Genomic DNA, 60,948 nt, shown 5'->3' with positions numbered 1-60,948 from the left:
ATGAAAATTAACTAGTTCACATTCATTTTTTCCATTTCTTTCTTTGAATAAATAAGGCAGCAATTCTTTTTCACAAGAACCTGAACCCAAATCGCTGCCAATCTCAAACTGTAGCTATTAATTATTGTACCACTGAAGAATCACAGACATGAGCTACATTTAACACTGGAAAAAACAATATTGATATTCTGCTGAAAGTGAAAAAGCATGGTGCAGATAGAATTTAAAAAGAGAAAACCTATGAAAACTCTAGTGAAATATAAGTTCCTCAAAATCTTTTCTTTTCTTATAAGGATATAACGTAAATATACTAAATATACTACTACACTTCCTCCATGTAGGTCATCAGAATCAAATTATTGATACACAGGAACAAGTTAATCTTATACCAGTCACAATTTGTAGAAAAACATTTACCTTTTTTCCATAATACTGCTTTAAATGCTCAAACACTGACTTAAGCCATATCTGCACCATCTGTAACACTACAAGTCATACTGGGCCGTGTCCATGGAGATGTCCCACAACTCTAAAACTGATTAGTTTATTGACTGACTTGTCCTGAAAAATTGGATTTCCATGAGCCTGGCATGGTCTCCAGAGGATGTTCCTTGATTATTTTTTGCTGCATCTCTGATTTTTTTTTTTTTCCAGACACAACCAGGCCACAAAATTCACATTTAAACACCAGAAGTGCGGGGAGATCACTGTGAGATACACTGAGCACGTTCTCTCGCTCCCCAGAGGTTGAACCTCCTCAATTTTAATGACGCCCTGGAACAGGCCTCTGGTGCTCCAACTTCTAAATGAAAGTTGACGTGTTGAATACAGCGCTGCATTCAAATGCCACTCGATTCAATATTAACTGCAGATCTGTCCTTGGAGAGAGGAGTTTGGAGATGATGAGAAATAATCCCAGAAACTAAAGGCAAGACGACGCAAGTTCAGTCTAAAACATAAAGACTTTACACCACACACAAAGAAGTTTGTTGGTTCTCTTTAACAAAGAAAGAGACAGAATAGAGAGATGGTGCTTTCTCGTTATAGACGGCAGAATAATGAAGCAAAAACATCGCACTCCTGCAGATTATATCAGATTATTAAAAAGGCCGACGACCATGGTGAAGCGAAGCATCTCGTGTCTGATGTGAAGTCTCTGAGGAGGCCGAAGCAAAGTTTAATATTCTGTTTCTCCACTTCCTGCCGCGGGTCATGAATTATTCTGTCAGACTCTTTAGAGCGTGATTCAACCTCACACAGTCGCTCTTTCGTTCGTCAACTTGTTTTTAACGCTCAGACTTCCTTGAAATTATGTGTAATTTAGTTTTGCAGTATTCTGCGTTTGATCGTCAATAGAAGATAATTTGTCTGCTATTGAACGCAGCGTTTTCTTTCTAACAATCACAGACGGAAACTCTTCTGTTAAACCCCCAGAAGTTCAAACGTTTTATATAAAACATAAAAGAGCTGTTGTGTTTTGGTTTTAACAAATTTAGACGAATAGATCCTGTAGTGACGACGTGCTGTTAGTGATTCTTCTTATTCTGTAGGTTTTGACTTTTTAAAACTCAATGAACTTGTAGGCTAAAGCAGAATGATTCTTTTCATTATTTAATTCTGTATCTGTCCAAGCAGATTTAAACTTATATTAGGACTCTTTGTACTGTTGATTAATCTACAGTGGTGTGTTACGACTTCATAGTAAAGTTATAATCTAAAAAACTGATAAAAAATACAAGTGGGAACACTGGTATAGGAGACCTCAAGATTGTTCCACTTATAAGGACATGAGCAAACATGCACTGTATTTTTTTTGGAAAATGTTGGGTATTACCTGAATTATTCTTTAATTCATACTCTCACTGGCTTTTGTTTTGTTATTAATACATAGGCTATTTTGTTATTGTACTTTTGTACCTGCTGTTGGTGTACTAGACAATATTATGATTATGACCCTGATATCCTTATTAAATATGATAATGGATCCCAAGCAAATATTTGTGTTTATTCTCAGGATGGAACTGGTTTAGTGATGAATTAATCATGTGTTTTAATTATAGAACACAAGACTATAAACTAGTGGAGTGAAAAGTATAGGCTAAAGTTTCCCTGTGATATGTTGTAGGAAAACGATCAGATCCAGCTGGCTGTGTAGTAGCCTACTGTACTGTGGTTGTACTGTAGTGTAGTTTTATATGGGGGAGCTGTTGCCCTGTCTCTCTCAGCCCTGGACCCACAAACCCTCCACCGTGAGCCGGTGATAATAACGCGTCGTTCCCGATGTTTAACCCCGCGGGGCTCCGGGTCTCTCTGTGTCTCTCTGTGTGGATTTAAGAGTAGTTACAACCGGTGAAGTGACATCATGTGCCCCGCCGAGGCCCCTCCCTGTCCCGGTGACATCAGCCGGAGCTCGGCTCGGCTGCTGCTTTCCTCCAGGAGGAGGAGGACACGGTGGATCCGCGCACACACACACTCTCACACACACACATCCAGGAGGGAGCTCAGCTCGACGGGGAAACTGCCTCTTTTCTTCATGGGACACAACAGGACTTCTCCTTTTTCTTCTCCTTCTCCTTGTTCTCCTTTTCCTCCAGGTAAGCTGCTGCTGCTCCCACCACCAACACCAACACCTTCTTCTAATAGTTCTTCTTATCCGTGTGTCTTCGTGTTGAACCCGTTAGAAACCCCCAAAGCCTCCAACTTTTTCACTTTCCGGCCACAGTGTCACATATTTGAGGGGGGAAATAAAACGACGGTTAGTTTAAATAGTTAGTTAGTCGACTCAGCAGCACCGAGCGTTGTGTTTGTGTTGAAGTGGTTTAATGTTGAAACAGAGGAAGTGCGGAGCTTGGCTTGTCTTTTTGTTTTTTCCTTCTTATTTTTTGTGTTTGGTTGTTTTGTTGGAGAGACATAACACGGTCTATGGTCCAACTGTACCTGCGGTGAAACTACAGTAACGACTGACTGTCTGTGACCGAGAGCGCGCGGCGTTATCGCTGCTGCTTCTTCTACTACTCTTTTGGTGTCTCTTTTTTAATCTTCTTCTACGGAAAATCTGAGGTTGCTTGTGAAAGACGCGTGTCAGCGGTAAATGTGACATCTGGAGCTGCAGCGGTGGTTGGCTGCTGTTGCTGTTACCGAGCACGGTGTCTATCTAACGGTTGTCTCTGTCTGACTGTAGCTGCTCTGGTGGACTGGGGCTGTGGGGTGGGAGGGGGTGGTGGTGGTGGGGGGCACTGGTGGTTGCCATGGCATTAAATAACACAACACTGATTTCAAGTGAGGACTTAACACCACTCATCTTCATCTTCTTCTTCATCATCTTCATCACCACCACCATAGTAACTACAGGCTGCTGCTGCTGTTGCTGCTGCTGATGTGTTCAGGGAACAGGCAGAGTGGGGAGCTCAGGAGACCACAGTGAAAAAAGGAAGAGGAAGGAGGATGAAGATTAGAGCTGGAATTATTTGTTAATGAATTAGCTGATTGACAGAATGTTTAATTGGCTGAATGTGAATGTCAATCACAATAAACTGACTTGGATTTTGGACTGTTGCATCTTGAACATCAAAACCATGGCTATTAATCAACCGCTTACAACTAAATGAATTGATTGTGTGAGAAAATAATGTATTGATCAAAAGATAACATGGTAGATACAGTAAGATTTGCTCAATAGTAATAAGCATCTTATAATTACATGACAATGTTATGTCAAAAATGTAACATGCAGAAAAAATGAATATGTGAGTATTGGGGGCGGGACTAGATAAGCTGTTGCTTCTCCCGCTTTCCCTTTCGGTCATGTGTATTGTATTAATTGGATTGAGATGATGTGTGATGATGATGACTAATTGACATGCCCGAAATGAACCAAATAAATAAATAAATAAATACATAGCCTACTGTTTCTATTTAAGATAGGGTTAGGGTAACCAAAATGATCATTTTGGCTATTTTCTCTGAATCAATGTTATAGGTTCCTCAAATTTCACTATAAGAGTTCCAAAGGGCTTATTTTTGTCAAGTGTCTCTCATACGATGTTATTCTCAGAATGATGTACTTTTATTACAGTTGGTAAGTTTGAACCGGAAACTTTGTTTGAAATTTGATTGAAAAAACAAGTTATTAGCAACAAAAAAAGAGTAAATTAAGGCATAAACATAGAGGCATCTAAAAGTGCTATAAGGCTGAGAAATACATATTAACAACATTAAATACAATAAAATTGAAAATGAAATAATCAATGGAAAAATTATTTTGGTAAATATGACAAAGACAGAGTATATAGATATGAGTCTTATCAGAGTGCATTGTGGGTCTTGTACCACATGACCACTTTTCCCAAGAAGACAAGTTTGCTGTGTTTGAATTGGCCGTTTACAAAGTGAGAATGACTCAGGAGCAGTTGCTCCTCGTCCCTGATGTGTTTCCCAGCAGCAGCAGCAGCAGTAGAGAGAAAAACTGTTAACATGCTGAGGCCAAGTCCCCTGACTTCATCCTCCTCCTCCTCTTCCTCCTCCTCACTCGGCTGACCTGCTGCTCTCTACACATACCACGTTAAGTGGTTTAGTTGATATCTGACAGCGACCTGCTGAGTTTGTTCCACTCTGTAAAAAGCTGGCACTCCCGAGGCCGCTTTTATTTTGAAAAATATCCTGACTCATATTCATAGTTTTGACTGTCGTCTTTCTCAGTTGTGATAACGTGTCAAAACAAGAGTCTCTGCCGAAATCTGAGAATGTTACGACATCATCTCTCAGGATGTAAACTGTGCTCAAATTATTTATAAAGAGAAAACAAATGTGAAAATAATTCTCTTGTGAACGTCCATCTCGGTTTACAGACTGGCTTCTTGTTTTACCTTTGACCTGCTGTGACTTTTCCAAAAGTTTGGGACTATTACGCACATTTCAGGTTATTAAGGATCTTGTTTTGACTGCTTTCTTATTGCTAACAGCGTAGCTTGAGGGAAGGCAGTTTGGTCTCAACAAACACTGGATGTATTACCATCACATTAGAAACAGACAACCACAAACTCATTAGTAGCACAAGTCAGTGACACCACAATAAACAAAACCCACTTTTGTAGTGATATTGAATTAACTGACAGAATTAATGGATGGATCTACAAATCAAGGACCCATTATAAAGAAAAAGGGGCATTTTCCTCTAAGTCTGTCCTTTTAGGGTTGAAACAATTAACATTTGAAATGACAGATGTTTTGGAAGAAAACAGCAGCAAACAGCAGGCACAGAGTCAGAGAGCAGCTGGTGAACATAGTGCAGCATTTCTTAAATACTTAATTTAATAAGGAAATCACATTGACGTCAAGATCTCATTTACAAATGAGGCGTGAGAACAGAAAACAAAATGTATAACATAGAGAAACATTATAGCAGCTAACGAGCCAGATGTTTCCCACTGGAGCTGATGGAGACCAAACATGGAGCTAAAACAGAGGGAAACTCTGAATAACACATGAATATGATCATTTTATTAGTTATATAGCAGGTTTAATATCAGGTAATACTGACCTGACACTGTCTGTTTCAACTTACTGCAGGTCAATGATTGATTTTGTGTTGAAATGAACAGAAACGTATTGAAAAAGCTCCTGTAATGACCTTTTCTACTAGAAACAACCTTAGAAAAGGTTGTTCGATATGAGGAGAGGATGTGATACTTCTTTTACTGCAGCACTAATAACACAAGGAGTCATGAACCCGGTGATTTCCCAGCATGCTCCACAACAACGACAGCAACAGCGACAGCAATCACTCTCCCAAAGATTGGATTTAACGTGGAAGTGGCATCTTAACCGCAGACTTGTTTACTGCTCATATCATTTCCTTACTGAATAATACATGGATGCTGATGTAGGGCTGCACAATTAATCGAATTTTAATCACGATCACGATTTTGGCTGCCACGATTAAATTAAGATGATCGTCACGATTATTAACATGTAAAAAACGGGCTGTGCTGCATATCAAATCAAGCGCTTTCTCAACCAATAGTCCGCCAACCACCAGGGGGCGAACGAGAGGTCAGGGCTCCATGAAGCTGCCTAACTAACAAGCGAGCGCATCCTCCCTTTACCTGTTGTTTACAGTCCAGAGTGTGTGTCCCGGCGGTCAGCCCGGTGTTACGTCTCACTCATAGACTGTAAGGTCTCACTCATAGACTGTATGGATCTCACTCTGCAGTGAGAGTGAGACGATGTCGGCAGCAGACGGTGACAGACATGACGTGTGTCTGGTCAGTCAGCACCTCAGGCTGTCTACTGTCGCCGTCTCGCTCTGGATCGGATCGAGGTCGGGCTGCGGGGTGGTCTCGAAGCTGGACCGAGACCCCGTCACCCCACGCGGCCGTTTTGGTGTTAATTACATATTACATTGTGTAATTAAAACGTTCCGACCGTGATCATAACGGCCGGTAACGGCGATCTATGGCCGTTTTGGTGGCAGCCCAGTTGAGCCAGGCCGACCTGCTGGACGCTGCCTGTGTGAAAACACTTGGTCTGTTCATTAAATGTTTTTAATTCGTTCCAAATTGCTGCTGAACCGTCCGTGCTGTGCTTTGGTCCATGCTGGACAGACTCTTGCCCACACATCTCTGTGTATCATTGATGGCAAAAATAAATTTTTACCTATAGCCTACTTTGAAATTACATTTCAGAGCCTGTACTTTCTTACTTTTATTTGAGTAAAGGAGTTGAATCAGCAGCTACTTCTACCAGATTTTTTTTTAGTTTTTTACACAAGTATCTGTACGCTACTGTACAGATTGACACCTCTGCACTCTGCAATGGCATTTATTTTTCGTAAAATAAATTTTATTTTAGGCTATTATTTATTTTAATTTTACGTTTTATTTTGAACTGAAAGCCTTGTTCACATAGCCTATTGTTTGTTTCAAATAGAAAGTGCAATAAAAACATGTTTTATCTAACATAATGTATAATCGTGATTAATAATCGTGATTTCAATATCGACAAAAATAATCGTGATTATCATTTTGGCCATAATCGTGCAGCCCTATGCTGATGTATGTTTGATTTAGAAATGTGTCACGCTGTCAGCGAACACTGGACCAGACACACAACACACACACACACACACACACACACACACACACTGAGAGTTAAACGAGGGGGAGGGGATGAAAGATAAACTTTCATTTAGGTTCTAACTTTCTAATAAAATTAGTTATTTTCACGCTCGTTTAAAGATTCATTTACATTTTAATTATGAAACAATTACATGAGCAGTAATTACACACATTTCTCTTGTACTTAAATCTAAATTGAATAATGCAGTTTGAAATAATGAATGGCACTGAAAGACTAAATGGGCTCAGCGATGGTCCAGATTGATTAAAGGACGTTGTCTCCAGAGACTACACTTTGATGCCGTAACAAAAGATTTGACTTCATACACATAATACTTAAACTAACTTTAAATAACACATGTTTTAGAACATTAAAGAGCCCATATCAGTGTTTCTGAATGATATGATGCATTGTAAATTTCATTTTCTAAATAAGTCTGTCATTGTTGTCATATTTAGGCATCTTAAATGTGAGATAATTTGACTGGTGGAGACCAAACACTGAGCTAAAACAGAGGGAAACTGGACTGCACAACATAACTATAATATGATCATGTTGATTTGATAACTGTCAGATTAATTAACGATGGTTAGCTGATGATGATGATCTGCTGTTCCAAAGTGGAAACAGTGTTTTACATCAGAGAATATAGTTTCCACTCATGTGTTGACACTGTAAATCTATTCAAATTTGGACTCAGATAACTAATCCAAGACCGTGGTGTCATTGATAACACACCAAAAATAGAGCCCAGGGGTTTACAGTTGACCTTTAAAACACACACATACACTCCACCACATCTTAGTTTTCCTGTACATTTATGGAATTTGGCTCAGTTGCCATGGAGCTCGGTTTCCATGGATAAGGATGTTGTCTTGGTTTATTCAGGAATTGAGTATTCCATCATAACCACACACCTGTCCACACCTGAGCCAACCAACCACAGGGCTTCAGAGGCTCTGGTCGCTGCAGCTTATCAGAGCCATGCTAGCTGTTTCCCTCTGTTTCCAGTCTTTGTGCTAAGCTAAGCTAATTCCACTTTGAGAACAGTAGGGTCTACTGTTCATCTTCCCAAAATGTTGATATTTTTCAATAAGTGACAGTTTCAACTGAAGGATAAACATTGAAGTACTCTATAGATTTTATATTAGAGGTCATTGACTCAATTTAATGACCAAAACCAATTATGTGTGAGTGTCCATTAATAGTTTCTGACCCAAACATTCATTTTTCATCTCAGTAACAGCTGCTTGTTGTCGTCTTTACCAAACATTACTCAACTAATCCACGTTTGTTGTTTTAGTGAGTATTTGTGGAAGCAGGATGGTGTGTGTGTGTGTGTGTTTGTTCATGATAACAGAAGGAACACGTCTGATGTGTTATAATAGCTTCTGGACAACAATGGAGCTCCAGCGCAGAGACACATTAGGCTCTGAATCACTTAATTGATGGTTTTGATCTTTGATGCCAACAAATTAACATTTTTATAATATTATCAAAACTTTTTCTTTGAAGTCGCGTGTTACAGAAACATCCTTCAATAGAGAAGTTAGAGTCGTGATTTCAGCTTTTTGCTGCACCAACAACTTCTTTACAAAAAAGAGATAACATGAAATTAGCAGTTTGAGATTTGATCATGTCCATGTCGTGCTGTTATACTTCATACTGCAGATACGTTCCCGTGGTGTTTACTCTGGAGCTTTGATTGGCGGCTTATCTGAAACACCAGCGTCTCCTCCTCGGTCCGTTCTTCCTCCCTCTCTAAAGAGTTCACCCTCTAAGAAAACACTAGTAACACATATTTGTTGGATTAAAGGGATAGTTCACCCAAAATTCAAATTTCACTTCCTATCTACTCACCCTCATGTCGACTAAGAGCTGTGAGAATTTTCAGAGTCCTCCGTGCCTTCTCTGTGTTACGTGGGGGTCCGTGCAGCAGTATTTGTCCATATAATGGCTGTGAATGGATACCACTTTTCTTTCTCCAAAAAGACACACCAAAAAACATCCAAATACCTCCACACTGCTCGTCTGTAATGTCCCTCTTGTATTGAAGCCCCGACATGAGAAATTGTTCCGAAAAAAATTAAATAAGTCTATATTTTAAGCTTGTTTGTAGCGGAATCTCCCAGTGTCTCGGTTCACTGCTCTTCCTGTGTCGGTGGAACAATTTCTCATGTTGGGGCTTCAATACAAGAGGGACATTACAGACGAGCACTATGGAGGTAATTGGGATTTTTGGTGTGTCTTTTTGGACGAAGAAAAGCGGTATCCATTCACAACCAATATATGGACAAATACTGCTGCGCCGAGACCCCCCCGTAACTCGTAAGAGAAGGCACGGAGGACTCTGAAACTTCTCACAGCTCTTAGTCGACATGAGGGTGAGTAGATAATGAGTGAAATTTGAACTTTGAGTGTACTATCCCTTTAAAGTTGAGGTTTACCCCTGAACGAGGACGGTGGAAGTCGAACCCTCTGGACTGAGTTTGACCTCACAGTTCGAATTCTCGACTTTTTATCACTTTAGTAAAAAAAAACCCCGGCTCCATCCCTCCATCACTGAGGGCCACAGATCTTTGGTTGCAGCTGGACCTGAATAGACTTCATTGTTTGAATGAATGCATGTGATTCCAGATAAGCGTCACCCCCTCTGCCCCCACACCCCCACCCCCACGCTCCGGGGGGGTGAACGTGTGTCTCCTCTGGTGTCGGTGAAGCTCGGCTGAGGCTCTATCAGCTGATTACAGCTACAGTTATGACAGCAGCGTATAGGCCACGGGCTCTGGGCCGCCACCCTCGCACTCATCTTCACCCCCACCGGAGCTCAGGGAGTGAAGCCAGCCATTATAGCAGAGGGGTGAGTCATCCCTGCCCCCTCCTCACCCCACCCCCTCAGCCTACCGTCATGCCTGGCATCAGCTGGAGCCGGAGCGAGCGTTCACCACCACGGGAGTCGGGAGTCGTCTCCACCTGATGTCAGGACGGACGGATGGAGACTCGTCCTTTAGAGCTGCTCTGTCTGCTATCTCTGTGGGTCAAAGGTCGTCAGTGTCTGTTGTTGGTCTGGAGGTCTGGAGTCGAGCACCAAGTGTCTGGCACAAAGTCACAGACGTGAACGATGTTAAAGGGATAGTTCACCCAAAATTGAAATTTCACTCATTATTATCTACTCACCCACATGTCGACTAAGGGCTGAGAGAAGTTTCAGAGTTATCCGTGGCTTCTCTGAGTTACAGGGGGTAAAAATAATGTCAGTTTCTTCTAAGGATGTAAAAAAGAAAAAAAAATCACCATGTGTTCACATCAGCTTTGAAAAAATAAGAAAAAGCACGCACATTCCTAAATCTAAACGCTGGACGAAACAAGTAAATGATAAAGTAATGTAAAGTAAATTTCTTCACATCAGTTTTGACCATCTGGAGTCTATAGATGAAGTATTGAAGTACTAGACACAGCTGTGATTTAGTTTCTGGAACAGTCGTTGATCGAAACGTCCAAAAAAAATACAGATGTTAAAAGAGATAGTTCGCCCAAAATTGAATTTTCACTCATTATCTTCTCACCCTCATGTCTACTAAGGGCTGGGAGAAGTTTCAGAGTTATCCGTGGCTTCTCTGAGTTCTCTGAGCACACCAAAAAACATCCAAATACCTCCATGCTGCTCGTATGTAATGTCCGTCTTGTATTGAAGCCCCGAAATGCGAAATTGTCCCGAAAAGAATTAAATAAGTCTATATTTCAAGCGTGTTTTGTAGCGGAATTTGGACGAACTGGGAAGAGGACAGACCCTGGTTCGTCCAAATTTGACGAACCGGGAAGAGGAGCTTCAATTTTGGGTGAACTATCCCTTTAAAAGTTCAGCCTGAACACTGAGGTCGATTCTTCTTCAACACGTCGTTCATGGTCTCCAGAGGAAAGATCACAACAGACTCTTTATCCTCGGTTCAACAGCTGAGTAATGAAATTTTTATTACAGCTTCTCTCAGTGGTGAAAAAGAAATAAAAGTGTAATAAAAAAAAGAAGATAAAATAGGACAAAACACAACAACTCACATGTATAATAAATAAAGTGGTGGCAGCAGTAAGTAAATACTCAGCAGGGTGATATTATTCTACTGCATCATCCTGATCATTGTTAATGGCTCATGGATAAAAACTCTCCAGGTGGTTCAGGTCTTCATGGGCAGTTGCATTTGGACGTTATTTGATTTTCAGTTTCGCGATTTCAAACTGTGAAGAAGCAGTTAAATGAAAATGCGGCTGATGTTTCTGTTGTTGCAACATTAGAGTTACATTCGTGAACCTTTATTGATAGTAAAAATAATAGGTAGTTGTTATTTATAGAGCAGTTTTTCTAAACCTAAGTTATGAAATCAAGTAAATCAGAGTCTCTGTTGAACCTCCAGCTGGTTGAGTAATGTCAGCGTCTGTCACTTCATTGTGTCCTCCAGAAACACTGCTGTTGTGTTGTGAGTGTTTGCAGCTGTCGACTCGTGTGTTATCAAATCGATTTAGTTGGTTTCTGAATTTGTAGCATGTTTTTGGCCTTACAGTCAGATGAACCCTCAGGGCCACCATAGGTTTTCCTTGTTAAAGGGATAGTTCAACATTTTGGCAAATTGGCCCATTGCCATAACCCCTATAGTCATAGCAATAGGTTCGTTACCTTTAGTTGTCGGTGCAAGCTGTTTTTAGAACGGCGGAGCAGAGCTACGCTACGGAGGCTCATGGGATTTCTTGGTTTCCCTCATCAAACTCATCAAATACACAATCCAACAACTCCACAACGCTCTGGTGGACAAGTTGTGACCTGCACATTCATTCAGAATTGTTTTAGAGGTAAATTCATGCAAAACCACTGATGCGCGTTGCCTTCAGGGACAGTTTTTCAGCAAGCAGTCTCTGTATTTACCTCTAAAACAACTCTGTCTGGTAACGTTGTGTTATTATCTCATAGCGTGGTGAATGTGCAGGTCACAACTTGTCCACCAGAGCGTTGTGGAGTTGTTGGATTGTGTATTTGATGAGTTTGATGAGGGAAACCAAGAAATCCCATCAGCCTCCGTAGCGTAGCTCTGAGCAACTCACGGCTCTGCTCCGCCGTTCTAAAAATAGCTTGCACCGACAATTAAAGGTAACAGACCTACTGCTACGACTATAGGGATTATGGCAATGGGCCAATTTGCCAAAATGTTTAAGTATCCCTTTAAACCTTCATTTTGGAATAAACCGATTATCAGCAAGTTCGATATTCGGCATTTTTACGGTAATCAGCATTGGTTGTTTTTTTTTCACCGATAACATAAATGTATTTCAAAACACACATCTTTGGCTCTGATTTGTGTTGGAGTTTGTGTCGATTGTGTGTTGAGTGTAAACACACATTATACTGTATTCAGTCAAATCCCATGTGTGTTATTATTTTTACTGCAAAACAATATCGGTTTCAGTTTCCTTGATTACTAATCATTGGTTTCGGCATTCCCCCTCGAAAAAACCACATTACATGGATCGATCCCCAACTTCATTGGTCTGATATCGATGATTGAAGTGTGTCAGTGTGTGTGAGTTTGTGGTGTTTGTTTCAGAGAGATTGTGAGAAATAACTGAATACAAATGTGAGCTCAGACTCGTTCTCAGACCAGAGGTAGAAAAACTTGGTGTGTGGGAGTTTACAGCCTCACAGCTGAGTGATGGCACCGTAAACTAGACTTGTTGAGGAGGGGATTGTGTGTGTGTGTGTGTGTGTGTGTGTGTGTGTGTGTGTAGAGCCATTGTTTTCAGGTTCGTGACAAGACTGGCAACAAGGAGGAGCAGCCCAATGAATTTGCTGATAAAGGCCGTGAGTGACAGTCGAACGTGATCTCTAACCTTCTCTTTGTCTTCAGAAGAATGATAAGTTCCACATTTTGGGTTTTTTTTTTCCTCCTCTCTCTCGTTCCTCCTTCGTCTGAATAATGCATGATTTCATTTGGAGCTCGACACATTCCTCGCATTCCTCCTCACTTTATCCCTGCAGCCCATTCCACCTTGGTATGTTTATATTGTGAAGTAGAGGGATGAATGATGGCTGCAGCTGCTGCAGCCGAGCTCCGACCGAGGAGGAGAAACACAAAACCCAACTGTAGCATCAACCAAACAGTCAACATGTGTCAATACACACACACACACACACACATGTTTGATTTGCAGCCTGACTGTTTGTCATGGCCTCTGGTCAGCAAAGCAGCAAACCAGCGTCAACAGAAAACGCTCCGTGTCGGCATGTTTGTGGTTTCCCGGCTGTGACCCGCGGCGATCGGGACTCTGAGTCCCCGCTGAACCCCCTCAGCTCCCATGCACACTCTGAAATAATGAACATGTTCTGTGGCTGCGATGTGATCCTCACACAGGGTTAGCTGAGGGTTTTTCTTTTTTATTTTGTGCCTTTCATGTGAAAATACCTTTGTGTAAAGAAGGTGACACCATTTCTCTTCTGTATTTATGTACCTTTTTTTTAATGTTTTTTGTTTTGTTTTTGCTGGTTCGAGCTTGAGTGAGGATTTTCCTGCCTTTTCTCTATAAGCTGTAGCTGCAGGTTCCCACTGCTGCCTGCCTGCAGCTCTGATGACAGCTGGACAGATTATCAGGTTAACAGTGGCCATAACATTTCCATATGATCACATGTCTGAGCCGAGCGGTGTCGTGTTAATGTGGCGGCTGCAGCAGCACAAGCTAAAACATGTAGAAAGAGAGAGAGAGGGGGAGAGAGTGTGATGTGATGTGTGTGTGTGAAAGAAGAGAAAACACAAAGTTCCTGATGAATGGAAATATGTCTGCAGCGGAAACTGAGGATATTTATGGTTTGGACTCTTTGTGAAGTCAGTTGTTCACCTGCTGTAAAAACACAGGTGGGAGAATCTACTGCAGCTGATTCAGATCAATTCATATGGACTCAAGATGAACTGATTAGTATCTGATCATCATAGGTCAAAGGTCACAGTGTTACTAATCATGTTTTTGGCCACAGCTCAAGTCTTTATGTGCTAATTAGAACACAATTTAAAGGGATCGTTCAACAGTTTTGGCAAATTCTCCTCTCACCATAATCCCTATAGTCATAGCAGTAGGTTCATTACCTTTAATTATCAGTGCATGTTGTTTTGAGATCCATGGGGCAGAGACGTGAGCTGCTAAAATACACAATCCAACAACTCCAAAACGCTCTGGTGGACAAGTTGTGACCTGCACATTCACCACGCTATGAGATAATCATGCAACATTGTGACACATGAAGCAAATACTCGAAACTACTTGTGCTTTTGAAATCACTCACAACTCTGTCTGGTAATGTTACATGATTATCTCATAGCGTGGTGAATGTGCAGGTCACAACTTGTCCACCAGAGCGTTTTGGAGTTGTTGGATTGTGTATTTGATGAGTTTGATGAGGGAAACCAAGAAATCCCATTAGCCTCCGTAGCGTAGCTCTGAGCAGCTCACGGCTCTGCCCCGCTGATCTCAAAACAACATGCACCGGTAATTAAAGGTAATGAACCTACTGCCACGACTATAGGGATTATGGTGAGAGGAGGATCTAACTAAATATTGAACTATCCCTTTAACACACATATCTAATTGAAAGTCAGGTGTAACTCTCCTCGACCTCTAGTTGTCTTTTTTTCCTTTGTGTCTTTGTTTTGTTTGTATCAGGAAGTAAGACGGTGTGTAAACAAATGTGTGCAATTGGACGTGGATGTAAATTAAATGAAGACAAATATTAACACACTGGCTTTGTTGATTATAATTATAGCCACTGAATGCAAATAGCTTTTGTTTCTCCATATCTCCACCAAGCGCCTTTATGTATTCATTTTATCTGGGTAATGATAGTATGTGGTTGTGATGATGAAGCGTGAGTCTCGGACCGTCACTGTGCACCTCGTGCGTGCCCCCCTCGCTCCGGGTCGCCACATCACATACTGGGCCTTTTGTTCACGGACACTCAGCCGTGTTGACTCAGCGTGAGAGTGTTTGCCTTCCTGCGTGTCGGCCTGAGAGCGCAGCACCTGGGCTTCTCTCTCTATCTGAGGGCCGACTGAATGTGAAACAAGGCCTGGGATCAGTTTAAGTGTTGTTAACTCCACATGTGGTGAGACAAAAAACAAAAAACACACACACACACACATAATGAAAGCCGGCTTTGTTTTCATGTCAGGATCTGAAACAGAATCACATGACAACCTGATATTAAACTATTATGTAAAGTGCTATTTAAAGAGGAGTTCTGTAAACAAACACACACTCACATGAAAACGTCACACGTGTCCAAATGAATATGTTCAGCGCAGCTCGTTAATTAAAGCTGGAAATCATCAACTCTCTGCTGTTTCTGTTGGATTTAGACTTAAAGGGATAGTTCAACATTTTGGCAAATTGGCCCATTGCCATAATCCCTATAGTCATAACAGTAGGTTTGTTACCTTTTTCTGTCGGTTTCTTTAGAGCGGCGGAGCAGAGCCGTGAGCTGAGTTTTGCATGAATTTCCCTCTAAAACAACTCTGTCTGGTAACGTTGTGTTATTATCTCATAGTGTGGTGAATGTGCAGGTCACAACTTGTCCACCAGAGCGTTGTGGAGATGTTGGATTGTGTATTTGATGAGTTTGATGAGGGAAACCAAGAAATCCCATGAGCCTCCGTAGCGTAGCTCTGAGCAGCTCACGACTCTGTTCCACCATTCTAAAAATAGCTTGCACCGACAATTAAAGGTAACAAACCTACTGCTATGACTATAGGGATTATGGCAATGGCAATGTTGAACTATCCCTTTAACGAACTCAAGTCTTGTTGATACTAGAATCACCTCCCCACCTCTCACGCTGGGTTCAGGTTTGTTTATCCAGAGTGTTTGTGGTTTGGGAGGTCACACCAGCCTTGACCTTTGACCTTTGACCTCTAAAATCTAATCAGTTCATCCTTGATCCAGTCCAGGTCAATGTTTGTGCCAAATTTGAGAAAGTTTGCTGCTGGAGTTACTGAAGGGTTTGCAGGATTTGGTTTCTCTGAGTGTTATATTCTGAAATATGCTCTATTTTTTTTTTTATTAAATCAAACAGTCAGCCAATCAGAAAAGAGGTCCAGAACCTCCTTTCTTCTGATTGGCTGACACCGACCGGTTGTTACTAGAGCTCCAGAGAGAAAAACTACACTGAGATGGTTTTTAGATCTTCTCATGGTTCAGTCCTTAAAAATAAAACACAAAACGAAGAAGGAGAAACCATGGAGCTTTAGGTTTTAGTTGTTTTTTTTTCTTTTTCTTGTTGCTGTTGAGTCTTAAACATCCTCCAGCAGACGAGAACAATGCTTTGAAGGAAATGTGGCAGCAGGGAGAGTCAGCACAGATCTGGCTGCCTCTCATCACAAAGGCATTTCCTCCTCAGCCACTTCCTGCTCAGGAGCACTCGTCCTTTAACTCAGAGCAGCAGGGACTCGGCCGCTCGCAGCAGCTGATAATACGGACTCGTGGTCATCGCCGGGATGCTTTTATTGCAGCGGGGTGAACGTGGTTGTGTCTTTGACCTTGCACAGTGAACAGTTTTATGTTCTCAGGCCTCATTAATGTTGTGTCTCTAGAGGATATACTGTCCTGTTAGAGCAGGAGGACAACAACCGAACCTGAGTTATTGTGTTTTCTGATAAAGGTTCATAGTTGTGAGCTGGAGGCACATTCATCTATAAATCTGAACATCGCACTGACAGTGCTGTGATTTCATGGGTGTATTTTGATGGCCACAGTACAGTGTTGATGAAGTGAATCAATATTAAAGGGATAGTTCACCCAAAATTGAAATTTTCATTATCATTCATCATTCATTATCTACTCACCCTCATGTCGACTAAGGGCTGGGAGAAGTTTCAGAGTAGGGATGGGAAATCGGCCCTATATTCAGATCATTCGATCGTGGACACTGTCGATCGCCGACAGGCGATCCAATCGCGGGGGGGGGGGGGGGGGGGCAATACGTCATCTTAAAAAAAAAAAAAAACTTGCTATATTCCGTTCATTCACCTCCGCATAGCGCTCACTCTCCGTTATTGTCGTCCACACACACAGACAAGCGCGCATGCATGACGCGCGGGTCGGGATTTTTTTCCTACCCGCGAGTCCCGAAGTATTTTGACCCGCCCCGCACCACCGCATCTATTTTCACAACCATCCCCGCTGCTATTAAACGTCAGACAGCGGCTTTTTATTTTGAAAGGGCAGACAGAGACGCTGTGTTGCCAGTAGCTTGTCAGTGTGGAGCTCGTGAGGAGTGGGAGAGTCACAGTGCAGCGAGTGCAGCAGCCGCCGCAGCCGCCGCCTCTCTCTCTCCCCGCTCTGCTCTCTGCTCTCAGTGAAACCAGCCCCGCTCTGCTGATGCTCCCAGCCGCCGTCTCACCCGGTTCTCTCACACCTCCGCCGGCTTTCCCATCAACATCAGCGCACCCCTGATAACACACTCTGGACTTCATCATCAGTTTTTTTAATGACCCGCCCCACCCCGCACAGCCTGCGTCCGCGGCATGCACCTCCGAAAAAAAGTGAGAAGGGAAAAAAAAGATGCAACAGGGTGTGTAATTAAGAGTTTAATATTCACTCCTCTGTTGCACAGATCCAAGGGCTCTGTATGCAGACATGTTGCTCCACGAAATATTTTTCAAGTAGCGCAGGTTCTAGAGATTATTTCTTTAACATCTTATGCCAGTAAATTAATTAAAGATCGCCTTAAAGATCACCATTTGAAAAAAAAATCACGATCGTCCCTTCGATCGCCGATAGACGATCCGATCGAAAATCACTCCATCCCTATTTCAGAGTCCTCCGTGGCTTCTCTGAGTTACAGGGGGTCTCGGCGTAGCAGTGCATGTCCATATAACGGTTGCAAATGGATACCAACTGTCTTCGTAACAAAAAGACACACCAAAAAACATCCAATTTCGCATTTCGGGGCTTCAATACAAGACGGACATTACATTCGAGCAGCATGGAGGTATTTGGATGTTTTTTGGTGTGTCTTTTTGTTACGAAGACAGTTGGTATCCATTTGCAACTGTTATATGGACATGCACTGCTACGCCGAGACCCCCTGTAACTCAGAGAAGCCACGGAGGACTCTGAAACTTCTCCCAGCCCTTAGTCCACATGAGGGTGAGTAATGAGTGAAATTTCAATTTTTGGTGAACTATCCCTTTAACTAATTAAAAGATCTAATCAGCCAGTCAAATTTGGTGAAATTCTCTCTCTTTGGTCTCAGCGAGGTGTCGCCACCTGTGTCGACTTCTATCCTCTCTGTTGTTTCAAATTAAGAGCCCTCTGCAGAATCATGGTGATAATTTATTTCACTGGAAAATGTCATGTAAATGCTAATATCACATTTATGGAGTTCTTTTCATTATCTTTTAATGATTGGAAAATGTATTTGAGGTACAGTCCAATTAAAAGTTCCTCACAGTCCGAGATGATGCCTTCAAATGCTGGTTTAATTCAACCAATGGACAAAAACTAAAGAATAAGAGTCGACTTGGATAAGTTAAACAATAGATTATCCCATTGAATTATGAAATGATTATCAGAAAGAGATGAAAATCTGTTGATTGATCAGTTTTTAGTTTTGTTAATTTAGTTTATTTAATAGCAGAAATGCAGTTTAACGTGTCTCCAAAACATGAATCGGCTTAATTTTCTCACTCTTGGACTTGGACATGTAGCTACAGTTAAAGTTGTTTGTTAATCAGCAGATTCAGATTCACTGCAGTTGTTTATGCAGCAGTTTGCCTCAAAGCTACTGATCATTATTTTAAATTCTAGCCGAGATCCTGAAGTTTGTGAAGTTGCAGAGACGTGCGTTTTAAAACTAAAAAAAAAAAACCCCATCTTGAGCAGTTTGTTTTTGTGTGTGTTTGACGGAGCAGCTCGTCTCTCCGCAGCTCGCTGAGTTTATAGAGATGCAGAGAGACTTAATTCTTGGTTTTATATCATCTGGAAGTGAAGATGTCGACCATCTGGTGGAAACATGACTAATTGTTGCTGCTCCTGTTTGATGCGTTTACGGTCGAGATGCGGCGAGCGCGTCACAGTCGTCTTTCTTTATGGCTGGAAGGAGAAGAAGAGGCAGTAAAGTTGTTTGCACAGAACATTTAACGGGCTGCAGATCGTCCAGTAAACTCATCGTCGTCGTCGTCGCGCTCTCGGATGATTTGGTCGTATCTTTTGTTTTGCTGCCCTTCTCTGCAGACTCGGTTTAACGACACTGATCCAGAGTCAGTGCTGCTGGAGCTCAGAGTCGCCTCGGGGCTGCTGTCTGGAGGAGGAGGAGGAGGAGGCTGTGTTGTGTTCACTGCCTCCTCCGACTGATAGGACTCTCCACAACACAAACCACAGCCATGAATATAAAAAATTATAATCACGTCCGTGCTTCTCCACCCTCTGCTCTCACTTCCTGCCCGGGGCCGAGGGGGCGTTGACCCTGCCCAGCCACCGTAAGCCCCATTTCCACACTTGAGCTGACAGCAGCGACCGTGGGAGAGCGGCCCGCCTGTGAAAATATATACAAGCACTGAGCCGTTCCCTCGGAGGAGGGAGGAAGTCCTCCTCTATGAAGCCATCATCCACACCACTCCTCTCATTCAGCGCCGCACTTCCTGTGGAGGAGCCGGAGCAGCAGCCGAGTGCCAAATAGGTTTTTTGCTACATGTTCTAAAGGGAAACACAGAGCGTCACCGATCAGCTGATAGGTCAGGAAACAGAGCAGATCGTCAAAACCTTAGAAAAGACTTGGAGTAGCCTACACACCAACCGATCGGCCTCAGCAAATTGTTTATGACCACACATTTAAAGAGGAACTAAGCAGGTTTTCTCCCGTCTCTATGCTACATTTTTACCTTGATTAAAAAACTCCGAAGTAGTTGTGATAGTTAAAGCAGAAGTAAGCGGAATATTTGTGTTAATATAAGTCTTAAATAGTTATATCTTCCGACAGCAATCACTTATATAGAGTGTTTGGTCTGAAACACGGGTCTGTCAGTCACTCTGCTCTGCTGTAAGCCGAGGAGAAAACTTTCCTTGTATACTTCCTTGTATCCTACAAGTTTTATCCAATGAGGAGAGAGAACGGCATGAAGGGCTGTGTGTGCAGCCAAGGGATGCGCGTGAATGTGGTGACGTAGGAACGAGGACCAATAGATCCATGACAAGGGCGGGGGCTGCTAACTCCATCGGCTGACAAGAAGTTAGCCAAAACAACCGGATCGCTTACTTCTGCTTTAACTACATGACTTGTGACTTGTTACGAGTGACAACAGAGTCGTTCTGCCTTCACCTGCCGTCTCATGGCTGAAAACCAAGGGGGCAGTTGTCGGTCTGAGAAGTGAAGCTCACTTCCGCGTTCAAAAAACTGCAATCCCCTCGAATTCCTCTGGGGGCTGGTGTCAGAAAGCAGCATTCTCCATAGACCTCCATGTTAAAATCGCCGACTTTACATCCTCAATAAACATGTTAAAAGCCTGGTGTCATCACATTTTTTTGTCTCAATCGATAGTTTCTACCCCCACACACACTCTGAGGGGGGTGGATTTTTTTTTTAAACTCTACTGTTTTACTGTTATTAGGTTAAAATTCTGGCCAATAAGGGCGCGGAAACGTTGAGTGACAGATTCCGGAGACAGGCTGCTTTGAGGCCAGTGGGCGGGTTCTCGGCCGGCCAATCCAACATGGCGCTGTTCAGGCCACCATATTTGAGTCACAAAAACGACTCCCCAAAACCAATGGGTGACGTCACGGATGCTACATCCATATTTATTACAGTCTATGCTGAAAACCAACCTTGCAACATCAGTGTAGTTACTCGGTGTCCCAGCTCTCGTCTCTGCACACCGTGACACAAACACACTCCGTAACCGGCAGTCTGTTGTTTATGACGGTTAAAACTACACAGATACACACGTCGTAACATCGTATATGTTACGTAACGTTATCCACCGCTCCATGTATTGATTTTTCGCCGGCTTCTTTGTAAACAAATGCACATGGACGAGAGGAGCGTCAGCAAAACAGCAGAAAAGCCACCGGACTCGCATAGTTCCCATATAATGACTGCGCCAGGTGAGGGATCACAGACCACACGGTTCGTCAAACTGACTGAACGCACCAAACTCTCGTGAAAAAAAAATATTAACTTGGTCAGTCCGCCTCCTGCCTGCCAACAAAGTACAGCGGCTAACCAACCTGCTAACTTTTTGTAAGCGGAAGAACCATCCTTCGAAAGACGCGGCCAACAAGGTCCACGGACAAGGCTGCAGCTTCAGAGGCTCCTCCGACAGCTACGTCAACCGTTGGTAAATGGGATGGTCTGGTCTAGCCTTCGGAGTGTTTCCTTATTGCGTTCGAGGTGGTTAATATTAAGGGGCGTGCAAAGAATCTTGGAATACGGGAGGCCACGAGGGATAGGAAAGCCGGATTTTTAGGAGCCTTCGATGCTGTGATGTAATGAGCCTTCAAATACATCCCCAATGGATGCAGCTGCTGGATTGAGACATGGCTGTTGTTTGCACAGATATCTGCTGTGAGGAATCCATAAAGAAATCACGTATGGGATGGAGTTGTTGGCTTCTGGGGCTATTTCCTGTATCTCACCTCCTCTTTTCCATTGGCTGTTGGCGACACGTATTTGCAGTTGGGTAACCAGTAACCTACACACTACCCGACTGCGTCCAGAGTCGACTCAAAACATTCAAACTCAAACACATTTGAATTGACTACTGATTTACATTGATTCAGAGTTACTGCAGAGCTGCACTGATACACAAGTTATTGATTGTTAATTTTTTAACTGTTAAGTTAAAGGATCATTACAAAAAGAAGTGTGTTTGCAAAAGAAACACAAGGCGTTTTTGAGGCCATCCTTCGTGGCTCGGTGTTGGTTTGTGATCTCCAGGTTGTGTGGTTGTATCTGAGCCTCTGCAGTCTGACTCGTGCCTGTAAATCTCTCCTACGCTCTGTTTACTGCTTTTCAGAGGTGGAGATTTTTCCCCCTCAGTCTCAAACAGTAAATCCAGTGGAAAACATAATCCCCCTGTGTTAACATGTCTCCTACTGTTATTTACACAATCCTCCTTGAAATGCACACAAAGAGTAAAGACGCACACACTGGTGATGACACACGAACTGCGACTGTTGAACATGTGCGGCACACGTGTGTGTTTTCAGGGCAACTGACTCTAATGAGACGGGGCTCCTTTATTTGTTTCTGATGGTTTTTAATGATGATCATGAACACTGTGTGTCTGTTGTTGTAGTTTTCACTTTACATAGAAGAAAAGATTATAAACTTATATTAACATAAAACATAATAAATGAAAATATTGACTATTAATAACAATAATAGTGTGTGTGTGTGTGTGTGTGTGCTGCATCTGTGTTGTGTCTTCATCTTCTCTTTGTTATTATTAGAGGAGAAAATGACGGGGAACCTTGTGCTATGATACATGGCCCTATAGATACTGATAATATCATAATACAGTGATTATGTGATAATCAATATATTTCAGACATACAGATGTCTTACATGCATGTTTTAGAGGTAAATTCGGAGACTGCTTGCTGAAAAACTGTCCCTGAAGGCAACGCGCATCAGTGGTTTTGCATAAATTCACCTCTAAAACAACTCTGTCTGGTAACGTTGTGTTATTATCTCATAGCGTGGTGAATGTGCAGGTCACAACTTGTCCACCAGAGCGTTTTGGAGTTGTTGGATTGTGTATTTGATGAGTTTGATGAGGGAAACCAAGAAATCCCATGAGCTTCTGTAGCGTAGCTCTGAGCAGCTCGCGGCTCTGCTCCGCCGTTCTAAAAATAGCTTGCACCGACAATTAAAGGTAACGAACCTACTGCTATGACTATAGGGATTATGGCAATGGGCCAAATTGCCAAAATGTGGAACTATCCCTTTAAAATGCAGATCTAAATCATTTTTTAATACAGTGATTCTGTGATAATCAATATATTACAGACATACAGATACATGTCGATATCTGTCTATGTTTGTATCATTCTGTTAAAGTGCAGGGTTTTTTTCCCCAGTGTCTTACAGAGTCTGACACAAATGTTAATGAACCCCTGAACACAACGTGAATATAGAGTTTCTGTTTTACAAACACACCGGCATGAGACATGAGCTCTATAATAAGTTCAGTCCCTCGTAGCTACAACATCTTCAGTTTTTTTCTTAATGTTTCTGTAGAGAAAACTGTCACTTTCTCAGAGTTTCAGCCTCGGTTCTCCTCACCACGTCCTTCTGTGTCGTCAGGACGAGGATGAAACTCCTTCCTCCTGAGCCCAGATCAGCTCAGATAAAGACTGAGACGTCACTGCAGCCTCATTAACGTCTTCACATCCTGGTGGTGGTGTTGGAGGAGGAGGAGGAGGAGGGAGTTTTACTTCACCACCGCACACTGAGCTTCAGCTCCTTGAATACAGAAACACACCAACACATACACACATAAACACACACACACATCTCCATGCAGCCTGGAGGTTAAACGAGGCCTGTGACCTCAGAGAGCCTTAACCGAAGCGTCTGCACAGGAAATCTAACACAACAGGAAAAAACCAAATGTTTTTTTTATTTTATTTCTTTATTTCTTCTCCTCCTTTAATCCTCAAAGACTCGATGCTGCTGCAGCAACATCAACAGCGCTAGAAGTACGAGCTTGATGCGATGTTGTTGTTGGAGTTTGCGGAGGGGAAGAACCCCACATCAGAGAGACACATGAAATATCGTTAAATGTTAATTCCACACATTACAGAAGTCGGAGCCAACGGTTAAACTCTGCAGAAGTGTTATTAGAGAGCTCCAGAGGGAAGGAAGGCTCAGCCGCCTGCAGCAGACCGGCTCGGCTCGGCCTCATTACGGCCTCTCCCAGCGCCTTATTACCAGGCAGCGTGTGGAGATTTGCATGTCGTATCGTTGTTGTCCTTCCCTCAGATTTACATCCCCACCCGCCCTCCATTGTTTCTGCTGCTGGTGGTGGGTGTTAAAGGGATAGTTCACCCAAAATTCAAATTTCACTCATTATCTACTCAGCCTCATGTCGACTAAGAGCTGTGAGTCCTTCGTCCCTTCTCAGAGTTACGGGGGGGTCCGCGCAGCAGTATTTGTCCATATAATGGTTGCCAATGGATACCAACTGTCTTCGTCACAAAAAGACACACCAAAAAACATCCAAATACCTCCATGCTGCTCGTATGTAATGTCCGTCTTGTATTGAAGCCCCGAAATGCGAAATTGTCCCGGAAAAAATTAAATAAGTCTATATTTCAAGCTTGTTTGTAGCGGAAGCTTCTCGATGCTCCTCTGCCCGGTTCGTCAAATTTGGACGAACTGGGAAGAGGACAGACCCTGGTTGGACCAAATTTGACGAACTGGGAAGAGGAGCATTGAGAAGCTTCCGCTAGAAAACAAGCTTGACATATAAACTTATTTAATTTTTTACGCCGAGACCCCCTGTAACTCAGAGAAGCCACGGAGGACTCTGAAACTTCTCCCAGCCCTTAGTCGACATGAGGGTGAGTAGATAATGAGTGAAATTTCTATTTTTGGGTGAACTATCCCTTTAAAGCAGCACAGGGTGGTCAGAGCAGAGGCTGGAGGGGGAGATAGCTGCTGCTGCTGCTGCTGCTGCTGCTGTAGACCACCCAGAGTTTACGTCTGACCTCACCTCACCTCCCCCTCCTCCTCCTCCTCCTCCTCCCTCCCCTGCTTTGAAGAGATGAGATCCAGACACGGTGCTGTCGAGGCTGCAGAGCGCCCTCGCATCGGGATGGAATTAGCAATGACAGAGCTGCCTTCAGGGTCTGAGGAGCGTGGGGTTATTGGATGTCATACTAATATTTTTAGATCAAAGTTGCTGATAGGCTACATGAAGACACAGCTGGATTCGGACCAATCAAACTATTTACGCTGAACTTTTAGTCCAGGCCGGGGCAGGGCGGGTTGATGTGAAATTAACACAGCTTGTGCGTTAAAGGTCCAGTGTGTAGGCTAATATTTGTCAAGGTTTATTGGCAAAATCTGAATACCAATGTATAAGTGTTTAATCTCTATAAAATAAAATGTGTTTGGTTTTCATAGCCCTATAAATCTTCTTTTATAGGACGAATCGCCTTGTTGTTTACAACTACTTCCGGGTAGAAAACCAGTATTCGAACAATAGGACGTGAGTTTCGCTATATCTAATTTTTCATGTCACTATATCGCCGTTTAGACTAATCTGATGCTTGTAAAATCTATAAAACCAATGATTGGACAAACATATTTATGTGTGCACATTTTTGTAATTAGTCATAGTTATCATAGATTAGCCGGGCTAACGGTTAGCTACCTGTTTAACTAACTCAGTGACTCAATAAACCGTCCATAAAAAAAAAAAATCTCCAGCGGATATCTGAGTTACAACATGACTGAGCTAACTGGAGTAGTTTCATGTCGTGTCCGACAACAGGAGGGTTTTAACAGCTGACGTCCTGATGTTAGCTTAGCTACCGCCGTTAGCTTAGCTACCGCCGTTAGCTGTCCTTGTCAGCTGCAGCCACTGATGCTTTCTAGACATTGTGATTCCCCCCAAACTGAATAAATACAACACATAGCAACACAAACACACACACAGAAATAGTAATGTTTCTTCAATCATTTCAGATTTGTCTAAACGGTGATAGGGCGTGAAAAATATGATATATATAGCTAAATTCTTGTTTGCTACTATTGATCTCATTCAAATTACGTGCTGGTTTTCTACCCGGAAGTAGAATGTAAACAACAAGGCGATTCGGTCTATGAGTGTATAATTTTTGCACAGAATGAAAAATCCAGCCAACCAGAGAGCACATTTCAAGAGTTTCACATTCATAAATAAACAATATAATTATTTAATAGATAGCCTAAATAATAGAATCGGATGCTAGATGTCACTGTTTCCCCCTCATTTTACACACTGGACCTTTAACATCCACGACAGGAGATGTTTGAGGATTCAAATGAATGGAATAGATGAAAATGAAATAAGAGCCATAAACAGAGGCCTGGTTGGTTAATATGGAGGGTGTTGAATTTACATCCAGAGCCGCGTCAACACTGTCGGCGTGTTTGAACAACACACAGCAGTAAAGGTCACATCTGCCTCCAGTGTTTGTCCTGAGGGGGCTTCGTGTTGACACACAAACATGTCGTCCTCTGAACCGCTCATTTCAATTTAAAGGAGCTTTTTGTCTGTTTGTATCTGCTGCCGATACATCGCTAATGTCAGATTCGTTTGATTCCTTCACTCAGCAACATCTGTCTCCAGAGGTGGACAGCAACCCACGTCTTTTGTTTCTTCAGCTAACCCTAATCTGGAGAACAACCTGTCTCCATGGAGAGTAAATACCATAACAGCATCAGTCAGAGTGGATTGTTCACTTTCACTTTTTAAGTGGACTCAGTTAATTTGTTAACAAACAGTTCGTTTACACAGCAACATGATGGTTCATTGATGTTTGTGTCCAGTGTTTCACCTCTTTCAGCTCCATGTTTGGTTTCCTCCACCTCCCTGGGGGAAATTAGCCAATCAGGAGACAGGAGAGAGGTTCAGGTAGATGTTTGTGTTAAAGCTCCATACAGTATAAAGGTAGATGTTTGTGTTAAAGCTCCATCAGTATAAAGGTAGATGTTTGTGTTAAAGCTCCATCAGTATAAAGGTAGGTGTTTGTGTTAAAGCTCCATACAGTATAAAGGTAGATGTTTGTATTAAAGCTCCATACAGTATAAAGGTAGATGTTTGTGTTAAAGCTCCATACAGTATAAAGGTAGATGTTTGTATTAAAGCTCCATACAGTATAAAGGTAGATGTTTGTATTAAAGCTCCATGCAGTATACAGTAAAGGTAGATGTTTGTGTTAAAGCTCCATACGGTATAAAGGTAGATGTTTGTGTTAAAGCTCCATACGGTATAAAGGTAGATGTTTGTGTTAAAGCTCCATACAGTATAAAGGTAGATGTCCATGTCTAGTGTGATTATAAAGCAGCTCTAGGTTCTATATTAATACTGTGAAAGTATCAAAGCCTCAGCCCACAGAGAAATGCACACAGCCTGTATTCAGAAACTGAGCCTTAAAACCAGCCGTCAGGACTTCCTGTCACTTTGTGATGTCACAACAAAGCCCCACCCCCTCACTACCTGGATCCACCATCCAACAACTTTGCAGGATTTGGTTTCTCTGAGTGTTTTATTCTGAAATCTGCTCTGTTTTTTTATTGGATCACTCAGAAAACAGTCAGCCAACCAGAAGAGAGGATCAGAGCCTCCTCCTCTCTTCTGATTGGCTGGGAAAGAGAGGAGATGGAAAACTATACACTGAGATGGTTTTTGGTTCCCGAAACCACAAATATATCTTATTATGGATCAACACTTGTTTTGTTTGCCCTGAGTGATGGATGATTGATGACTCATTGATGGCTGATGTCAGTTTTTTGATGCCCGGGAAATCATTTAGCGGCGGTGGTAAACCACAGAGAGCCCGGAGACTTCCTCTCACGCTCTGAACAGCAGGAACACACCCACCGAGTGGAGCAGATCTGCTGCTGCTGCTGATAATAACGTGTCTCCACTGTTATTAGACACTGATCATGTTTCAGCCAACATGTATAAGTGAAAACACATTTATCACGAGTTCATATCAGTCAGTCCCGTGGTCGTGTGTCATCCGCCGTTATAAGGCTCAGACAGGACACATGCACGGGCCGCTGCTCCGCTCTGAGCTTTATGGAGTGTGTTCAATGCTGTAAAGTTGCCGACTCTGCAAAATGATAACTCGGGCCTCGGTCAATGAGCTGCTAACGGCTCCAACGGTGTAATGGAGTAATTCCTCTAAAGTCCTGGACGCCAACAGAAGAAGACAGTGGGAAGTTGTTATGTGGCCACTTCTTGTTCTTGCAGATGGAAACTAATGTAGCAGCAGCAGCAGCAGCAGCGTCAGTGCTCAGTCTGTCTGTGTGTGTGTGTTTGGATATTTTATGTGTATGAAGAGGAACAAGAGTGTTGTCTGTGTTGTGACTGCAGCATCACTTTGTTCTGCTTTTAGATGTCGGAACAAACATGTGTGTGTCACAAAAAGACATTTATTTAAAGAACAGACGTTGATATTGTTAAAATAATATCATGTTATTATATGAATGATTTCTAAACACTATGATAACTCAATAGTGCTGACAGAACATAAATATCCACACTAACAGCTCTTGCACAAAAGTGTTTTCAGCTGAATGCTGAAGTTCACAATGCTATAGTGTGGTATAGTGTTGTTCATGCTAATAGCCTGATTATGTTTAATATTTAGCTCTGATAGCAAAGATAGGTTTTTTTTTCACCATTTTAGTTTATTCTGAGGATGATTCATCTTCAGGGGAACATGAACGCCTGTACAAACACATTTCTTTCTTACACTATAGGAAATATACAATAACTCTGTGAGATAACAGCACATAAACCTGAACATAAGTACAACAGGTAAATATTCACATAATACATTAAAGCAGAAGTGAGTGATCCGGTCGTTTTCGCTAATGCTGCGTTCCAGGTAGGCTTTTGAAATCATAAATTACAGCTTCAAGTCACAACTTACGACTTTGTAGCGTTTCAGGCAACCCACTCGTGTTTTTCCGACCTGTTTTACCGGTGAAAGTCACTATAACGGCCACTCCGACCCGTGAAATCGTACCAGTAGCCTACGTCTTTTTGTACAGTCTATGTACCAGATCGAAGACAGACCCGTGTTTCAGACCAAACACTCTATGTAAGTGATTGCTGTCGGACGATATAACTATTTAAGACTTATATTAACACAAATATATCACTTACTTCTGCTTTAAATACATGTAATTTTCCAAAAGCCTATTATTTCTCTTCTTGTTGTTTAATGAACTGAGAGTTAGGGAATTAATTTGGCAAATTTCTGTTGCATTTACAGTAATTAAGCGAAGCAAATATTCAAGATCATTTGGATTATTATGCAAACAAATAATATCTCTAAGGTTAAAGGAGTAGAGAGCGTCAGCAGCCTGAGGAGAGTCAAGACTTTTGGGACCTTTCACACTCAGAAAGCAGGGCGAGAAATTGCTTCCAAATGGTGTTTACAAAAGACACAAGAGGGAGAGAGCCTCGGCGTCTGGAAGAGACGTTTATTATGCAACATCAGCATCCCCAGAGAAACTCCATGACAACATCAGCAACATCAACATCAACACCACCACAGAGAAATACTTTCATAACAGAGAACACATAATAACATGATACAAATCACACGATCACAACACAAAAAGCCTCTTTTTCACCGAAGACCAAAGCGCAGGTGTAAATAATAAAAACCAGTGGCGGCTGGATTTCCATTTCCATTTGGCTGCTCCAGTTTCAGGGTCCTGGCAGCGTGCACGCGGCCGCACTGGGACGCTGGATTACAACGCAGCCATTGTGTGTCTGTTATCAGTGACACCTGCAAAAAGGTCTCTGCAGAGAGATAAAGGCCTCAGCTCAGCGCAGCACTGTGCAGTCAGACAAACTGGGAACTGAAGCTCTCTCCTCTCCATCAGCATCAGTGTGTTATTATAGAATAAAATAAAGGTATAAATTGTTGTTAATTGAGTGGGAGCAGTTGTTGGGCCGGTGTTGGCAGGCAGGGCTGCTCGGATCAGATCAGCTCCAGCTGGACGTCTCCGGCTGTAGTAAACTATCAGCCTCTTCCCTTTCCTGAGCAGCGACTCGTCCCCGAGCTGACACCGCTATGAATTATGGATCCAACTAAAAAGCCTGGTGGTGTCTCTCCAACCAACGTGTGCTCCACTGACCCACATCTGCTGTTTGCTCTTCACCCGTTTATTGTGTCTTCTCCTTTTGTCTTTGTCTTTCTTCTTTTAATCGCCAGAAAACAGTCGAACACAGTTTGTTTGTTTGTACCATTGTCCGAAAACAGAATTTTGAAAGAGGGTTATCTATCTATCTATCTATCTATCTATCTATCTATCTATCTATCTATCTATCTATCTATCTATCTATCTATCTATCTATCTATCTATCTATCTATCTATCTATCTATCTATCTATCTATTAGGGGTGGGAGAAAAAATCGATTCACATAAATATCGCAATATCTTTTTTGGCGATTTTTAAATCATTTTTTTTTTTCAAAAATCGATTAAAAAAAAATTTTGAATTTTTTTTTTTTTTTAAATATTGTGCAATGTGCATTTGTTAGCCTTTTTTACATACAGAGAGTACAGGTTTTGAAAATGGTTTAAGTATGGAGTATGTTCATTTATAGACTCCTACAGTATTTGTGTGCAGATAAATGTTGTGCAAATGTGTCCAAAAAATCGTAGAAGAATCAAATAGGGAGAAAAGCATATCGTCCCAGCCCTACTATCTATCTATCTTCTTTTGTTGCTGTCTTGTTGGTGCCTGCTTTGTTGTGACATCACAAAGTGACAGGAAGTCCTGACGGCTGGTTTTAAGGCTCAGTTTCTGAATACAGGCTGTGTGCATTTCTCTGTGGACTTTGATACTTTCACAGCTTTGATACTTTCACAGTTTTAATATAGAACCTAGAGCTGCTTTATTATTATTATCCATTCATACTATACGGGACCTTTAAAGGTCAACGTCTTCTGCAGGAACCATTGAGCTTGGAGCCAAAGTCAGAAAGTACTGTTCTTTTCATTGACAGTGATTCACAGTTATATATCCGAAGCCTTGTCATTTAACAGGAAGACGTGCTGCTGATAATGAATTATGTTTTTGTTTTGCAGCTGTTTTAATCAGGAGGAAGTAGTTGAGGGTTGAGTGCAGCCTCTCTGTCCAAAGAGTTGGTCCAAAGTGAAGACAATGTGATGACGAATCACTCGATCAGAAGTGGCACTTTGAGTCAGTTCTATGTGAGGCTTTTAAAATGGTTGCACACTTTGTAAATAATGGAACACAGTGCAGATCTATCTTTTAAATATTAATTTTCCACCCAGTTTATCAGTTTGTTAACGATCCCAGAAATCAGGTATCATGTAACGGATAAATTGACATGAATAAATAATGTGATACCCATTAATCAACAGTAATCAAACATCTGCAATTAGGGGCAAAGCAGCCGAAACTCTGCGTGAAATTATTTTGTTATTCTATTTGCACTGGTTCGCTCCTGTTGGTCTGTGCATGAAGAGCTAAAAACTCCTGAGAGGGGGCTGGAGGATCAAAGTTATTTTAGAAGGACTTTAATCACACACACATATTTATGCACATCCACTCCACACTGCAGTTTACTGCTTAGTTTATGTTGATTTGTAGCACATTAAAAGTCTATAAGCAACAAACTGAAAAACACTCTGGATTAAAAGTGGGTTGAAAATCACAGTTAAAGGACGATGAGCAACTGATGTTTCACATAAAAAGATGTACAGCTTAAATAATTAATATCGGAGGAAAGAAAGAAAGAAAGAAAGAAAGAAAGAGAGAAAGAAAGAGAGAAAGAAAGAAAGAAAGAAAGAAAGAAAGAAAGAAAGAAAGAAAGAAAGAAAGAAAGAGTCCCAAAATAGCACAGCCTATTTTTGCTTTGGTTTTGTTTTATGATGCCAAAGGTGTTGTGTTTGCGGGTTTCCCAGCTGTTAGTCCTTCTCTTCTTTAGGAGGACCCTTGACAAATGCATTCATTTGGACTGAAGGGAAGATTGATTCGATTTTGCCAGTCAAAGGCCAAGGTCATAGTGACCTTAAACATAGTCTTGACTTCTTGAATATGATGTCTTGAGACCACTTTGGGGGAATTTGTTTGGCAATATCATCGATTGACTGCTTTTGGCCATAACTCAATAATTCAAACACCAATGTGGCACAATTGAAATCAAATGTTTATGAAGGATAGAGACACTTTTGTCAGGAAGTTGTGACCATACTTCCAATAAAGGTGTACAGTTAATTCTGGTTGAATACAATCCTCTGTTTCTTGTGTCTTTCAGAGATCATGGGAGGCTGTTGACGTCCGACTTGGCCACTAGTTGGAACAAACCCATTAGAGTAGCCTGAACACACAGTGGTGCAGAGTGACGGGTCCAAACATGGCCGCCCATCGAATCAGAGCCACCACCAACAACAACGCTTCCCTCCCCCGCTGCAAGTCTGAGGGGACGCTCATCGATCTCAGCGAAGGAGTGTCAGAAGCCAGTCTCACAGATGTCAAAGGTCAGCTGCTAAAGCCTGAGAGATTCATGTAACAGAATCAGAAAGTCACAGTCTGTTAAAGGGATAGTTCAACATTTTGGCAAATTGGCCCATTACCATAATCCCTATAGTCTTAGCAGTAGGTTCGTTACCTTTAATTGTCGGTGCAAGCTATTTTTAGAACGGCGGAGCAGAGCCGTGAGCTGCTTAGAGCTACACTACGGAGGCTCATGGGATTTCTTGGTTTCCCTCATCAAACTCATCAAACACACAATCCAACAACTCCAAAACATTCTGGTGGACAAGTTGTGACCTGCACATTCACCACGCTGTGAAATAATAACACAACGTTACCAGACAGAGTTGTTTTAGAGGTAAATACAGAGAGCTTATCTCATAGCGTGGTGAATGTGCAGGTCACAACTTGTCCACCAGAGCGTTTTGGAGTTGCTGGATTGTGTATTTGATGAGTTTGATGAGGGAAACCAAGAAATCCCATGAGCCTCCGTAGCGTAGCTCTGAGCAGCTCGCGGCTCTGCTCCGCCGTTCTAAAAATACCTTGCACCGACAAATAAAGGTAACAAACCTACTGCTATGACTATAGCGATTATGGCAATGGGCCAATTTGCCAAAATGTTGAACTATCCCTTTAAATTCACCACCTCTGATATCATTCCTCTTGTTTCCCAGTGCCTTCTCCCAGTGCCTTACGCCTGGACGCAACCGCCTCCTTTGGCGCTGCCAGGGAAGTCGTTGCCATAAAGGACTACTGCCCCTCCAGCTTCACCACGCTGAAGTTCTCCAAAGGGGACCGCCTCTACGTCCTGGACTCGTCAGGAGCAGAGTGGTGGTACGCCCACAACAACACGGAGATGGGCTACATCCCCGCCGCTTACGTGGAGCCCATAAACTTCAGAGACTCGTCCTTCAGCGACAGCGGGATGATCGACACTGTGGGAGACGGTAACGAGGAGGCAGCCAAAGAAATGGACCTTTTAGGGGAGTGGGCGGGAGTGATTTTGAAACCAACCACCTTCCAGAATGGAAACCCTTTTGCAGCAACCCATACCTCTACAAACCCTTTCCTAAACGGGGGTCCTCAGAGCCCACTTGATCAGAACAGTAATGAGAAGTCCGTTGACCTCCTTCTGTTCGACACACTCGCTCCATCAGTGCCCAACTCCACCAGCAGCACTGCCGACATCAACGGTTTCGGCAGTGGCGTTTTTAACTTGAACCCTCTCAGTCCCACGGTAAGCACGGGACAAACGTTGCGCAGGGACAACCCGTTTTTTAGAAGCAAACGGTCCTACAGTCTGTCCGAGCTGTCCATCCTGCAGGCTCAGTCCGACGCCCCTCAGGCCTCCGGCGGTTTCTTCGGAGGCCTGAAAGCGCCGGCGCCGGAGCAGTTCCAGAGCAGGGAGGACTTCCGGACGGCGTGGCTCAACCATCGCAAGCTGGCCCGGTCCTGCCACGACTTGGACTCGCTGGGTCAGAACCCGGGGTGGGGTCAAACGCAACCGGTGGAGACCAACATCGTCTGTCGGCTGGACAGCTCGGGAGGCGCCGTCCAGCTCCCGGACACCAACATCAGCATCCACATACCCGAGGGTCACGTGGCCGCCGGGGACACCCAACAGATCTCCATCAAGGCCCTGCTGGACCCGCCGCTGGAGCTGAACAACGATCGCTGCACCACCGTCAGCCCCGTGGTGGAGATCAAACTCAGCAACATGGAGACCAAAACAACTGTTACCCTGGAGATGAAAGTCTCTGTGGTGGTGAAAATGGAGAGCAGGAAGACCACCGAGGTCCTGTGTGTCAGGAGCGACTGCAAAGAGGGACCTTACACGCCCATTCCTCAGGCCTACATGTACGGGGACACGGTGCAGGTGTGCTTGGATAACCTCGAACCGTGCATGTACGTGTGCGTCGTGGCTCAGTCGCAGTCCATAGCTCCAGACTCCACCGTCTGGGAGCATGTGGTCAAAAAGATCACTCTAGGAGTGTACGGTCCCAAACACATTCACCCGTCCTTCAAGACAGTCGTGGCGATGTTCGGCCACGATTGTGCGCCAAAGACACTTTTGGTGAGCGAGGTTGGGAAGCAGGCGCAGGCCGTGCCGCCGGTGGCGCTGCAGCTCTGGGGCAAACACCAGTTTGTCCTATCCAGACCGCAGGACCTCCGTGTTGGGGTTTACTCCAACATGGCCAACTACGAGGTAAAGTCCAGCGAGCAGGCCAGAGTGGTGCGGGGCTTCCAGGTTAAACTAGGCAAAGTCAGCAGACTCGTCTACATCATTGCCTCGCGCAATGCCGACGACGTTTCCGACTTCACCCTAAGAATCCAGGTCAAAGACGACCAAGATTGTATTCTGGCTCAGTTCTGTGTCCAGACGCCAACGCCTCCCCCTAAAGCAGGTCCAAAGACATCGGTGCAGCGGCGCTTCCTGAAGAAGAAGGAAGTCGGCAAGATAGTCTTGTCGCCTCTCGCCATCAGCACCAAGTACCCTGTTTTCCAGGACCGGAGGATTAACAACCTGAAGTTTGGAAAGTTAATCAAAACCGTCATCCGACAACATAAAAACCAGTACTTGCTCGAGTACAAAAAAGGAGACTTTGTGGCTCTGTTGAGCGAGGAGAAAATCAAGCTGAAGGGCCAGTTGTGGACAAAGGAGTGGTACATTGGATACTACCAGGGGAGGATGGGACTCGTCCACGCCAAGAACGTTCTGGTGGTCGGAAAAGTGAAGCCCATTTACTTCAGCGGGCCCGACCTCACCACCTCACTGTTCTTGGAGCAGATACTGAAGCCCTGTAAGTTCCTCACGTACATCTACGCCTCCGTAAGAACTATACTGATGGAGAACATCGGCAACTGGCGAGCGTTCGCCGACGCCCTCGGATACGTCAACCTGCCCTTGACGCATTTCTGCCGCGCGGAGCTGGACAGCGAGCCCGAGAGGGTGGCGTCGGTGCTGGAGAAGCTGAAGGAGGACTGCAACAACACAGAGAGCAAAGAGAGGAAGTCCTTCCAGAAAGAGCTCCTGACGGTAAGTTACAGCTTTGGCATCATCCTCTGTCGCAGTGACTTAGCATTTTCTCCCAAGTCATTGATTTGAAAGAAATGCAAATTGCTTTTCCCCTCCAGTTTTGCATCTCGACTCTCGCCTGCTTGTGTTTTGTCCTTCATGTGTCCAATTAAATAGCCATGTGTTTGTGCCTGAATCCTCTTGGTGGGAGATTTCTCTGTCTCTTCTCTCTCTCTCTCTCTATCTTTCTCTTGGAGCTCAATCCCTCCTTTCTCCTGCCTTCTGCCCACAGCTGCTTTAGGCTTTAGGCTTTTGGCTTTAGGCTGCGGTCCAGTCGGCTAATTCAGCGGGGAGTGCAGTCGATAACTGCTGCGTCGGCATCGAGGTCTAATCGGGACCTGAGGAGCCCAACACTTTGTCTGTTGTTTGAGTTGCAGGGTTAGTGTGCAGTTTGTATACACCCCGCTGGTCCTATAAATCCACTTGATTGCTCAGGCTGCTCTGATAATTTTCTGTCTTTATGTACATATGAATCAAAGCCCTTGCAGGGAAGGGGGGTGGGAGGGGTGACGACTACGCAGGGAAGCAGCTTTAATGAAACACACTCCCAGTTTTGTATTCACAGCACAAAGTGGCTGTAGAAATGGGACCACGGGCACCATTGTTATTTACTGTTTATGACTCAAACATAGCCACGGGGACTTGTCATGTATAGATCGACGGCATAAATCCCTCTGTTCCTACAGCAATGACAAGAGCTGTGTCTTTTCCACACAGCGTTTCATTTGGTCTATAATTAGAATATCAGATGGTTATTCCTCAGCCAAGTTTGACATGAGTCTGGATCTTACTCTCTCTCAAGTGAACAGATGTGTCTGCAGCGAGACGAAGAGGAAGCGTTCACGCCTTCTGCTTCTTTCTCTCTCTCCCTCTCTTTTCACTACATTCAGCTTTTCTTCGAAGTAGATGAAACGTGTTCACTGTAAATGTGCAAACACGACTCTCTCCTCACTCCGTTGTGTGTCTTCTTGTCATGGAAATGTGGATGCTCAGCATCACCTCAGGCGGTCTGGGTAGTGATTCTCAACTCAAAAGCGAAAGCAGCATCACACCCAGTCTGACTAACGCTCTGTAAAACTTTGCATTTCATGTATCTGTGTGTGTGTGTTCAGAGTGGAAGCTTCCCCCTCACTCTGTCTCTCTGTCAGTATAATGTGCTGCTGAGTACGTCTCCGTCAGAGATCATGGACGCTACTACAGCTGAAGTAACACGCAGCCGAAACACTGTAATTTGCTCAATGTTGTAAACACTAGTTAGACCCATTTATAGACAGAGAAACTGCAGCATGGAAAAGAACATAATAAAAGGTGGTGAATGAAAATATGCCCTCACAATTCATCTCTGAGTCGAAGGTCTGTTCTTATGTTATTTCTGTCAGGATTACAGCGAAACTACTGGTTAGTGTGTTGTGGGACAATCAAAGCACGCAGCGATCCAGCAAACGTGAAATCACGGAGGCTTTTTTTTGTTTTGTTTAACTGACACAAATATTCAGTTTGTGCCTCGCTCAAACATCTGATGTTTGTTCTGCGTCCTCGGAAAAGTGGATTTTGCCGCATGTGTGGGCCTCTCACAAAAGCAGAGCCGAGTCTAAAGACTGTCAGATGAAATCCTTATCTCCCTCTGCTCTGTCGCACAGCCACTGTTGTGTCTATGTGCACGGAGACGACCGTCTCTTATACGGTTTGACGGTGTGTCGTTTGACATGGACGGAAGTCTATTTATAGAAGAAAGAGAAGCAAATCCAGAGCAGTGTGGTCGCTGCCTTTGTGCTCAAATATCTGAATCTGTTCTGGCCCGCTTTGATTGTTGGTGGAGGAAAGGGCCGCCAGCAGTGCATGTCCGCTCATGCTATATATTTCTGTAAGATACCAAACATCCCAGATATGTGTTTGTGTTGAAAACATGAAAGACCTCATGTGATTTTATTTTGAAGTGTTGATCCATCAGAAGATCTAAAAACCATCTCAGTATAGTTTTCCATCTCCTCTCTCAGCTCCTTTCTGGAGCTCTAGTAACAACATGTCGTTGTCAGCCAATCAGAAGAGAGGAAGAGGCTCTCTTCTGATTGGCTGAATGTTTTCTGATTGATGCAATATAAAATAAAGCAAGTTTCAGAATAAAACACTCAGAGAGTGGGTCCAGGTGGTGAGGGGGCGGGGCTTTGTTGTGACCTCACAAAGTGACAGGAAGTCCTGACGGCTGGTTTTAAGGCTCAGTTTCTGAATACAGGCTGTGTGCATTTCTCTGTGGACTGAGGCTTTGATACTTTCACAGCAGGGTTTCCCGCAGCGCTTTCCTGTTAAGGCGGCCGCCTTAACAACAAAGAGCTGCCGCCTAAACTAACGTCTTAAAAAAAAAAAAATGTAGCGATATTCGCCGCCGCCCCTCCCCCCCGTCGGACGATGGCCGCATCCTCTCACACCAGTGTTGGGCAGTAGTGAGGTTAAGTTCGTGAATCAGAGCCGTAGCTGGACAACTTTATCGCTGCACAGCGACCGCGCGCACCGTTGCACGTCGCTCCAAGAGCCCGGTGCGTCCTGTCAGCGGAGACACGGCCACTGAGAGGGCTGAGTGAGGGGATCGTTCCTGTAGGAACGCGCCTTTCCAAACACCCTTAACAGCATGCTGAGTACGAGAGGGAGAGACGACTGCAGCAGTTAAAACGAAAGCTCCTTGTCCCAGCATGTCGCCCACTCCGTCCGTGGCCGACGTCTTTGTGTTTCCCAACCTTGGGGGACCCCACGTGGGGTCGCCTGAGATTCAAATGAGGTCGCCTGAAATGTCTAGTAGCCTAATTGATGAATTAAAAAAAAATCTGACCAAGAAAGGTTAGGAACCACTGTTTGAAAAGACACTTGGGTTTTTTTGGAATGTACTTGCATAGATCTTTCAGCACTCACAATGGGCCGATATAAATGAAAAACTTTATTTAACTTCTAAAAAAAATAGCTTTGATGTAGCTAAGCTACTTTTGTCATTTTATTGTAGTGTAGCTTGCTACATTTCTCTGGTGGGTAGCTTCAGTGTAGTGAAGCTTCATTTCATGTAGAGTAACTTGTAGCTTAGCTCACTACATTTTCCAAGTAGCTTGCCCAACACTGTCTCACACACATACACACCACAGAGAAGCGCGCATGCATAACAGCAGCGCGTGTTGAAAGCGAAACTTAATACGGCGCGGTGCGTCCCCCCCCCCCACCGACGATCGATCCGCTCGCCCCCCCCCCCCGTCGACAGGTCAGACACCACCTTAACTAACAAATTTTCTGGGGGAAACACTGCACAGTATTAATATAGAACCTAGAGCTGCTTTATAATCACACTACATCTACCTTTATACTGTATGGAGCTTTAATACAAACATCTAGCTAGTCATGGTCCTCAGAGGACAGACCCTGGTTCTGATTCTGGCCCACCTGTTGTTATTCTTCTACAACTCTCGTGTTTGATTTGAATTCTCAGTAGCAGAGGAATGATTTATAGATGACGATCACAGCTCTGATGGTTTGACCTTTGGGTTTGTTTTCACGCAGCAAGCAGCAACAAGTCTGAGAACAGGTCCAGATTCATCATCACACCTCATAGGTTGATGCCCCTCCCCTGTCATTACTTAAGATAAAGAAGGGGAAAAACAAAAAACAGTGCAGGATCTGAACTCATTGAACCTCCTGTTGTAGAAATAAAACCTTTATAATTTTTTTAATATAACTGTGACATTTTCAGTCTTTGACAACTTGAATCAACGTCGTAGAGATTTTGAAAGATTGCACCGTTTCCTTGCGAGTGCTTGATATGTGAGGAGGGTTAAATGGACTGAAACGGACTCTAATGAATTGATTATAATTACACTCAATAGTTTGATTCATTTATTCGCTCTGGGCTCCGTCGCCGTGGCCTCGGAGTCTGATGTTGTTTTGCGAGCAGCTCGTGTTGTTGTTGTTGTCGGCCGACGACGAGGGGAAGGATCCAGGTTTGTGTCTGTTGGATCTCGGGCCGACAGATGTTTCCTGCTTCATTGTTCGGAGTCGAAACAGAAGCTCCAGTTGTTGGACCTGCAGGCGCCTGCAGGCCCGTTCGACCCCGTATCCTTCCCATAATCCTCCTTGACCCAGACCTCCCCCCTGGTGCAGCACACAGTCTCCGCGCTGGTGCTTCATCTCTGACAGGTGAAATATACGTTACATAAGAGATAATGATTTCTGTTTAATGTCGGCGTTCGGCTGCAGCACCGTTGGACATGTTGCATCATAATAATTATGTTTGATTAAGGAGCAATTTAAGTGTTTGAACTCTGCATGGAAACGCCAGAGTTACATAAGAAAGAACGGATACATTTTATGGTTTCAGAGGTTTCAGGGTGAAATCTTTCATGTGGTTGGATTAGAGACGATAGTTCAGATCAGATTTCTATTAAATTCTCACTGGGGCTGCACAGCATGGAAAAAAAAGATCAGATTGTGTTTGTGTTTCATATTCACTGAGGATGTTTCCTTGGTCATAAACCAAACAAACGCGAAACGCGTTTCTTTAAAGGGATAGTTCACCCAAAATTCAAATTTCACTCATTATCTACTCACCCTCATGTCGACTAAGAGCTGTGAGAATTTTCAGAGTCCTCCGTGCCTTCTCGGAGTTATGGGGGGGTCCGCGCAGCAGTATTTGTCCATATAATGGTCGTCAATGGATACCAACTTTCTTCATCCAAAAAGACACACCAAAAAACATCCAAATACCTCCATACTGCTCGTCTGTAATGCCCCTCTTGTATTGAAGCCCCGACATGAGAAATTGTTCTGAAAAAAATTGAATAAGTCTATATTTTAAGCTTGTTTGTAGCAGAAGCTCCCAGTGTCTCGGTTCACTGCTCTTCCTGTGTCAGCGCAAATCTCACTCGATTTGCACTGACCGGCGGAACATTTTCTCATGTCGGGGCTTCAATACAAGAGGGACATTACAGACGAGCACTATGGAGGTATTTGGATGTTTTTTGGTGTGTCTTTTTGGACGAAGAAAAGTGGTATCCATTCACAACCATTATATGGACAAATACTGCTGCACGGACCCCCCCGTAACTCAGAGAAGGCACAGAGGACTCTGAAAATTCTCACAGCTCATAGTTGACATGAGGGTGAGTAGATAATGAGTGAAATTTGAATTTTGGGTGAACTATCCCTTTAAATTCTCACTGGGGCTGCACAGCAACAGATTGTGTTGGTATTTCATACTCACTGAGGATGTTTCCTTGGTCATAAACCAAACAAACGTGTTTCTTAAATTACTGGAGAATCTGATTTGTAGGTCAGAACGTCTGTGTAGCAACGCAGCAGCTGGTGGAGACCAAACATGGAGCTAAAAGAGGGAAAACACTGGGCTGAGATCAGTTTTTTTTATACATTTAAATAAAGATTGAGTTGTTCAACAACAGACTCTCCACCTCCAGCTGTTTGGGAAACAGCTGTGAAGTTTCACTTAGTGTCAGTGTAGAGAGTCTGTGTGGTGGAATAAAAGACTTCGTCAGACTCTGAGAGGTTTTTCCAGTTCAGAGATGAGATTTCTCCCCGATGCTCCTCAGTGTCTCCTGGTTTCATAATATGGGGAAATTATGCAACTTCAACAAAGGCGCTGGGCTGAGTTTTGTAATTGTGAGCAGGTCTGTACAACAGACTCTCTCCTCCATCTCCCTTTGGGAATTCAGACTGAAATTAAATATGCAAAGTGTAGAGAAAAGAGTGTTGTTGAGACAATTAATTAACTCTGAAACATCAACTTCACGGTGACGCCAGAGGAGACGACAGGTTGTCGAGTGATGAATGAGGAGACTTTTAATGAGAGGAAAGGAAACAGAAACTATCACCTGCTGCTAGAGGAGACAGTTAAATGGATTCGTCCTCTGGAGACTGAACAACAACATATCAGCGTAATCAGTCAGGTAATGACAGGTTAAGTGCTTTACATCTTTCTCTTTATAAATATGAACAGAAAGAGAGCAAATTATTTTGGAATTTACTTTGTAAGATGATTTGTGGTGAGAATGAAACACTCAGAGTAGGGCTGTTTTCGACTAAGGATTTTCATAGTCGAATCTGATTCGTCAGATTTTGCCGTAGTCGACTGATCGTCGAACCTTTTTTTTTTTTTTAGACAGCAGCAAATTTGCGACTTTTTCCCGTTTCAAACAAAAGAGCTAAAACACCCCAAAAATATGGTAGGTGTAAAACAAATACCTTTATTTATTTTCCACACTTTGGATGATTTTTAGTAGCCATTGTGAGCCAGGGTATGCGTTTATGTTACGTTGCCCTGGACAACGCTCCTTTTGCTCGGACTGTGAGTGGCAAATCAAACATCCCTCAACGTGATGAAGGATAGCGGTGGTCGTGGACACAGAGAAACCGGGTAAAACATTCCGTACATTACGTTAATCAATCCTGTAACACACACAGTGTGACCGCAGCACCGGCAGGTAGACAGACAGGCTGCAGAGGGACGAGATTACAGCTGTGACTCCCGACACTTATGGTGCGTTCAATACAACTCGGAAGTCGGAAAAAAAACAAGTTCCTCTTCTGAAAAACTCTGACATGTCAAACTTTAGGATGTGTTAGGGACTAATTCATCTGTCTAACCATCAGAACTATTGACACTTGAAACGGTAAACACAGCTGATCCATCGAAAAAAAAAATCACAGCTGGAGTTAATTTATTTTCCGTGATTGAAAGCAGGTTCTTGAATGTAACTCGGTCAAAGTCAGATGTATCCTCACAATGTTTTGCTGTTCTGTCAGGTCATGCATGATAAATGTTGACACAGTTAGACTGTCAGACTTCCTTGATTTTAAACTTTGGCGGCTCTGCCCCTCGTCTTTTTGCCACTCCGTGAGTGTTCTGCAGTGACTTCTGAGTACCGTGACTTTGACGGTCCTACTGCTCACCTCCGCTCATTTGATTGTGCAACTGCAGTGGGTGATTTATTAATACGTAGTAAGAAGCTAAGACTACCGTTTAAACGCACACATAATTTTGAACTCTTTATTAACAGAAAGTAAGCAGATTTTGTATCAAAATAGTCTTTTTATAACGAAAAAAGACATTCTATGTAACAATTTATGCTCAGCAGCCGTGGGCACCCCCATATAGTCAGAATGGTATAGGGTCTTGGTTAGATTCGACTACGAGGTTCATAGTCGAATCAGACCCCTCCGAATCGAATCGTCGAATAGTCGACTTTTGGAGGTCAGCCCTAACTCAGAGAAACCAAATCCTGCAAGTTGTTGGATGGTGGGTCCAGGTGGTGAGGGGGCGGGACTTTGTTGTGACCTCACAAAGTGACAGGAAGTCCTGACGGCTGGTTTTAAGGCTCAGTTTCTGAATACAGGCTGTGTGTATTTCTCTGTGGACTGAGGCTTTGATACTTTCACAGTATTAATATAGAACCTAGAGCTGCTTTATAATCACACTACACATGGACATCTACCTTTATACTGTATGGAGCTTTATACAAACATCTACCTTTATACTGTATGGAGCTTTAACACAAACATCTACCTTTATACTGTATGGAGCTTTAACACAAACATCTACCTTTATACTGTATGGAGCTTTAAAGCAGAAGTAAGCGATATATTTGTGTTAATATAAGTCTTAAATAGTTATATCTTCCGACAGCAATCACTTACATAGAGTGTTTGGTCTGAAACACGGGTCTGTCAGTCCCTCTGCTCTGCTCTGAGCCGAAGGGAAAACATTTATCGTATCCTACAGTTTTTATCCAATGAGGAGAGAGAACGGCATGCAGGGCTGTGTGTGCAGCCAAGGAACGCCGTGAATGTGGTGACGTAGCGACGAGGACTGTTATGGTGCGTTCAAGGAAACTCGTATTTTTCCGACCGTGAAGTCGTACCAGTTCGATCTGGTACGAGTTCACCGGTCGGAAGTTACGAGTGGCCGTTATAGTGACTTTCACCGGTAAAACAGGTCGGAAAAACACGAGTGGGTTGCCTGGAACGCTACAAAGTCGTAAGTTGTGAAGCTGTAATTTACGATTTCAAAAGCCTGCCTGGAACGCAGCATTAGCGAAAACGACCGGACCACTTACTTCTGCTTTAATACAAACATCTACCTTTATACTGTATGGAGCTTTAACAAAAACATCTACCTTTATACTGTATGGAGCTTTAACACAAACATCTACCTTTATACTGTATGGAGCTTTAACACTAACATCTACCTTTATACTGTATGGAGCTTTAACATCTACCTTTATACACCCGTAATCTCTTGTTGATGACATATAAGACTACACAGATATACACATGGTAACATGGTAGATGATAAATAACCTTATCCACCGCTCCATGGATTGATTTCTCACCGGCTTCCTTGGAAACAAATGCACATGGAGGAGAGGAGGGTTAGAGACACAGAGGAGGAGACACCAGACTTGGAGAGTTCCCCTTTAAAGCTTTTTCAGCTAAATTGTTGAACCTGCTGGACGTGGCTTTGGAGAATTCAAACAAACGTTTCCGCAACTTCCTTTTCAGTTCATTAACAAAAAGATTAAACAGAGGAAGTAACTGACACCATTTATGAACACAAGTCTGTAGGTTTAATCTGATTTCCTGTGTTCAAAGGAAGAGGAGCACCAAGGAAAACCCTCCTCCTCCTCCTCCCCCTCCTCCTCCTCCTCCTCTGCTGCAGATTCCAGGAGGTCTTGAGGCGTGAGACCACAGAGGTGAAACCTTTGTTGTCTTTGGTGCTAAAAAAGGGGGGATTTTCATTTCAAAGCTCTCACTCCGCTCTGCCTCTGCGGCCCGAGCGTCTGACCCGCAGCTGAATTATTTGCAGTGAGATCAGTGTGGCAGATTGAGCCTGGGAATAATAACAACATCCTATTTCTGGAAAAGGACTCTCTGCCGCCCCGGACCATTATGTGCGATTAGCTCTGTGTGCTTTGCCATTTTTGTACACAAATGAACATTTTTTTCCCTCTCCACAATCCCCCCGGCCACCTTCCCCTTCACTTCCTCCTCCTCCTCCTCCTCCTCCTCCTCCTCCTCCTCCTCCTCCTCCTCCTCCTCCTTCTCTTCCTTCGGTGGCTGGGTGTGGCAAACTGCTGCTTTTGGAATAATTGACTGAACAACAGATCAGTCGCCCTCTGGAGAGTTGGCCTTGTTTGGGAATGTGCGGTTTATGAAGCAAGGAGTAGAAGAATAAGAAGAGGGAAGAGTTCACATGTGAGGGTTAGACAGTCGAACCCAGCAGACAGACAGACAGACAGACACAGCCTCAGGATTCAGAGCGAGTTTGAGTTTGACGTTTGTTCATGAAAAGGTGACGAGATGAGAGAGAAACTCTGAGCTGCTGCAGGAGGAAAATGAAAAGGCTAAAAAACCACAGAGATGGAGAGTGGAAGCCGCTAGATTGGGAAAGGTGGAGGAAGTCAGATGGAAAATGAAGATGGGATAGAAAATAATAAAGAGGAGATTGAAGTGGAGAGATTGAGTGTCAGTTTGTGGCTGAGAGGAAAAACAGAAACCGGACGACAGAGGAAACAAGTCAATTTATCAGAAAACTCGCTGTCGCTCAGTGGCCTCGGTTTACTTCTCCCAAAGTGTGTGTGTGTTTATGTGTGTGTGTGTGTGTAACGACAGACATGATTGAACTGTCTGCTTCGTTCCCACATCAACGTTATCTCTGAAAATATGTCTGCAGGAATTTTCTTCTGGTTTTGACAAGCAGATGATTTATGCAGCGGGGGGAGCTGCAGGGCCGCAGAGCGCTGATTGCTGAGCTGGTGAAACAAACTCTGTGGCATTTAACTAAAGCACACACACACACACACACACACACACACACGCTCAGAGGGAGAGAGAGTGTCCCATAACCCGTCCACATAGACCAGCTGACATTTTGGAAAAACACAGCACAGGGTTTAATTCCTCCTCGGTGCACCGACGCTGTTTAACTCTTAGTGATGATTAAGGTTGCAAAGGGGTGGAAAATTTCCAGAAACTTTCAATGGGAAGTTATAAGCTGGGGAATTTTGGAAATATTCCAAATTGGAAACTTTCCATGGGAATTTATGGGAATTATTGGGAATTTATGGGAATTAACTGGAAATTGGGGGTAATTTAAACAAACTGTATCATATCCAAACATAAAAGTAAATATTTTTGTTTTGTCATAAGAAGACATCCATGCAAAATAATATACAATTAAAAAACATGACATCATTTCAACAGATTTATTTGTGAGTAGAACTTTATCAAGTTTTAATTCTTGTATGAACAATTAATTATTTTACTGAACCACAAAAACATGAATGTTGAGTAAAATATTACTCACCCTCACCAATCAATTTAGTAAATTTCGGATTTATTCCCGTTTATTCCCATATATTCCTGTTAATTCCCATGGAAAGTTTCCAACTTTGAAAATTCCCGGAATTTTGCAACCCTAGTGATGATGGAGGAGCACCGGGCCTCTTCTTCTTCTGCAGCACAATTATTAGTTTTTTTTTATTTTATTTTTTTTAAACCAGGCCACAGACTCAGAGGACAGTACGCTCACTAATAAATACTTTACAACGTGCACCATCAAACATTTACAGCGGCCGGGACGTTTCCATCAGAGGAGCCAAGAAAAGATGAAAGTGCAGCTTCACACACAAAAAAAAAAACTCTGACCAGAGAGAAAGGGAGAGGGAGAGAGAGAAAGAGACGAAACATCACAACAGTCAAACATTCAAACGTCTCCACGGCCTCAGTGGGACGCCACAACAGGCCCCATGATCGACAGGAGCAAGACCCCAAGTCAGTCTGTGGTTATTAAAGGTCCCTTTGTGGACAGCTAGTGTCCCTTTCTGCTAAGTCTGGGTCCCTCTGTGCTCATTTTGTGTCCCTCTGTGCTAATGTTTGTCCCTGTTTGCTCATATTTTGCCCCTGAAGTCATTTTGTGTCCCTTTATGCTAGGTTTGTGTCCCTCTTCAGTCATTTTGTATCCTATCCATCCCTTTTATGTTAATATTTTGTACGTCTACTCTGTGCTCATATTTTATTCCTGCGGTCATTTTTCGTCCCTCTCTGGTAATTTTCTGTCCCTTTATGCTCACTTTTTGTCCATGGTTGTTTTAATAGTCCTTCATAGTCATTTTGTCCCTGAAGTCATTTTGTGTCCCTTCATGCTAGGTTTGTGTCCCTCTCTTTAGTCATTTTGTGTCCCATTATGCTTATTTCCGTCCCTTTTATGTTAATATTTTGTACCTCTGTGCTCATATTTTGTCATTTTTCGTCCATCTCTGGTCATTTTCTGTCCCTTTATGCAATTTTTTTGTCTCTATTTGCACATTTTGTGTCCCTCTGGTCATGTTGTTTGCCTTTATGGTTATTTCATATTCATCTGTGTCCCCTTTTTGATCACTTTATGTCCCTTAGTGTCTTTGCGCAGTCATTTCTTGTCCCTTTATGCAATTTCTTTGTCCCCTCTAAGCTTATATGTTGTTCCTGAAGTCATTTTGTGTCCCTCTATGCTACGTTCGTGTCCCTCTTCAGTCATTTTGTGTCCTATTATGCTTATTTCCGTCCCTTTTATGCTAATATCTTGTCCCTTCGTGCTCATATTTTGTTCCTGCAGTGATTTTTCGTCCCTCTCTGGTCATTTTCTGTCCCTTTATGCTCATTTCTTGTCTCTATTTGCACATTTTGTGTCCCTCTGGTCATGTTGTTTGCCTTTTCATATTAATCTGTGTCCCCTTTTTGATCACTCTGCGTCTCTTTCTGCTAAGTTAGTGTCTCTGCACGGTCATTTCATGTCCGTTTATGCAATTATTTTGTCCCTCTTTGCTTATATGTTGTTCCTGAAGTCATGTTGTGTCCCTTGATGCTGCTTTTGCGTCCCTCTGGTCATGTTGTTCACCTTCATGTTGTGTTTCATATTGCTCTGTTTTCTCCCTCTCTTTCTTTAGTCGTATATTCTGGTTGCATATTTGAGTTCCTCTCAGTGACATTTTTCCCATCATGCTTTGGGTGATGGAGCAGGAGATGCCAGTTGTCAGTTGACACCCTGTTGATGTTTATCCTGTATCTAAATATGTGACATTGTGGCTGCAGCTTCATTGTGCCGACGAAACAAAACATAAACACGTCACCGTCCTGTCACAGTCCAACAGGAAGTCATCTGCTTTTATTTTGGCGGGGGGTGGGGGGGGTTTCCTGTGGTTGTTCTTGTCGGCATGTCTTTATCTGTGGTGGCAGCTCAGCCAGCGTCTGATTGGTCCACAGAGGCTGCCATCCTCAGAGTGAAGCTGGGCATCCACATTCCTCCTCCTCCTCCCCCTTCGTATCCTGTCGTTCCACACATTCCTGCACGTGCAACTGAAGGCCAGAGCTTTAAATCCAGCCTGTGTGTGTGTGTGTGTGTGTTGGGATATTTAGGAACATCTTTGAACATGAGAAAAGTTTTTGCACATGAAGGACAAAGTGGACATTTTCTGTTGTGACGGGGAAAGTGTTCAATTTGTTGAAAAAAAGTTCATAATCTCATTTAGAAAGTGAGAAAGTTTTAGAAAATCGACATTTTTCCTTCTCAAATGTCGGGAAAAGTTAATTCAGTCTTTGAATTATTGGAACACGAGGACATTTTGAGAAAGTAAAAACGTTCAAACTAATGTTGGGAATTTCAGTAAAATGATCATAAGTGTGGAGATTTTTTAATAAAGTGACATTTTGTGTGATGACACTTTAGAAAATGAGGACATTGATCAAAGAGGGTTCATCGACCTCTGAAATACTTCATTAATCTTCCGAGGGAATTTGTTCTGTAACAGTGCTCTATGATTAAAGTAATATAAATATAATGATATTTATATTTTCAGTCAGTTTCAGGTTGAATTTGACATGATTGTGATTGAACCTGGTGATGATTGAGGGAGGAGTTAAACAGCCGGTGTGCAACGTCTGTGCTGCAACATGGAAGGTCATGTTTCCTCATTTTATCTCAGTATTTTTTAATCTTTTCTTGGTTTTACCAGACGTTTTCATTGTTTCCATCATATTTCACATTAATCAGTGTTTTTCATTCAGCTCTTGTTGGTTTTCACCTTCTGTGGATCTCAACTCAACTATAAACTTTGTCTCTGTCGTCACTAATACATAAGTCAGTGTTTTTTGGGGGGTTTTTTTGTGTGTGTGTGTCCATCAGTGTGTTTTTTCTATTTACACACAAGCAGCTTTTTCTTTTCCCACAAACACCTGAGTATTGATGGAGACAGAGCGGCTGATGGGAGGAGTCGAGCTCCTGTCCAGACCAAAACAAACAATCAGACAGAAGAGCTATGGTGCATTTTCCTTCTTCTTCTACTTCTTCTTGTGTTTTAGAGTTGATCTTATTATGGTCTGTCCTGCCCCCCCTCCCTTCCCCTCTCCTCCCGTCCCGTCCTGTCTCCAGGCTTCGTCCTCAGCTGTGACACGAGTCCTGAGCGACGCCGTTGAAGCAGCACGAGGCTCTTATTTCTGTTTCCACCAGAAAGCATGTGAAAAATGCACAAAGCTGAGATTTGCAGAGGGGGGGGGTCGGGGTGGTGGTGGTGGTGGAGAGGGAGGAGGGGGGGGGGGGGCATCGGTGGAAAATAACAGCGGATCAAGTCGGTGGAGTGAAACCTGTAGATGTACATTTATTAGTCTCTGTGTAGTGAGTGGTTTTAGTCCTGCTCCGCTCCTCTGCTCTCACTTACAGATTCTTAAAGGACAATTCCGGGAAAATTCAACTTGGGGCTGTATTTTCCTAACATTTTAGGTCTAAAAGAAGGAATCTGAAGATTTTCAGTTTAATTGCTCTTGTTTTGCGGTAGTTGTGTCTGTCCCCGCATCGCCACGGCAGCGATGAATGGGAGCGGATTGAAGCTGCAATTTTTTTCCACAGACAGCGTCAGATGGCTACTCAAACATGCACCCAGAAGTTTATTTACTTCAAGCAAGCCGACATGTTTGTAAAACTAGATCTAATTCAAAGTCTTGCGGAGTCTCGCGCGAGACCCAAGTTGATTAGATTAGATTAGATTGCCTTTATTGTCACTGAAAAAAAAGAATTCAACGAAATTCATGTTGCTTCTCTGCTGTGATACCACACAACACATTGGCGCGCGGTGTATTCACGTGCAGCCGGAAGCTCCCGTTTCTCTTGACTTGCTTGAAGTAAACAAACTTCTCGGTGCATGTTTGAGTCGCCATCTGACGCTGTCTGTGGAAAAAAATTGCGGCTTTGAGGGATGTAAACAGCCTAAGCAGCGGAACTTACATCCGCTCCCATTCATTGTTGCCGTGGCGATGCAGGGATAGACACAACTAGCGCAAAACAGGAGACATTAAACAGAAAATCTTCAGATTCCTTCTTTTAGACCTAAAATGTTAGGAAAATACAGCCCCGAGATGAATTTGCCCGGAATTGTCCTTTAACTATTTACTGTCGTCCTCGCCTCCTCACCCCGATTCAGGATCTAACTGACTCTCTCTGTCTCCGTCTCCTCCTCAGGCTCTGCTGAAGATGGACTGTCAGGGTCTGGTAGCTCGGCTGGTCATGGACTTCGTCCTCCTGACCACGGCCGTGGAGCTCGCCGGCCGCTGGCGGGAGCTGGCCGAGAAGCTCGCCAAGGTTTCCCGGCAGCAGATGGACGCGTACGAGGCGCCGCACCGCGACAAGAACGGCGTGGTGGACAGCGAGGTACGGACTCGGAGAGACGAACAAAACAGTGATGATGAAGGTGTTTGATGACCTGAGATGACGGAGGAGAGAAAGTCCAGTCTGTCCATCGATCGGCTCCTTGATTTGTTTTTGTTGTAACTCAATTTATCACATTTTTCATTGTTAATCAAACTGTCAAGGCTGGACACGAGGAGGGAAAACCACACATGAGTTATGACTAAGAATAAGTTTATTCTTCACGACTGAAAAGGAAATTAATCTAGAGATAAACAAAACAAAACAAAACCAGACAGAGTGCAAGAGAGAGAGAGAGTGAGGAAGGAGATATAAAAACAGCAGCCAGACCTGGGGCCTCATTTATCAAAAAGGGTGTAAAAGTGCTACTAAATTTTGATGTACGGCGAAAAGCCCAAAATGGCGTACACCCAAAATATTGACACCCTTTTCAGATCTATCAAACTGTGCGTACGCACAACTCTCCGCAATTTCCATTGATAAATCTCACCAAACCCAAGAAAAGTGCGGATGTGAACACGCCTCTTATCCCGCCCTCTATACGCCCCAACACAACCATATATGGTCAATGCAAATCAGCACATGCATATTAAGTAGCTATGTGGAGTGACGTCAGTTGGAGACGGTGAAGACAACGGACAGGGAGCGGGGAAAGCGGAATTTCTCTGAAAGCGAGATACACGGCAACATCGGGCAATAAATCAGTCAGAAAAATGATTTGCATTGAAATAGGCTATAAAAACAAAGCACTCCCAAATCTTAATGAAACAGAGCAGAAAGAAGAATAATCGTATTTAATCTGCCCCTTTATCCCAGAAAAAAATGTCACAAACAATTTAAAGCAGGGTTTCCACTACCAGTCAGTGTACGCACTTTTCACACTTCTTCCCGCCAGGTTTTGGCTTGGTAGATCCCAAAACGCAAAAAAACGGGGGAAAAAGGGTGTGAAAAAAGGTGTATCCACAATGATAAATGAGGCCCCTGGTGAGGTGAACCTCCAGCTGACAGAGTCGATGTCTCTGCTGCAACTTTTACAACATTTTTCAGGGGTAAAAGTTAAATCTTAGTGACGCAATCGGTTTGTTAACTGAGCCTCAAATGATCCTGAAGACTCGTAAGGTCATGTGTGCAGGTTTTGTGATGGGACAACCATCTTTAGTCATACAATTCACAACAGAATTTATCTGAAGATATGAGATCTTTCAAACACAGCAGGTCTGGACCCAACAGACCCAACATTGACCCAACACGTTTTTCACTGCAAAAACTCAAAATCTTTCCAAGAATATTTGTCTTATTTCTTGTCAAAATGTCATTTCTAGTCAAAACTAATCTCTTTCCACTTAAAATAAGACTCATCATCTAAAAATGTACTTGTTTTTATATCATTTTCACTTCTTTCAAGCATATTTTCACTTGAAATAAGTAGAAAAATCTGCCAGTGAAAGCAAGTTTTTTGTAAGGAAAAACTTGCTCCACTATCAGATTTTTCTACTTATTTCAAGTGAAAATATGCTTGAAAGAAGTAAAATCAAAATTGAATCAAATCAAAATTAGTTTTGACTAGAAATGACATTTTGACTAGAAATAAGACAAATATTCTTGAAATATATATTTGAATTTTTGCAGTGACAGGTGACTATTAAAGGCCAGTGTGTGTCCAGCAACCTGCTGGATGGTGATAAAGATGATAACAGCAATAAAATGCACCTTTTCAGAAGTTCAAATAAAACTTTCTGTTACTTCCTGGTTTTGTCTGGTCACATGTTCATTAACATTTAATATAGAGAAGGACAAGGTCATGACCCTTTTCTTTTTTCTTTTTTTAAAATATTTATTTCGAGCATGTAAAACAAGATTATGCACAATTTCAGTTTGTTCCTTCGTCTGTAAATAAAAAAAACACCAAAGCAAAATCATACATATTTGAAAAGGAGTGAGATGAAGATGTGCTTATTGAGTCCCACAAGGCATGAATAAGTCACTTGTCCCACTTCCTTAATTGCGCTTCATTACATCGTTTGTGTTGGGAAAAATGAAAAAGAATTAACAATAGAATAAAGTAAATAGTAAATGTAAAGTAAATGTAAATAACCCTGTGTCCTCTGTCCTCTGTCCTCTGTCCTCTGTCCTCTGTCTTCTGTCCTCTGTCTTCAGGCCATGTGGAAGCCGGCGTACGACTTCCTGGTGACGTGGGCGGCTCAGATCGGCGACAGCTACAGGGACGTGATCCAGGAGCTGCACATGGGTCTGGACAAGATGAAGAGTCCCATCACCAAGCGCTGGAAGCACCTGACGGGAACGCTCATCCTGGTCAACTGCCTGGACGCCCTGCGGAGCTCCGCCTTCAGCCCCGCCCCTCAGGACGACTGCGCCATCTGAACCCCCCACGCCACGCCACGCCTCACTGCTGCACTGCAGAAACTCAAAATAACCCTTTCCAAGAATATTTGTCTTATTTCTTGTCAAAATGTCTAATTTCTTGTCAAAACCAAACTCTTTTCACTTTAAATAAGACTCATCACCTAAAAATTTACTTGTTTTTGGATAATTTTCATTTGTTTCAAACTAATTTTCGCTTGAAATAAGTAGAAAAACCTGCCAGTGAAAGGAAGAAAAACTCGCTCCACTATCAGATTATATTATATTATATTATCTAATTTGTGAATTAATTCTTTGTAACAAGGGGTAGACAATATAAATTCGCTTCATGCTGCCCGCTTTCATTCAAGAGTTACAGTATTGTCATTATTCTTTGAGTTTTATCTTATTTTTTTTGTTTTTATGCTCGATAAATTAATGAAATAAATAAATAAACTAAACTAACTAAGATTTTTCTACTTATTTCAAATGAAAATATGTTTGAAAGAAGTAAAAAGTGTCTAAAAACAAGCTACTTTTTAATGTGATGAGTCTTATTTTAGGTATAATGAGATTTGTTTTGACTAGAAATAAGACAAATATTCTTGGTAAAAGAGTTTTTGCAGTGTGGCTGGCTGAGCCTCACGCCATTCGCTCGCTCCGAACGCCACTACTGCTGCCGTACACGGTCGTTCTGTTCCCACGGCGATGTTCCCCTCAACCCCTCTTCCTCCTCCTCGCAGTATTCACACAGACTCTTTTAATAGTCCCCGTCTTGCATAGTTATGTATTTTTGTATCTTGTTAAGGCACAGCGTTTTTTAAAAGCAACACTTTGAACCTTTTGGTTTCGAACTGTGGATCGAGCACCAAGAAAAAAAAAAGATACTTTTTTTCCAAGAAGAGACACTTTTTAGATATCGTACCCTCGTTAGCCACGTGTCTGTTCTATTTATTTATACATCAGAGAGAGAAGTCGCCGCTGCCGCCTCTCCTCTTCAGGTTCTCTCTCACTGTGGTCCTCCTCATTTCACAGACATCCACCCTCCTCTGTCAGCCTCAACCTTTTTGTTTTGTTGTTTTTTCTTTAAGGGTCTGGAGCTGAAGAAAACTGGATAATTAATGAATCACAGTTGGAATAATTCATTTAAATCCTTTAACACAAAATTAATCAACATCACTTAGATGTTTTAATCTGAAATTTGAATCTTTGTGTTTTGATCAGACAAAACAAAGAATCTGAAAAGCAAATTTCTCTGATTAAAATTAATTAAAAGCTTCTTCTGGAACTTGTAAAGAGCTGCTGACAAAACTACCTCAACTCAAAGTCCCACTTACTCGCTTTGTTCTGCTGCTTTTGACCACATCACACACTGTGATATAATCAGAAGGGTGAAATATAAATTTAAAAGTCACTTCACAGGTTTAATTAATCAACAGTCCAAACTGTATAATGTAGCCTATAATGAATGTTCTTAAAACTAGTTTGTTAAAAAACTCCAGAGCCGACACGAAATGCCAAAAAGCTGCAGTTCCTCCCCTGACCACTAGAGTGAGTCTCCGATAGCGAGTCCTTCGCCATAGACTCCCATGTTAGAATGGGAAATAAACACATTTACTGTCTGGTACAGAAACACTTTTCGTCTCTACAGATCATTTAAGGCTAAATTTCTTATTTTCCAGCTAAAGTTTTGTATAAATTCGGGGTGTGGCCTATTTGAATGACAGATGATTGAGAGAGAGTATGCTTGCCACAAACCGGCTTGTACCAAAGCCTCAGCCAAAGATACTCTATATATACCAAGATACCCCATGAGAGGCTGCTCCAATGATATGTGTGTGTGGATTGATAAAATTTGTAGGTAGATAAAAGTGAGATATTTATATTTTCTTATGATAAGATTAAATATTTACACAACTAACAGTCATTTTTAGCATGACGCGAATGTTTGTTTGACATTGCCTAGGAGATCTGTGCCAAATCTCGCGAGAGTGTGTCGTAGAGACAGAGACAGGTCGTGAACAAAGTTAATTTTCTCCTGATGTGTCCGTCTGAAAATTGCCATTTTCATGTCAAAATGTTCAGTAAAAATCAGAAAAATGAGTCCAAAATTTACCTCAGTGACTGTGGGGCGAAAGAATCGACCATAATCTGTGTTCACGTTCAATTTTCCCATTGGAGTCAATAGGAGTCTGTTCCTCTTTGCCCATATTTGGAAGCAGCTCCACTCAGAAACCTGTCACAGAGGCGACGTCCATCTAGTTTATACCCAGAACAAACGAGTGGGCAGACCTTGAGTTGAGATCGTTATCAATTAATAGGCCTATGTTGATTATTTGTTTGATTCATTGGTAAGATATTTATTATTTCCAGCTGCACCCTCCATCTAACTCCACCCTTCGCCGCCTCCTGCCTCTTTTTTATTTTGTCTTGTAAAGTTTTATTTTTTACCAAAGCTTGCCAAAACGATTACAGCCACTGTTGTGAGGACACTTTGTCTGTCGAAGCTTCTGGTTGGTCCCTGTGCTGCATACTGTATAACGTGGTAGTAACACATCCAGTGGTGAGTTTAAAAAAACTTTTTTTTTTTTTTTTGTGACTGCATACTTTTGTGGAAAAGACTCTAAATAAATAAAATGTAAATATTTGTACATGACATTTTGCTGCAGGCTGTTGTGATCATTTCAGTGGAAACACACACACACAATGAGCAGAGCATCAGTCAGGACTTTTCCTTATCTGAACCTGCAACGATGCGTTTGGTTTGATGTGTTGTCAAAGAGCTTTCTGTGGGAAACACGTCTGCAAATGCAACATCTGAGAGAAGCGTGCAGAGGGACGGAGAGAGAGAGTTGAGGTGAGGATCGTTGTCCAGACAGAGGGAGGTCAGCACACAGAGACAAGAGAAACTGAAGGAGAGAGATAAGAAGAGGAGGATTCAGCAGCACATAAATCTGATGATCTCCTGCAGCCTTATCTTCACGCCGCCTTCATCACTTCACCTCTCCTGTGTTTCACGGATTAAACTGCCTCAGCTTTCGAAAAAACAGCCTCAAAGTTCATGTTTGACTTTGTCCTCACAGCTGGAGGTCATAATGATCATGTAACCAAACTAACCTGCATGGGTCCTCATGAGATTTAACAATTATACACAGAAGATGACAGGTCGTAACTTTGACATTAAAGAGATAGTTCAACATTTTGGCAAATTGGCCCATTGCCATAATCCCTATAGTCATAGCAGTAGGTCCGTTACCTTTAATTGTCGGTGCAAGCTATTTTTAGAACGGCGGAGCAGAGCCGTGAGCTGCTCAGAGCTACACTACGGAGGCTCATGGGATTTCTTGGTTTCCCCTCATCAAACTCATCATATACACAATCAAACAACTCCAAAACGCTCTGGTGGACAAGTTGTGACCTGCACATTCACCACGCTATGAGATAATAACACAACGTTACCAGACAGAGTTGTTTTAGAGGGAAATTCATGCAAAACCGCTGATGCGCGTTGCCTTCAGGGACAGTTTTTCAGCAAACAGTCTCTGTATTTACCTTGAAAACAAGCGTTTTGGAGTTGTTGGATTGTGTATTTGATGAGTTTGATGAGGGAAACCAAGAAATCCCGTGAGCCTCCGTAGCGTAGCTCTGAGCAGCTCACGGCTCTGCTCCGCTGTTCTAAAAATAGCTTGCACCGACAATTAAAGGTAACGAACCTACTGCTATGACTATAGGGATTATGGGCCAATTTGCCAAAATGTTGAACTATCCCTTTATCATGTCAGTGGCCTATGGCAATGTAAAGTGTGCAATGTTTAGTCCCTCATCATCAACATGAGCCCTAAATCAGCCCACACTAACATGCTAACAGAGCTCTTATCTAATCACTGTCAGCAAAGCGAGGCAGCTTTAATGGAAAGGGGAAATCCTGCAATCTGATTGGTTGTTAACTGGGATGAGCGTATACCACAGCTACTGTTCTAAAGCCTTTTCACAGCACATCGCTCCGCGTCAGGCAAGTATGAATGGAAGTTTGTTGTCATATAGCCTACCCATACCGTCGGTAGCAAAAGGTAGCCGGTGCTTTGACGACATTAACAAATAGACTAAATTAAGGAAGAACGCCCCTTAGCTGTGGTATAATGATTTCTATACCACGGCCTGTTGTAATTAGAGCCTCATAAAAAAAACTAATTTGAAACAAAGTGAATCATACAGATTCACAAAAAAATTACTATAACTGAACTAAATGATTTACAATTTCAAACTCACCATTGATAATAGCAAAAGTGTGGACAAAAGGTTTGCTTACATGACCACTGCAAGTATGGCAAGAGCATTTGAGCATTTTAAAATGCTAACAGTGGTTATATTGATGTGCAAACACGAGCACTGTTTGCCTGCTAATATGACACAGTTAGCACTCTAATGTAAGATGAGCACTGTTGTGTGTTGATTTGCACAGTGTTCATGACCACATATTATTAGCTTATGAGTGGCCATGTTACGTAACAGACAAGAGGTGTGATGATAGCAGTGCAACAAACTGTGACAACTGAAAACGTTTGCATCTCTGTACAACTTTAATCAGGATAGTTTCTGGTTTAGCATCTTACCGTAGTTGCTAAATGTAGCTACTTAGCCTGAGAACTGACTCTCATGTAGCTACGGCCTGTAGGATCCACCTGGTTTCAGATTAGATTCAGACCATGTCTGGCTAAATAAACAAGTGTCTCTAGCTCCAATCATCAAGGTGAGTACAGGATCAGTCAACAGTGAGTCTGAACCATGAGGTCACGTCTTGTCACCTGTTGTTGACGTGACCTGAGTGACACTAATTTGAGTCCAAGTGAGGGGGCGTTCAGTGGCCGCGGCTCCTTCCCTCTGGTAATTGGGAGGATTTCTGCTATAAAGAAGCGTCTTGTAACTCTGAGACTCCTTTTCTCTCTCGTCTCATCTCACTCTGTCCTTTTTTCTGCCTCTCTCACTCTCTGTGCCGTCAAAGCAAGCAAACCTTAATTAAATACACAGATTAATGGAGGAGAAAAAAGAGCCAAAAGGAGTGGAATTAATTACAGCGGCGTATGGGCTGACATGCTTCAAATCCCAGCCTGCAGTGCTGGTAATGAGCTCCCCCAGGGTGACGGGGCTCACGGAGCAGCACACTGCGCCGCACTCGGCTTCGAAATCCTGGGATAATCTGCACAAAGACGGGACTCGGGGGCCGCTCATTCAACATGTTGACTTTTCATTGTCATGTTCAACATGTCCAGGCTGTTAGCTCCCCGAGATTTGGGTTTTTAACTGTACGCTCATTTGGCTTAAGGCTTTAGTTCCTATAATGGAAAAAAAAAAGAAAAGAAAAAGAAAATCTTGAATATTTTTACTTGCAAATGATGTTGGAGTGGATTATTGTTTAAGGCTCATTAATACCTGCAGCTTTCACTTCACACACAGGTACGGATCAGCTCCTGACGTTCACTGTTTTAAAGGATGAAGTCTTCATGTCTGCAGCAGCTTACAGAATGAGATATTTCCATTTCCCTCATGTTGTGCCTACGTTTGACTGAATGAGAAGGATTGCACCAGGATTCAATCTGATCAATCACTCAGTTCACAGTTTATACGCCCTGAGACAAACAAGAAAATTTGATTTTTGCACTTTCAGTATTGTGGAAATGTTGTTTTTAATCAATTCTGTTTCCTCTTCATGACTACCTATGTTTATTGGAGAAGCTCCTATGGGTCGTATTTACATTGACCAGTGGTTTTCAAAGTGTGGCTGCCAGGGGTCCTTCAGCAAACTGGAAGGAAGATGAGGAAAAAAACATTAAATGTAAGTAGGCTATTATTATTTTATGTGCATTATTATGAAATAATAATCATCTTTCTGTTGCCTGCAGTCAAAACATCTCTCATCACGTATTAAACCAGTGTGAGCCTGTTGGTCTGCTCCGACACCGAGCTACTCTTTCTGTCTGAAGTAACAGCGCTTACTGTTTTTTTTTTTTTACAGCAAAGTTTGGGAACGCCTGCCATGGACAAAAAACAAAGATGGACGTCAGCTCTAAAAACGGGCTATACAAATAAAATTGCCTTGCCTTGCCTCTGTGACTCCACCCACAGGTTTCTGGAGCTGCTGCACAGTTGCCATAGTCCCTCCAGGATTTCGCAGGCTTTTTTTGTGATTGTTGCGGCCTAAAATGCCTGATTTTGCGGCCATATTTTGAAAAAATTGCGGTGCATGTTGCGATGTTTTAAGCGCTTTTGTTGCGATGAAATTAAGGGAGACAGCTAAATGAATAATTAAAAATCAAAGGAAAATTGAAAATTTTTAAATGGTCCTGTTATACCAGCAATTTTCCACTTGTTAAGAAAGGCACAGGAAAATTACATAGAGTTGAAAGTTATTTTACTTTTAATTAAAATGTCTGTTTAAAAATTGTGGTAAAACAACTGTTTTAAAATGCCATTAAAACAGTCCAGTCTTTGAATAAAAAGGGGAGGGTGGCCAGGGCCTTAGGATGGGGAAAGGGACACCTGGCCGCCGGCTGCTCTGCTCCGGCCCTGCGGTGGCGTACTAGATTCTCCCTTGGTGAGTGCTGCGGGGGGACACAGGCTCGGGCGGTCAACCAGGACAACTCAAACACTCAGCTCACGTTCATTTCAAGTTTATTGCCGTCAGCCCAGCCACGCCGTTCCTCCGTGGACTCACTTTCAACCACCGCTCCGTCCCGACTCGCACTCTCTGCTGTGTAACTCGCGGAAAGCACCGACAATTGGTCCAATTTGCGGAAAAGTTGCAGTGATTGTACAAAATTGCAAGATCGCACAAATTTGCAGGGATTGGTTGAATTTGCGATAATTGTTGCGATCGCGACATTGCGAATTCCTGGAGGGACTGATAATATTGGCAGCATCTAACTCCGCCCCTTAACTCCCAGCAACACATTGGTTTGTGTGAAGCAAACACTATCTCTCTGTCATTCAAACAGGCAACGCCCCCAATTATACAGAACTTTAAAATTTAACATGTGTAAACAGTTGAGTTTTATAACAATTCACCAGGTTGTACCAGGCTGTAAAACATGTTGATTTCTGCTGTAAAGTTAAAGGACATCTTAACATGGGAGTCTATGGAGACTGACTCAGTGTTGGAGACTCACTCTAGTGGTCAGGAGAGGAACTGCAGCTTCAAGGTTGCTGGACCGGTCTGGAATATCAATATAGCATCAAGATTTGACTTTATTTGAACTTTCTGTCAACCCTCAAATCAAACTTTACACATGTCACCAAACCTGTTTTTATCTCAACAGTGAGTCTAATTGATTCCCGACACAGTCTTGACACATATTCTCCACTGAGTTTCTCCAGGAACTCTTCAACAGTTTTCACATTTTTCATTCTCAAAATTTTCAACAATTTTCCCTCCGGTTGTCGATAAACAAAGCGGCGACAGAGCGAAACCACCTGACGCGCTGATTGTGGCGTTTTATTTTCCTGCAACAGGATAGCGACCGACGGCTCCTTCCATCAATGCCATAGCGGCCCAAATGTCACTTTAACTACAGCTGAGACGGCGGCGGCAGCGGCGGCGGCGGCTCTGACATCCCCGCCAGCTGAAGTGTAATTTGAGTCATTTTTTATCATTGTGCTGTCATTTCACCGTGGCAGCTATCAGCAGCGCCGAGTAAAAGGTCAACGTCTGGATGAACCACTCAGCCCCGTCGGCTCGCAGACGCTTTAATGGAACCATTTTCCTCCGTCTCTGAACATTTGGTCCTTCTCCTTTCTCTTTTAACTTCTCTTGTCTTCCCGAGGAGGTGAGTTTAATAGGTTTTTTTTTTTACCCATATCCCATCTCATCTGAAACTTCTGCAAAAGGTGTTAACGCTGCTCTGGCTCAGGAGGAAACACACGATACAGGAAGGACGTACGGCTCTGCCTGGTCATCATCCCACTACAAAGGACTTTTATTAATGAACCTGAGAGTGAGACAGATGCCTCGGCTGCTGATGTGACATGTGACATTTACAGCATGAATAAGATTCAGTGTGAGAGGAGCCGCTGTCTCAGCATCTTTTAGTTTCTAGAACAATTACTGTTGAACAAGGCACCGACGAAGCTGCTGTGCGCGACCTTTATGCGTGCTCTTATTAACACACGGTCCTGTGTTGCTATATGTCTAGGTCACTGAGATTCATTATACCATATTCTCTCTTCAGATGCTGCAAAATACTGCAAAGTGCAATGAGCTCAAAATTGCTGACGTCTCTCCAGTTGAGTTTAGAGTCATATAAAAAGTTTGTTATTATCACCTTTGACCTTTGAAAGCGATGCTGGCTCCTGATCCATCAGTTTAGACCACCAGTGGAGAAAACAACATGATAATTAATTACACGTGTCACTGACCT

General features: G+C 42.9%; 1 protein-coding gene across 2 annotated transcripts; it reads left to right on the top strand.

The window, feature by feature from the left end:
* Window positions 1-2,413: 2,413 nt before the first annotated feature.
* LOC146965542 (SH3 domain-binding protein 4) lies at window positions 2,414-52,588 on the top strand. 2 transcript variants are annotated; one of them, XM_085764779.1, is made up of 5 exons: window positions 2,414-2,594; window positions 32,167-32,389; window positions 33,059-35,421; window positions 49,991-50,179; window positions 52,334-52,588. In XM_085764779.1, exons 2-5 carry the CDS (start codon window positions 32,266-32,268, stop codon window positions 52,556-52,558), a joined length of 2,901 nt encoding a protein of 966 aa, XP_085620905.1. In that variant the 5' UTR covers window positions 2,414-2,594; window positions 32,167-32,265; the 3' UTR covers window positions 52,559-52,588. The 2 variants fall into 2 exon arrangements, with proteins under 2 accessions (XP_085620905.1, XP_085620906.1); XM_085764780.1 differs by having other exon boundaries at window positions 2,472-2,552; window positions 32,141-32,389.
* Window positions 52,589-60,948: the final 8,360 nt, after the last annotated feature.

Source organism: Trachurus japonicus, chromosome 21 (genome assembly GCF_045865225.1).
Source record: "Trachurus japonicus isolate A0001 chromosome 21, Traja_1.0".
NCBI classification, from domain to species: Eukaryota; Metazoa; Chordata; class Actinopteri; order Carangiformes; family Carangidae; genus Trachurus; species Trachurus japonicus.
Note: the sequence above shows the minus strand (reverse complement) of the source record. Positions and strands in the feature narration are given on the sequence as shown.

Excerpts from the sequence above, each read along its gene's own strand:
- LOC146965542 (XM_085764779.1), top strand. The coding sequence starts at position 32,266 with ATGGCCGCCCATCGAATCAGAGCCACCACCAACAACAACGCTTCCCTC. Across the intron at positions 32,390-33,058 it reads CAGTCTCACAGATGTCAAAG|TGCCTTCTCCCAGTGCCTTA; the intron begins GTCAGCTGCTAA and ends CTTGTTTCCCAG. Across the intron at positions 50,180-52,333 it reads ACGGCGTGGTGGACAGCGAG|GCCATGTGGAAGCCGGCGTA; the intron begins GTACGGACTCGG and ends CTCTGTCTTCAG.